The following is a 70204-nucleotide window of genomic DNA, read 5'->3' on the forward strand; positions in this document are numbered from 1 at the left end:
GTGCAAACACAGTCAGTGGACCAAACCACTGTGAGGTACATGAGAGGGGTGCGGTGCCACCCCAGCTGCACTTTTAGCTCCACCCCTGCAAAGATGTAGCTTTTTATATGTTTTTTTTTAACAGATCTACATTTATATACTATGACTTTGACATAGTGGAAGAAGTATCGTCCCCAGCATCCATTTCCAGAATGTTTAACAGTAACAGAAACAGGATCAGCTGATTCAGTTCTGGTTCACAGGGACCCCAGACAGGTCACCAGTCTGCTGCAAGGCCAACACACAGAAACAGACAAGCATTCCCACTCATATAATAATTATAAGTGATGATATTGCTAAATCCACTTGTTTGTCATGCAAATGAAAGTCACCGGTTGTTACCTGTTACCTCTAATGAGGGATTTATGGTCTACTGTTTGTGTCTGTTTGACTAAGCAAACAGAGGAATTGTGGGAATTCAACAAATCTCCAGAGTCCTGACACCCAACAGCTACTGCATGTAGATCTGGCCAAGGCACTACCGCACCAGGACACTGAGAAAGCTCAGAAGAACCAGAGGATCTTCTTCGGGTCACCAGGCGAAATCTTATCAAATATTTTGTACTCCTGAAGCGACTCTAATGATCGCTGCTTAATTAACTGACTGTGTGGATAAATTCAATTCACCGAACTTTCTTCAGTGTATTTAAAACATAATCATTAAAACAACTCCTTGCTTAGATGGTACTTCTGTTTTGACTCTTTACATTCATGCACTGCTCAGAGGACCAGCTTCTCCAGAGACTGTGATCTGCTCTCCACGCTCTGCATCATCCTTCTGGGTCATTAAAGCCCTCACGTCTCCTCCTCAAATGAAACAGCTTAGCCTCTTTTATGTACTGCTGACCTGGGCTGTAGAACACCTCGCTGGCCTCCTACTTGCAAATGGACAGGTGAATTCCTGAGAGCTAAAATGAGAGCTGCTGATACTGGGAGGTGCTGAAAGGTCTTTGCGGGGCAGTAAATGGTAAACAATGTATTTATCAGCTTATCTAAGAAATGCAAATTTGATTATAACATGTTTAGATGCATTGATGCTGTCTGGGTGTTTGCCACCACCTGGAATAGGCTCCTGTAACCTGTCATAAGATGCATCAGCAGTAAGGTTTATTGATGGATGGATAATGTCATTGATTAGTGTCAAAAATGAATATTGTCTGATATTGTAAAAAATCAAAGATGAATGTTGGTTTCCATCACAAAAACTCAGTATGACTATATTGATAGACTTAAACTAGATGCCTACTTGTTCTAAACTGTAAATAAAATCCAAACATGTATTTCTTGTCTGTGTGTGTGTGTGTGTGTGTGTGTGTGTGTGTGTGTACACTGTAAAAAAAGAACATTCAGGTTGTAACCTCAGCTGAGAGAGAATGAAGAGAAAAAAAAGGAGATAAAGCCTGTTGCTGTTTGCTGAAGTCAGTGCTTTTGTGTATGTGTGCTGTGGGACCAAGACAGCCTCCAACCTGAGATTGAGGGCACTTGTCTGCTGAAATTGGGGCCAGCAAATGGCATTTTATTTGAAAATGTACTCAGAACTGCTCAGACCTGATGTGGGCTTTGGAGGGACGGTGACAGGCAAATACACAAACTCACATCACGGACAGGAACATAAAAGCCAATTAGGAACAGCAGAGACCAAGGCTCTGGGCTTCGACAAAACACTGCGACCTTTCGAAAGTACAAATTCCCAATGAGGAAACACTTTGATGTCTCCTCCTGAGCGTCATTTCCAACGCATTCAATTCAATTTATTTTGGAGAATAACAGACATTAATGACGAGCGTGTCTGAGAAATCCAAAAGAAAAAGGCAAGCAATAAATAGATGAACACATGAAAGACACCGCATTCCTTGGGAGCTTTAGATAAGAAAGCAAAGGCAGCGGAGGAGTGGATTCAAGTAGCAAATTGAGGTTGAACAGTTAACAACGAGGCCGAGCTTTATAAAGACACCTGTTGCTACCTGTGAAATCTCATTGTAAACACTGAATATTTTTCCTCCATTCTTCAGACGAGGCTTCCCAGCCAAGCAACTCACTTTCAGCTTATGGATTCCTGCAGCTCTGATAGTGTCTGCGAGTCAGACTCTCACAGAGCTGGCATCGAAGTGAAGGGATGAAAACCAGCAATGCTGGCAGATTTGCTTCAGGGGAGGAGCCGTAGCAACTGCTGTCACCCAAACATGCTTACCACATACAGAGGAGGAAGGCTGTGACAGGGTGACACTTGGGGTCTGTTTTCACCTGGGCATGCACTGCAGGAACTATGAGGTTTTCTTGAGGTGCTGTAGGATGCTTTTTCCACACATGCAGCCATTTTGTGGCAGCAGTGGGATGAAAGGCACAGCTGAGGGAGTGTCACTGCTACATCAGAGGCAAATTGCAGTGTTCATGTCAGACGTTGCTGTGGTATGTGCAAAGCTGTTAAAAGTAAAAAATCCTCTTTTTTTTTCTTACATCTGCTCACAAACTTCCAGGAATGTGCAACTTTTAAATTGGCTGCACAGCTGGTTTTCAGCTCTAGATGGCTACAGCACCAACAGATTATTTCTAACAGATGCTGTGGCACAACACTGCCCCAAACAAACACTGTGAAATCTAAAGCAATATATTTGATGTAGAGCTAACTGCTTCATTATAAAGTAATAATTAGAATATTTAATTTATCCTGTTCAGGGTTGTGGGGTTGGTGAGAGCTAAGTACGCTCTGATCAGGTGACCAGCCCAGGGTTAACACCAGTGTTGGGTAAGTTACTTTAAAATAGTAACTTAGTTACATTACTAGTTACTTCTCTCAAAAGTAACTCAGTTACTTCAAGTTACTCGTTACTTTCAAAGTAACTAGTTACTAGGGAAAGTAACTTTGGTTTTACTCAGAATTCTCTTGTTAATGTGTTGCTTCCATAACTTTGCCAGTCTTCTAGCTTGCTTACTTGCCACAAGTGCACTGTGCCACCTACCAATAGAAAGAAAAAGATAATGTGCATATTTCCACGAGAGAAATCCCACGCCTGGACCGTCATTGACCGCTGCCATGATTCTAGCCTACGTCACAGTGTCATCTGCGCCTTTTACATCCAACACAAAAACTGCAGTCGTGGTGCTTTCGATTGTACTCAGAACTCGGAAATTCTGCCTTCCGAATAGGAAGATGTAGGCAACACCAGACTGCAGATGAGCTGCATACAGAGCTGGACTGGGACAAAAAAATCATCCCGGGCATTTTGACTAGAAACTGGCCCACCATTATAGGGAAAATCATAAAGCCTTTGAATGAAAACAAACACTGTTGTGACAGTGATGTACACTGTTTTGATGGTATATATGCATCAATCTATCAATCGTTTGTTGTAAGATTCAGATAATTATTTTTTAAAAGCTAGACATTTTAAATGAGAATAAGAAAGAAAAGTATTTCTTTGTGCCCCCCTTTCCCTGTTAATGCCCTACCTGGGCCCCTGGCAAAGCTTTGCTAGACCCGCCCCTGCACAGTTACCAGCTGTCAGCTACTTAGAAAAGGAACCTGGTGTTATTTGTCTCTCAGAAACAGTTCATAACTTCAACTCATTCATGTCACCTAAAAGGTAAACCTGTTTCTCCATCACCTGCTCAGCTCTGATGATCCAGTAAGGACATCTCCTGGTTTCATCTTCATGTTTCCCTCTCACCAGATAACCAAACCATATCATGACCAGCAGCTTTTTTGCAGCTGTGGCTCCAGCAAACATCAGCTGACACTAGAAATTAATATTAAATAAATTCTAACAACAGCTGATCAAGCTTAAACGTGCTGCTGTTGTTTAGCGCGACATCCGCTGGTTTCCTCTTTCGGCGCAAAGTGGGCGATAAACAAACAAGAGAGAAAAGACGATCAGCTGATCACTGATCAGTTTTCATGATTGAAGTAGAAACGGGAGAGGGAGGGGGGAGAATGAGAGAAGAGGCAGCTGTGCAGCGTAAAGACACAGAATAACTCCAGCTTTGTGTCTTTTTCATTGTAGCTGAATTACGGGACAAACTGTTCCTTTTCACCTCAATAAGAAACGCGTAATATTTTCTCTGAATACCAGACGGGACGGTTGGCAACTCTAATAACTTATGAACAAAATAAGGTTCAACATCATTAACTTCATAGCACCCACCCAGCTGTATAGAAACTCCGTCATGCTAGCTAGCACGCAGTACGGAAAAAGTCAGAATAACGAAAATAAACTCCACCTAAACTTGGTTCATATCTGACCCAGAGAGACTGCAGGTCATAACTTCTTACCTGAAGTTCAGTTCACACTTGGACCGGCGGCCGCCTCGGGTCTCTTTTCCTTCTGCGTCCCCTTTCCTTCATCCACCTGCTGGCCTCCACCACTTGCTAATGTTACTGAATCTGTGGAAGCTCCGCGATAGCCACCACACGAAGTAACGAGTAACGACCCTATCTAAATCCCAGTAACGAGTAACGCGTTCCTGATTTTGGCATAACTAGTTACCGTGCTCGTTACCACAATAATAACGTAGTTACTGTAACGCGTTACTTAATAACGCGTTAGTCCCAACACTGGTTAACACACACACACACACACACACACACCCATTTACACTTAAATTTAGAGTCAGCAGTTAATGTAACATGCATGTCTTTGGACTGTGGGAGGAAACCAAACTTCTCAAAGAGAACCCACTCAGGACCAGAGACAACATGCAAACCCCACACTGAAAGGCAATTTCTATAAAATAATAGAAAATAATTCTATAGAAATGATCATATGTGCATCGCTGACAAGCTTCTGATATTTTGTTTTTAAATGTTATTGTGGCATCCTGCAAAACTGCATTTGTATGTCTCCCAGCAGCAAACCTTTAATTCTAAAACAGAGTTTTTATTTATTATGAGGTTGCAGGTGTGGACGAAAAGAAGGTCAATCAAAAACGCACAAAACTTAGTTTGAAATGCGTGTTCAGCTCAGCACAGTTACAGCCGAAACCAATACGAGCACTGGAGTTGGTACTAGCCCTCAAACTGATGTTGATTTGAATTAGCATTTTAATACAGAATATACATTAAAATATATTATTTGGGATGCATATTTGTCATAAGAACGAGACACAAAAATACTTTTATTTACATAAAATATTTGGGGTTAATCAGGTATTTTAGTAATTTAAACCCTACTGGAATATATCATCAATATGTTTGATGTTATATTGAAACTTCTGACTGTATCAGCCCACATTTCACTGAACTCTTTGACTTTATAAGCAGATGTTGAAGAAGTGGGAATTCTTAATGTGTAATGGCAGGAACTGAAATGTACTCCCCTTCAGTTATATAATACACACTTGTATAAATTCAGCCCTTTCTTTCTACAAAATAAAAGCTTGTTTTTCCTGATAATACACTTGATTACTTTAGGCAGATTATGAAACATAATAAAAAATAAATAATTTAAGTCTTTTCTTATTTCTGCACGCTAATTGTATTTTTCATAAAAAATATTGTTGTAAAAATAAGGCTCAGAAATTCTCATGTATTTATTTACAGAAAAAAATGATACATACACATAAAAATGTTTACAGTGAGATTGAAATGGTGTCAGATGTCTGCTCTACAGACTGTGGATGATGGTTCGGTTCTTCAGGGACTGGACGTACTCTTTGGCCTGGTCAAAGCTAGTCTTCTTCTCAATTTTGGGTGGTGCGCCCTCCACCAGCTTGACGAAGTAGTGGCAATAAACTTTGTCCATTATGCCAAACATACCCCTGCCGTGGTAACGGATCCGTTTCAGGTACTTCCCTTTGCCAGAATACGACTCGGCTGCAGGAGCAAAGAAAGGATGGGAACAGAGTGAAGTTGAAAGAGGGCAAAAGATTTGGAGGAAGAGAAAGAGAAGGGATAAGTTTTAATTTGGAAGAGTGCCCCGCGACGAAAACAGGCCAAAGTAATGAAGGCTGTGCCGGTGGACTTCAGGCTTCTCTGTAATAATGTTTGCAACTCCACATGAATTACTCTGCACAGCATCTCATCTTAAACAAGGCAACAAGCTACCTGCTTTCCATTACTAAAGGTCATTTGCTCACTTTTAAAGGCATCTTCTTGCCTTTGGTGAGAGTGTGTGAATTGATTTGACATTTTCAAGTAGTTTCAGAAAAAAAATAAATAAATCTTTGAAAAATGTCCCAAAAATAATAATAAAATATTTAAACAATATTGCATCTTTAACTTAAAAGCATGCATATTTAGTGCATGTTTTTATTCTTGACAACTTAATGTTAAGACACAAGAGCCTCATAGAGGTTAGCACACTGCATTTACACAGCAGACCATCTACCTAGAGGCTCTGCTCTGGTACTAATGTGCAGATGTTCACACTCACCTACAAACAGGTTGGATTTGTACTCTACATTGTGATTCTTCACTGCCATCTCCTGAGCTTCAAGAAGGACCTGAAACACACAGGCAAACATTTATTCATAAACTTCAAGCTCATAAAGGATGATGTTAGAATGGTGTGTGAACACAGCTCAAACATCTGTAGCATAAGCAGTGAAACCAGGAACGCTTTAATCCAACAGGAATTTGATTAATCTTCACTCTGAGATTGTGTGCACACAAACACACAGTAACAACCAGTTAAAAGGGTGACCATGCAGCTCCAAACCTCTTTCATTATTTTTGCTCCTTTCTTGTCATTAAACTCCAGCTGTGCAATGGCCTCATCGATGCTCATCCCTCTGATCTGGGAAAAAAAAAAATTAAAAAGAGGCTGGACTAAATAATCAAATCAAAGTTTCTGAACAGCTGTTAGGACGGCAAGATGCTGGACTGCTTTTTAACTCTGGCATTGAGCTTAAGCCTACAAACCAGAGCAAGTCTATGAGAACATGTGCCACAAACACAGTGGAATGTGTGCACATACACAGTCTAGCGTTTTGAGATAGAACATATTTAAAAGAATCCAATTGTCTTGGACTAATGTGAAGTATGAAGAACAAACTGAATATATGATGATCATGACACAAGAAAAGTGATTTTTCAAAATTACAGTGTTTTAAATAAAGAAGCTGAAATAGCTCCTTGAGCATTTCTGATCAGATGACAACTTTAAAATATGATGCTAACTCTAAGTTCACGTCATTACTTATGGCTGTACACTACAGATCAGGATGGAGCTGTTGAATGATTTGAATATATAGTATGTCTTACCATTTTGGCCAAATACCACATTTTGTCTTTGCTGTACTTAATCTGCCTCCTACTGTGGTGAATCTCCTGTGGGAAGAAAAGACTTCTATCAGCTCCTGTTCAGGACATCTTTTCACTCTGCATCACACACTGGCAGAAAGACTCACTGCTGGTCTGCGAGGCTCATCAGGCAGCTGAGGTGGATACACTTTTAGGTTCCTCCTCTCCCAGGTTTTGGATTCCAGGGATGCGCTGGTGTGGAGACATGAGATCTGCTGGGAGCCACCTAGAATCTGTAACCTGGGAACATGGAGAAAATGTTTCTGAGGTGGGTTCAGTCCAGTAGTGTGAGGCAGGTGTACACCACATCTGTCCATCTGTTATTTTCCACTTATTTAAAGTCAAGTCATTGTGGCAGCAGGCCAAGCAGGGTAGTCCTGACATCATTCTCCCCAGGAAGAGAGATGAGGAGGATAGGAGAGGGGGAAGGAACACTCCACTTATCACTTACTCCCCTGGAGGAACTGGAAAGTGATGCTTTGTAATAAAGACTTTCTGGTGTTGTTAATATTGTTTCCACTATTGAGCCGGTAAGAGATGGATCCTGTCTTTGGTGCTTTGGGGTTTTCTTTTATTAAACCTATGTATGCTATTTACTTTTCTCCCCCCCTTTCCTTCCCTTTGGTAACTGCACTCAACTTCACTCAGATCAAATCCCAGTCAGACAATTATGGGAGGCTTAAGAATGGATTTTTTTTTTTTTAATAAAATAGCCTGCAGTTCATTAGCCTTCACAGTAATTTTTTAACCTCTCCCCGTCTAAGTGCATTATTCCGACATGCTTCAGAAAGACAATAATAGTCCCTGTTCCTAAGAAACCCCAGCCCAGCTGCTTAAATGACTTTTGCCCCATAGCACTGATGTCTGTGGTCATGAAAGGTGCTGAGAAACTGATCATAACTTCCATCACTTCTTCCCTGGCTGCCACTCTGGACCCTCTAAAATATGCGCAGATCTGATGTCAAAGAATGACAAATCTGACTGCCAGGATGAGATTAACCACCTGTTGACTGCTGTAAGGAGAACAATCTCAAGATTAATGCCTATAAGACCAATGAGATGATAGTGGACATTAGAGCAGGGTGATATAACCAAAAATATTTATCACGATATACATCTGAAAATACTTTACAACTCAACAACTTTATTAGTGCAAAAAACCCCCAAAAAACCAAAAAACAAACCCATCAATGTATTTTTACTTAAACTAGCAGCTTTTTTTTTTTTATGTGCATCAAAGTTATATAAAAATGTAACAGTGCAAATGCAAATTCCTTGCTGACAGTTTAACCAAAAGGCATTTCCAGTGGAAACTGGCCGACACATCCTCAGCATAACCATGTATAATATCCACAAAACTTAAAAAGAGGTTATACACACACAATACGGTAACATTATGTTGAAGCACAGTACGTATCACTCCGCGAGGCTCCTGCCTACGATAGCCGTAATGCTCCGACAATCCATCAAGCAGTTCAGCTTCATAGCTTAGCAAAGTCGTACTAAATATTTGACAGATTTTCGAGCACCGTGTACATAAAATAGTTTCGAGGTCAGTAAACACAACTACAATTCATACATAAGGCACACGGGATTATACAGGGCACTGTTGATTTTCAGAAAAATCAAAGGATTGATTGTAAGTGTGCCGTACAGGGAGTGCAGAATTATTAGGCAAATGAGTATTTTGTCCACATCATCCTCTTCATGCATGTTGTCTTACTCCAAGCTGTATAGGCTCGAAAGCCTACTACCAATTAAGCATATTAGGTGATGTGCATCTCTGTAATGAGAAGGGGTGTGGTCTAATGACATCAACACCCTATATCAGGTGTGCATAATTATTAGGCAACGTCCTTTCCTTTGGCAAAATGGGTCAAAAGAAGGACTTGACAGGCTCAGAAAAGTCAAAAATAGTGAGATATCTTGCAGAGGGATGCAGCAGTCTCAAAATTGCAAAGCTTCTGAAGCGTGATCATCGAATAATCAAGCGTTTCATTCAAAATAGTCAACAGGGTCGCAAGAAGCGTGTGGAAAAACCAAGGCGCAAAATAACTGCCCATGAACTGAGAAAAGTCAAGCGTGCAGCTGCCAAGATGCCACTTGCCACCAGTTTGGCCATATTTCAGAGCTGCAACATCACTGGAGTGCCCAAAAGCACAAGGTGTGCAATACTCAGAGACATGGCCAAGGTAAGAAAGGCTGAAAGACGACCACCACTGAACAAGACACACAAGCTGAAACGTCAAGGCTGGGCCAAGAAATATCTCAAGACTGGTTTTTCTAAGGTTTTATGGACTGATGAAATGAGAGTGAGTCTTGATGGGCCAGATGGATGGGCCCGTGGCTGGATTGGTAAAGGGCAGAGAGCTCCAGTCCGACTCAGACACCAGCAAGGTGGAGGTGGAGTACTGGTTTGGGCTGGTATCATCAAAGATGAGCTTGTGGGGCCTTTTCGGGTTGAGGATGGAGTCAAGCTCAACTCCCAGTCCTACTGCCAGTTTCTGGAAGACACCTTCTTCAAGCAGTGGTACAGGAAGAAGTCTGCATCCTTCAAGAAAAACATGATTTTCATGCAGGACAATGCTCCATCACACGTGTCCAAGTACTCCACAGCGTGGCTGGCAAGAAAGGGTATAAAAGAAGAAAAACTAATGACATGGCCTCCTTGTTCACCTGATCTGAACCCCATTGAGAACCTGTGGTCCATCATCAAATGTGAGATTTACAAGGAGGGAAAACAGTACACCTCTCTGAACAGTGTCTGGGAGGCTGTGGTTGCTGCTGCACGCAATGTTGATGGTGAACAGATCAAAACACTGACAGAATCCATGGATGGCAGGCTTTTGAGTGTCCTTGCAAAGAAAGGTGGCTATATTGGTCGCTGATTTGTTTTTGTTTTGTTTTTGAATGTCAGAAATGTATATTTGTGAATGTGGAGATGTTATATTGGTGTCACTGGTAAAAATAAATAATTGAAATGGGTATATATTTGTTTTTTGTTAAGTTGCCTAATAATTATGCACAGTAATAGTCACCTGCACACACAGATATCCCCCTAAAATAGCTAAAACTAAAAACAAACTAAAAACTACTTCCAAAAACATTCAGCTTTGATATTAATGAGTTTTTTGGGTTCATTGAGAACATGGTTGTTGTTCAATAATAAAATTATTCCTCAAAAATACAACTTGCCTAATAATTCTGCACTCCCTGTATTTTCCAAAAAACACTGTAACAACAACGGCCCGCTAGCATGCTCTACCAAAAATAGTGCTTTGTTGTGTGTCTGACGGACGAAAGCTAAACCAGTTCCACACCACTGAAGTTGCAGCATTTTTACAAACTGGTTCATCAGTTTCATTCAACGATCAAATATACAATAAACATAACAACACGAAATATAAAATATTAGAAAATATCAGGAGAAAGTAACGGACCCCTGGAGTTGTGTCACTGGTGTTACACTGTAAGAATTTCCTAAAGTTCTATAAGGAATTGCTCGTGGGAAGAACAGAGTCTCTTCATTCATCAGAATTCTTCTTTGTTGTTTCATAATTTCATATGAAGGTTTTAGCTGAACTCGATGGTGTTGCTGTGTGTTTGCCATATTCAGCTTGTTAATAATTTTACATCCATCAAATATTTTAACTGTTAAGCAAATAAATTGTGGTACAAATATCATACAATCACAATTACAACAAACCTGACTGAAAATAATACGTCATAACAAATCCTAATAAAAGATCCTTATTTGTTGCATCATTATTATTATTATTATTATTATTATTATTATTATCATTATCATTATTAATAATAATAAGTCAGCACATGCAGTCTGTAAGCAAATGTACAAAAACTTTTTTTTTCAAATCATTAAGCTGACATTTTTGTGAACACATAAATTCAATACGCTAATTAAAGGTTTAAAGGTTAAGATTTTTGTTTTCCATATCCTCTAAATCAGACATTTCAGTTTAATGACCCTGTTCCACATTAACTGCATTATATTGCATGCTAGAGTTGACTGGGGAGTAAATAGTAAGGGTGTTGCTGGTTCTGAAGAGCACTGGGATGTCCTATTTGTAGAAAATATTTGTGACTTTCTCTGAGACAAAAACTGGTTTATCTCAACTGTCACACAAGCTAAGCCACATAGTGCATGCAGTACAGCAAGGAGTGCTCAGATCTGCACACAGGAGAAACCCAACAGTCGGTTCACAACAGGACAAGACCCAACTGTACATGTGCACCAAAAGCATGAAGGTCACTCTTTCAGTGATGCCAGTGTTCACATAATAGTCATGGTCTCGTGATGGGTGATCAAAAATAGATCAACGACCCTCAGGACTACCTTCAAAGGATATAAACCCACCTAGAAAATTAAATAAGCGGGACTATACATCATTTCTTTTCTTTTTTTTTTTTATAAACTGAAGCAACATCTTGGATGAGAGATGAAACGTCTTTACAAACCTAAAGAAATCCAATAGCCTTCTTTTTCTCCCAAGACTAACTATGCTGAGTTTCTTGGTTACCTAAACTTGAAGAAATAGCGGCTGTAAAATTAAGATAACTTCCTACACTGTCTTCAATTGATACCCGGAATTCCCACTCTAATGATGCAGGACTGGGTAACATAAAAAGCCAATCTGAGCTGGATTTGTCCTTCTGCAGAGAGCGTTAGCGGTACAGCTAACCTGCCACTCGTATTGATGCACTTACCGTGAGAGTAACACCGAAGGTATACTCCTAATAAAAGAGACACCTGAAAACGAGAAGACATCACTTTACTTAAACTATAGACGAGGTTTATTATAAATACAACGAAACGGTCAACTATTGGCTAATATATCTGCATTTCTCTCACCACGTCCTGTCATTGCAGCCGCCATGTTGGTTTTTTACGACATTCATGCCTTCGCTTTATGGCAGTGTCAATATTAGTCTATTGCGTTTTCACAACGCATGTAATTCCTTTACTTTAGTTATTTATCGTCATTTAAATGTCGTGTTAAAAGGGAAATTAATAAATAGCTTTTGTTTTTGTTCAAAATAAATTTTGGAAATTATTGCTTTTAACTCGACAACCTGGGATTTTAGATTGTCCCAGCTAGGCTTCCGTCGTAAGCACCGGTAGGATTTACGACACCACGCTGTGTGTACGGTCATAAGTGTTGTAGCTACGATAGTGCAGGTAACATGTGAGAAGTTTGGATTAGGTTTCTAGGACTTTATTAAAGAAAAAAAATATTTTTAAAGTATCCAGGGCGTCATGCGGGAACGGTCGCTTCCCGCCTCTCCCAACTGGTACTGCTCGCGCTGCAGTGATGTCAGCAGCAGCGGTTTGCTGGGCGTCGGGGCCAAAAACATCATCTACTTGATAGATGTGTCTGTATCTTCGTGCAGAGTGGCAGGTGAGTGAGCAGTCACCGCTGGACACCACACATAGCACAGACTTGATCGTGGCATTCATGTTTTAGTCCCCGCAGCCAGAAACACCGCGTTAAACTCAGGTACAACGTATCTGCCTGACCAAATCGGAGAGATTAGAGGATCTCGGGCTTTGATGGGCTGCAGTAACCAATGAAAGGATTTTACAACATTCGATGGAAATAAAAATGATGAACTTACCAAAAACACCACAAAAGTCAGTGTGAAAAAATGTAGTGACAGGCTAATCGATTGTGGTAGTTTGTATGGCCCTCATGTGCTTGTATTAATTTCTGAGAATGTCAGGGCATGCTCCTAATGAGACGATGGATATCCTTTGGGATCTTTTCTGTGATCTGTACCAGGAGCTTGTCCTGGTGCTAGTCTGTACACCCAGGTGGCGTCAGGTTGAAGAAAACACAATGGCAAAAATGTGTTTTATTGGATTTAGGTGCGGGCCAGTCAGTGTGGTTTCTTCATTCTCCAGGAACTGCCTGTATACTCTTACCACAAGAGGCCGAGCATTGTGTCCAGCTCTCCTACAGTATCTTTGTGTGTCCTATAATCTCCTCCACGTTCTTGAGACTGTGCTGGGAGACACTACAAACCTCCTGGCAGTGAAACTTAGTGATGTGCCATCCTGGAGAAGTTGGAGTACTTACCCAGGTTCTATAGGGTCCACTGTTTTCTACTGACACTGACCCCAGCCAAATGCAATGCTAGTAAAAAAAAAAAAAACCCAAAACAGTCAAAAAAGATGAAGCGGGAAAAATGTAATTGGCCTCCACTTGTACAACCACTCCTGTTTTGAGTTTGTCTCATTGTTGCCTCACCTTTTGTTGTTGTTAAATGAGGGTGGGCAGGATGATGAAGGACACAGGGTGGTCAGGCAGGCTCAGAATACTGGCTGTTTTTCACCACAAAGCCCTCACTAAAATAGACCTATTGTATATTTTATTTTCTTATTGAAATACCAGTAAAAGTCCTTCATCAAATCATCTATTTGGATCACTTAAATGTGAAGAAAATCAATCTTTTCCACTTCTCCCACTCACCACTGATTTACGAAAGTGCCTGCACAACTAAATTAAGAAGAAGCCAAAAATAAAGGCACGTGTATGCAGATGGACTGTTTATTTAGATTGGCACTTTAAATCCAGCACAAGTCTGTGCTCTCTTTCTAGCAGTGATACTTTTAGCATGCAGGGGTGAGTCTAAAGGGGGCACAGAGGGCATCAAGTTCAGAGCTTTAGTAGCTGTACTCTATTTTATACATTTCTAATGTAAAGTTTGTATCTAGTAAAACCTCATTATTTACTATTATAGATTAAGTTAGAAGCTGAAAGCAAAAAAGTAATAATTATTAGTATATTTTCTCCAGTTTGTCTTGGGTTTATAACTGTTGGAAGCTAAAATCATAATTGAAATTAAACAGATTAATCCTCCAGTCGCAGTGAAATCAGTGTCCTTTTCTGTGTGTTTTTTCAGGTGAGCTCGTGGGCCATAAGGACTTGGTGTCCGGCTTCTCGTTTTGCCAGCATGCAGGGCAGAGTCACATCTGTGTCAGCTCCTCCAGCGATGGCAGTGTCCGTTTCTGGGACTCCAGCAGCAAGACTCTTATTAGGGAGCACACAGCTCATCAGGTGAGTGTCCTGTCCTGTGTCCACTAACACAGAAAGAGGTTTTGTGTCGTGCTTGCGCCCCCTACAGGATGTTGTGTGCTCTACACCAACTTGGAAGCAGCTTGTATGTGTGTTGTGCCGTCTCACGTTGTTTTTTTCACATTTATATGAAATGGTCCAATCTCCTTGATGAGACTGGACCCCTGACCAGGTCTGGAGAAAGAAAGTTAAGCATCAGAGCTCGACAGGACTCAGTGGGATGCGCAGCAAAAACATCGTCTGCAGCAGCTCTGTGATTCTCTCTCGAGGGCATTTTTAAAACAGTCGTCAAGGTTACTGAGGGCATTGCATATTTATTTTCCATTCTTTGCTTGAGCAGATGCCTTAAAGCAGTATTTTGTCTGTGGATTCATCTGAATAATAAACTGCATGTAATGACATGTTGGTTAAATATCATTGGGAAGATGTTTAAACCCAGAAAGGATATTTATTTGACAAATCATGAAACGCATAAAAAAACGTTAGTATATTGATTCATCATGCCAAAATGTTAACAAAGGGTTTTACATTTAGATAATAGTATCTGGTGTTTAGTATTTGCTATAAATGTCTTTGGAAGCAGCTCACTGCCCGTCAGCACACACCTGACTAAGAAGAACTTGTGACACGCACTCACTCGGGTCTCTTTTTGTCCACAGAGCTCCGTATCAGCGCTGCACTGGTCCCCTGTGGATAAAAACCTGGTGGTGTCCGGGGATGAGAAAGGCGTGGTGGTCTGTCACTGGTACCACACGGGTGACACGACCAGCTTCTTCCCTGAGCCCAGAACCATCTTCTGCCTCACCTGCTCTCCTCATACCTGGAACTATGTGGCTGTTGGGTAAGGATACCAAGAAAGACGACCGCTGGACAGATTAGTCTGCTGGATCATGAACATTAAAGCACTTTGCATGAACGAGGGTAGTTTTTCTGCATTTTACCAAACTGACTGTCAAAGGTTACATTAACATTATAAAGTGAGTGAAGTGGGTCTACTACTAAGTGTTTCAAAGTAGTTTTTATCCATAAAAGAGAGAACTCGCTTTAAATTTTACTCGTGTGAAGGGCAACTTTCTGAGCTCAGGTTTGTTTGAGGAAAAAAATGTCTGAAGAAACATTTTTGATCAGTCGAGCATCTAGATTACAGTTCTTTTAAAGTCTTTCACAAAGCTGTAGGTAACAGACAAAAATCTCAATAAACATGTTTTCATGATCATTTGAAGTCTTGATTGTAAATGAATCAAAATTTAAATTCAGTGAACATGATGTCGGTAACTGTGACAATGCTGCTGTAGGTACAAAGATGGGATGATCGTGCTGATTGATGTGAGTAAGAAAGGCGAGGTGATTCACCGTCTCCGTGGACACGACGATGAGATCCATGCGCTGGCGTGGTCACCTTTGGCCCATGAAGATGCCCTCTACACCAGACCTGAAGACGGTGAAGGTAACGTTGTGTTTCTTTGTATTATTGTCGGGTCTTTAGCTTACAATATAAAGCACCCTGAGGCAACCGCTGTTGTGATTTGGGCAGTATTTAAATTATCCTCTTTATTTTTCTTTTTAAAATATGTTCGTTGTGCACGAAGAAGCCAATTCAACACAAGTATATGAGACTTTTTTTTTTCCTCTCATGTAATAGCAACCAATGGAGTGTCTGGAGGAGGTGGCTGCTATCTCGCATCTGGGAGCAAAGACCAGACTGTAAGGCTCTGGAGTACAGCCAAGGGAAAAGGTGGATTCATGTTCATTTTTAAGATTTATTTTTTAATTGATGCTGCAGAAATCAGCCTTGAAGAAGAAAATGTTTCATTCACTATGAGTGTTTAAAATTTCACTTAAACACGAGGGTTAGAGTTTAGGAAAAAAAGCACAGTGTATACAAATTCTGATCACCTCTGAAGCTCGTGTTAGATTTTATTTCCCTCCCCACACGCAGCATAAAAAGCTTTTTTTTTTTTTTTTTTTTGATAACTCCATGATATGACAAAGGTTTACCGCAGGTGATTAGATCATACCTGGTGTAAGACGTAATCCTTTTAGCATCTTCACCTTCACCTTGCAGGTGTCATGACTCTGAAGCTGCCCTACCTGAAGAGGAGAGGCACCGCAGTCGACCCCGGGGTGAAAGAGCGTCTCTGGCTCAGCGTTCATTGGCCGAAGGGACGGCCGACGCAGCTCGTGTCCAGTTGCTTCAGGTACAGTGTGTGTGCAATCAGTCAAACGGTTTAAAGAAGATTTTTTTGGTTGTTGACTGAGTAACAAAATGATCACGACAAGAAGTGATTGTAAAACTGTGGCCCGTTTTGAATTTTTCCTCATCACTTTAACATTTACATAACTTGCCTGCTTTAATATTTTTTCCTTCAGTATAAAAAACACAGACTTTTTTTTTCTCTCTGTTTCAATGAAACTGTGATGTAGCTGCAAGCAGCAGAAATTGAAGATTGTTATTTCAGGATTGTAACAATTGGGAGCAAAATCACTTGTAATTGCTTTTTAGACCTTTTTATTTGGCCTCTAATTTTCAGGATATTGTCTGGAGGTGTGTTTGTCGAAAGTCTCTTGGCAAAATGTCAGGAACAAAGCAAAATAGAACATAAAACAGACCCATTAAAATGTAAAACGGTAAAGTGCTTTGTCAATGCTGGATTTAGTTTCCTTTTTTTGGGCTTCTTCATTAGCTGTATCCAAGAGCTTGGCTGATAATTGAGTTGATAGGCTTAATTTGGTGTCTCCCCAGTGGTGAGTTGGTCATGTGGGATTTAACCAAGACAGGGAAGCAGAGGTGGACCCTGTTCGGCACATCCTCAGAGGGTCAGAACCACAGCAGGATCGTCTTTAACATGAGTTCGGTTCACCTGCAGGATGGCAGAGAGCTGCTCATCAGCACCTCCATGGACAGAGAGGTGAGTGACCTTTGAACTTACAGTACATGGCCTGTGCCAGTATGGAATTCAGTACAGGCCAGTGGGTGTTTTTTAACTGTAAAGCTCTTGCGAGGACAGCTGTTGCTGCCAGCCCGTATCCTCCTCTGTGGAAAGTAATCGAGCAACAAAACCCAATTGGCAGTGGGCTCACGCGAATCAGGAGACCTCCTTGGTGGCCAGAGGGAGAACGAAAGCCAAAGGCAACAACCGTCTGACACCACGGTCTGATTAATCTCCCAGCACTAGTTAAGATTCACTCGAAGAAGCTTTTTTAGCCATGAGTGCACTGCTGTGTTCCAGCGTTCATCTGGCCTGTTTTTTAAAGTGGGAATTTTGCATGAAAGCAAATAAGGATTTCTGTCATTTATTATTAAACTGCCTTTAAAGAGGGAAGTTCATTGAAAGCTGGTTCATTCTTCCAGGTTAAGTGCTGGGACCTGGCCTCTCTGGAGTGCTGCTGGACTCTGCCCACCCTGGGCGGTTTCGTCTACGCCCTGACCTTCTCCCCCGTGGGTACTGGATGTCTGGCGCTCGGTGTCGGTGACAACATGATCCGGGTGTGGAACACGCTGACCACTCAGAACAAGTACGACGTCAGGTCCTTCTGGCAGGGGATCAAGTCCAAAGTCACAGCGGTAAGGAGTTTCTTTTTGCAAAGCACAGCTGATTTATGGTTAACTATTAGGGACAATAAGAGACATGATCAGTTTATACCCAGGAAGAATATAAATGGTTTACTTCACTTTAAAGTCTGTGTGTGTGAGGAAGTTTTCTGAAAGACGTTAAAGGATGAGATCTCAGATCAGTAAAGAAACAACTTCTCGGATGAAAAAACAATTTGTCGGCTGTCCGAGTGTCTGCTTTAAAAAATGATCCAGCGGAGCTGCTGATGAGACTTTGAGAGGACATTAAAGTCAGACTTATGTTATCGGCTTTAAGCAGCCTTTAAATTTTATTTTGTTCTTCAAGCTTCCATCATGATAGTGGCTAAATTATTACAAGCTTGTTGCTGTTCGCTGACACAAAAGATGAAGTGCATAAAAAAAGGGTTTCATTTGTTGTAGCTGGCGTGGCATCCGACAAAAGAGGGATCTTTGTCTTTTGGAACAGATGATGGGAAAGTTGGTATCTATGACGTCTTCTCCAACAAGTAAGGTTCATTTCTCTAAGATTAGCTGTCTGACCCCGCCCCATGCTTATTGTGTTTATTGCTTGTGCTTGTTTCATGCTGTTGCCTTGATAGACGATCGGTGACAGCACGTACAGAAGCATATATCAGTGTGTGTCGGTGGTATTCAAAACACTTTCATTGTTTATGAAGAAGCGTATGTGTTAAACTTTGGTGATCCATGCTGTGTTTTTCCACAGAGGATCATTTATGTTCATTTGTAAAATATGATCTTTGCTTGATTCCCTTTTCAAAACATCATTATGTATCTCACTTTCTTTTAATTGGCTGCCCCTCGTCTGGCTTCCACAACCGGAACTGAGGGCTTGTATGGAACACCACCTCCCCTTCCCTTTTCCGAGATTCCCAAAACAAACTTCAAGCCTTTCCTTTGAAAGCAAAACAAAATAAAACTGATACTGTGATCTACAAACTGCATCAGACTTGCCTAATTGTTAATCAAATTTGCACATATTAAAGAGCTTATACTCCTAAGAAGTAATTTCAGAAGTGTTTTGATTTTGGCACTGGTACCAATCTTTGGGGCATCATTTAGTGGATTACAGGGCTTTACCAGTGTCTGAAATGACCATACAGTGAAATCCCATCAACCAAAAGACCCAAAGCATAAGTAAAACACCTATTTAAAATGTGGCAGCTGTAGTTCAGGAGGTACAGCAGGTTGTCTGCTGATCCGAAGGTCGGTCTGGCTCCTCCGACCTGCATCTCAGAGTGTCTGCGGGCAAAAAGCCGAACTCCAAACGTTTCCTGTGATGCATCTCTCCAAGAGCAAGTGCATGAATGCTATGCTTAGAAAAAAGCACCTGTAAAAATGAATGTGAAAGAGGTTTGTGGTGATCTCATTATTTGAATCTGTGGTGTTGCTAACTTTCATCCACCAGTATTATACCAGCATTTGACAGAAAAAAAAGGAAATGCAGAATAAATCAACTTGAAGAAACAAACAGAACTTTAAATAATTTGTAAGAAAATTGCTTTCTTATTTATTTATTTTTATGCAAAACGTCAGAACTGTTGTGATTTCAGTTGGAGTTTGACTTTGTGACTTTCAGAAAACTTTTCAAAGTCTATCTTTTGCTTGTTTTCTGGTGCGAGTCTTGTGGTTTCTTCTTATACTCCCTTGAGGCCTGTTTTCCTGCAGCTATACACATCACACATCCCTAACCGAGCGTTTGTTCTGCTTCATCTCCTCCCAGGCCTCCTCAGATATCGAGCTCCTATCACAGAAAAACGGTGTACACGTTGGCCTGGGGGCCCCCGGTCCCCCCAATGTCATTTGGTAAGTTCTTAATGAACTCTTAGCAACTGCTGTTGTTTGCTCTGAACGCTCTGACCCAGCAAAAAGCCTGGCAGTGGGACACCAAATAAGCAGAGAGTCAGCGAAAAAGCCCGACCATCTCTGCACGCCTTTTCGTAATCGACCCTGTAATTGAGTGAGCTGAGAAAACACTTACTCCTCACCTCCTTCCTCTTGAGCCGCATGTGGGGAAATCAAGACGTAGGAAGTTAATTTTACCAGCTGTCGGCAGATGACATTTTGATTAGCGTATCAGTCACTGGGCTTCAAAGCCATAAATGTAATTGTTGCACTGCCAAAAATTCTGCTGATGGCTCCTAAACAAACAAAAGTAGCTGCTAATTAGTTTACCCACAGCATTGGCACCAGTTCAGCTCCATTCGTGGACTTGTGATTGGTTCAAATTGTCAGGATGACTTACAATAGGTGTGCAGAGTAGATCAGGACCAGCTGCTTCTCAGGGCTGTCAGCCGCCATGCTTCCTTTGCTCTTTACATTAAGGCTTCTACATACCTGGTGTTCACAGATTAGTCTATCTTATCTATATTACCTATAATAATGCCTGTGTATATATTGAATGGGTAGTTATAGTAACCAAGTCTTTAATTCATTTATATCTTTGAGACTTGTGGTCCTTAAAATGTTTAAGTTCAGCTCTCCTGTGTGAAGATTGCAGTCGTGAAGTCATTTCAAGTTAAAGATGCCATTACAAATTTACGATTTGCTCGAATTAATGAGGTGTCCAATTAACTAATCATTTAAGTTCTAGTTAAAAACTAAAAGTATTTACTGTAATGCAGTAAAATGTCTTTAAGTAATTGGCTTTAACACACTGTTATGTAGCGGTAAACGCTATCAAAAAACACTTGAAACCCACAGTTTGTCCACAGTAGACCTCCGTCATGAAGACACTGAGTTTTATGTTCTGTGTGGCGTTCAGGGACAGCAGGAGGAAAACCTTCCTTTAGTCTGTACAGCTGTGCCGGCGAGGGCGTCATACTCCAGCACGATCCATACAAGCTGAACGGAGAGGCGTCGGACATCGACAAGCTCATCAGAGATACTAACGACATCAAGGTGGGAGGGGCTTTGATGTGATGATGATGATGTAATTATGCAGTCCCTTTATCCTCAGATAAATAACTCAGAAGTATTACTCACTGATCCTTTTTGATCCTAACGATTCTTTCTTTAACACGTAGTTACCCATAATGCAGTGGTGGAAACCACTGTCACGCACATGAACGGATCATATTTGTAAGGGGTGGGGTAAAAAAATTGATATAGGATTATGTGGTGATATTGTATGGCTCCAGGGATGACAAATACCAATATTTTATTAATTAAATTAAAATATTCTGGAAATATTATGCACATGAGGGCTCATCTCATTCGCCACCTCCCTGAGATAATGCTAGCTTGTAACACTGGTTAACACTGGACACACTTAGAGCTAATTGCAGGATCGTAGCACATTCCTGGTTCTACAAACTTGTTTAATCTGTTTTTATATGCACAACATTGCTCACCTCTCTCTCCTCCACTCTTTGTTGTGTGCTCCCAATACGATGAAATCCTTCACTGACAAACGTGGACGCCCTGTGAAACAAAAACTAGCCTTTCTGCAAAAGCGCCGTTAATTTAACCTCTAGTTTTAAATCAGGATGATTTAAAACTAGAATTTCCCTCTTTCTTTTTTTTTTTCATGTTTCGAGAGGATGGTGAATATAAGTGCTGCTGAGATTAAAATATAATAAAGCAAATCTTCAGCAATCTATTGCTAATCACTTTGGTGGTCACTGATTCCTGATGTAATTCCCAACAACCTAACTTTGTACTGAAATAAGATCAGTTATCAAACAGGACTCTGTTATAGGCTACATTGCAGATAAAGGCACAAATAACCCAGCCTGACACCCTCCTCACCATCATCTCACTTCCAGCACCAAGCAAAGAGAGCTTTGTGTGCAGTTGGTAAGATGGACAGTAAAGCAGTCACATGTATAGAGACGTGTTTTTGTTGCTTTGTAGTCTGTTAGCAGGACTTTTATCTGTGCAGAGATTTCATTAAGCCCTCAGTGAACCAACAACATGTCAGGCAAAATAAAACCTGACACACTAAGAAAGCTGACAGCACAAGTTCACTCTGCAGGTCCTTTGTGCCTGCAACAGTTTGTTTCATGTCTGCTGCTGAATGTAAATAAAGGAGATTTGAATAAGTTACAAAGGTAAAATTTGCTTCCCAACAGCACAAGCTGTCTCCACACACCGACCTCAGCTGGAAGCCAGATGGGAAAGTTGTTGCCATCGGCAACGAGGATGGGTGAGTGAACGGTCTGGCGTGACCCATCTTGTAACACACCATCAGCAGCCGGCGGGAGTCCTCTGAGGGTCCAACTGTCTGCTGACAGTGTCTGGACTCGAGGCTACAGAATAATGAATTTTGTTCTGTTTGAACTGTTGCCCCCTCTTATCTAGGTCGCTCTCAGGGATTATGATTGGGTGCCACACTGACACATGTAGATGTCTACACTTCCTGAACCAGCCAGGTTCAAAGCAAACCACATTTGATTTATTAGATGCAATAGAAAATGGCTTGCAGCTTGTTTGTTTCACTTTGTGGCTCATCATACGTCTTCACAAGCAACTGGATTCATGAACCTACAGAGTTATTGCACAACTCTGCAAAGTTCTCACAGGTCATTAAAAAGTCCAAAGGATGAGGTCATAAAATGTGTTTTCTGTAGGTGTTAGAATGTATGGATGGTGTGTTTAAGATAATAAAAATTCAGGAGGGCACTCCTGAAGTCAGGAGATGCACTTTAGCATTTTTTCAATAGCTGTAATGTAACTAATAATGGTCAATATTCAGCTGTAAAAATGTAATTTTTTGCAGATATCTTGGCTACGTTGAAGTAGCTGATGTCTAAAAAAGCATATCAACAGCTGGTAAACCCACTGTACACAACCTGCCAATAGATGAAAAGCACAGCTGGTAGCTGGTTGGTGAACAAAGTCAGATATTTCTTCTGTAATCTCATACGTTGCATCCCGTACTGCCTTCTTTGTTTGCTTGTCGTCTCGGGACTACAGTTGCTTTTCATTTCTGCTTGAAGTGTTTTTGTGCTTTTTGCGACCAGCTGACCAGCTGCTCTGTGCTGCAGGTGTATCGACGTATATCAGGCTCCCAGTCTGAAGTTGCTGTGCAGCATCCAGCAGCACCACAAGATCATTAACACGTTACGGTGGCATCACGACCACAGCTCTGCACTTGAGCTGCACTGCCTCCTGGCCTCGGGCTCCAGCAACGCCATCGTTTACGTGCACGATCTCCGCTCTGTTATAGGTGAGTCCTCTTTAACATGTAGTATGTCAACCGAACTGTACTGCAATCCTCATTATGTCAATTTGGAAGAATCTAAACTGTCAGTAAAGAGCGAGTAAAAAGGTAAATGACATATTTAAGGCTTTGATGGCTGTGGTTGTATTTACATCAGTGTTTTGTTTGTTGTGCAGAAAATCCTCCAGAAAGCCCCATGGTGCTGACGGAGCCCTATCGGAGGTTGTGTGGCCATACGGCTAAAATCACCAGCATGGCCTGGAGTCCGCATCACAACGCTCGGCTCGTCACTGTCTCATATGATGGCACAGCGCAGGTCAGTGGATGGGTGTAAACCTGTAAATGATGGTGGTAGATGCATAAGAATCTCTACCTCAACACGTTGGCTTTTCAGTTGGTAGACGTGTTTTTATGTTGCTCTCAGCATGTCGACACATCTTTGGGTTTTATTGTTGAATATTCTTGTTCTTTAGGTGTGGGATGTTCTGGAGGAAGCAGCTGTCTCTAACTACAGAGGACACGTTGGTTATCTGCTGTGTGTGGACTGGTCCCCTGTGGATCCAGATGTGATCTGGACTGGAGGGAAGGACTTCACCTTGCAGGAGTGGAGCGTCTCCAAACAAGAGTTCACAAAGCCGCCTAAAGGTAACGCCAGAACCGTAACCAGCACAAAACGGCCTTTCTGTCTGACCAGCAGGCCGTGACACGCATATGCTTTCAGGGAAAAAGATGGTCGACCTGAAAGAGAAGATGAAGGCCAATACGAAGCAGAAGAAGAAGAACAAGAAGGCTGGGCCATCGGGGGCTGAGGGAGCTGCACAGCCAGAGGTCAATGGAGCGCCGGTGACAATCGGAGAGAGGGCAGTGACGGGACAAGGGGTGTCAGGTGAAGATGACGAAGATGAAGCCAGCTCAACAAGCAGCCCAGCACCTTCACCAGGTAGCAGTTCAGAAAACAGCAGTTGCCATTTCAAGATTTTCTGCTACTTTTGCGTTGAAGCTCCAAATATTTTCTGTCTTTCAGCCACATTTGAGATGCAGAGAAAATCCTCGGCTGCTGTAAAGAGTAAAGACAAGCCAGGTATGCACAGATGTCCTTTTGAAACGGGTGTTTGGCACATTTCTGTATGTAACCGTGCGTGTGTCTATCTTAAGACTTAACTGGGCTGAAGAAGAAAAAGCCTCGCTCCATGTTGCCTCTCAGTACATCCATGGACCACCGGCCCAAAGACGAGCTGCTGCAGGACTGCATCACTCTGGCTTCTGTCAGACACGACAACAGTAAGACCACCATGCAGTTTATCGTTTTAGACAGTGATTACTGTAAAGACTATACTTTTAATAACGTTTTATTTAAAAATGTAACCCTTTTAACCTTTTTTTTTCTGCTTGCATGAAAGCAAAATGAAGCTGATAAGCAAATATCATCTGGACTGTTCAATGAGCGTGTGCATTTATATTCCAGCACCTCCCACAGGCTGTGTCCCAGGCCAGGGAGATCATATCCATCTGGGCCTGTTTGCTGACAGACAGGCTCTGTACCGCATGTTTGATGCAGAAGGTGCGCTTTAGTTTTTCGTCTGAGTCTTTAAAGTTAAAGTGGTGAATGCGTGTTCAGCTCTCGGAACAAGCTTTAAATGGAGAGGAGTTCTTTTACATGATGTGTTGGATGACTCATCCGTTGTGACGTTGATGTTGCCCTTCAGAGGAGGGCCACGTGGAGGCGGGTCACTTCGACTCCGTAGTGTACCTGCGGCTGTGGAGTGGCGACCTGGAGGGGGCGCTGCAGCTCGCCACAGAGAAAGGAGAGCTGAACGACCACCTGCTCTCCATCGCTCCCATGGGTAAATGCAAGAATATTGACTTAACCTGAGACTGAGCCTTTGCAGAGTGTGTGACACTGGCACAGATGTAGGCAGAGAAAAAAATGTATTGGTCCTCAGGTGTATCATCAAAGTGTTTATACTATATCTGGGACCCATAACGTCGTAACAAAAGGACTAACATATTTTATTATTTTATGTTTGTTCATTTATATATTTTTTAACCTTCTCTATTCTTTTCAACTGTGACCACTTCCACAGTGTCAGTGACTTTGATCAACAGAAGCCCACTAAAAGAAAAATGTTAAAAATGGAGAGTGTCCTCTTCATGCCACCTGCAGCTGGGCCCTCTCTGTGCTGTGTTTTATTTATTTATTTATTTATTTATTTATTTATTTATTTATTTGGGGGGGGGGAGTAATTTTCTTATTTTAGACTCTGAGGAAAGTCTTCATTCTTCATTCCCACCATCGTTTGTTTGCTTTCTTGACTCTGGTAGTTGTTCCCTGGTTCCTCCTTCCTACTGAAGGCTCAGTGACTCGTATGTAGTCTCAGTTATACAACTGATGCTAATATTTATTTCAGTCTTATTTTTCTTTTGTTTTTATTTTTCTGAAGAAACTAAGAAAAAAATTCATTTCAAGTCTGTTTTATTTATATAGCGCCAGTTCACAACAATAGTCACCTCAAGGCGATGTAGTATAATACAGTAATACAGGGCAAACCCAACAATCCAATAACTCTTTATGAGCAAGAACTTGGTGGCAATAGGAAGGAAAAACTCCCTTTTAGCGGGAGAGAAATATAATAATAACTAAAGATTAAAAGCAGAGCGGGGTATAAACACAGAGTGAGTGAAAAGGGTGAGTGCAGAATAAACAGTGCATTATGGGATGCCCCCAGCAGCCTAGACCCTATTGCAGCATAACTAAATGAGAATTCTGGGTCACCTGATCCAGCCCTAACTGTATACTATATTAAAAAGGAAAGTTTTTAAGCCTAATTTTAAAAGTAGAGATGGTGTCTGTCTCCTGAATCCCAGCTGGGAGCTGGTTTCACAGACGAGGGGCCTGAAAGCTGAAGGCTCTGCCTCCCATTCTACTTTTAAATACTCTGGGAACCACAAGTAAACCCGTAGTCTGAGAGCGAAGTGTTCTGTTAGGATCGTACGGTACTATGAGGTCTTTTACATATGACACGGTTTGATTATAAGATTTTGTATGTGAGGAGAAGCATTTGATTTGACATAAATTTGATTGTGACTTCCAGAGGGAGGAAGAGAAGCCAGTGTGGGGGGAAATATGCTTTCTCTTTGTTGTCCCTGTTAACGCACTCGCTGCAGCTTTCTGGATCAGCTGAAGGGTTCGTTTTTGAACATTTAGTCAGTGCAAAATGTATGTAAGCCAAGGGATAAATATCAGCTGCTGACAGGGTAACTGTCATCTTATGGCCATGTCAACAAATGGGGTCGATATTTGCTAAAAATATAAACGGCTCGGTTTCTTTACTCAGCTCTTGATCCACTTTCTCTGCTTTTGGTGTAATGGGAAGTGTTTTATTTGCTCCTCCAGCTGGGTTCGTGGTGTGGAGCCGGACAGTGGAGGCCTTCGTCAAGCAGCTGTGTCTGCAGGAGCAGTACCTGAAAGCGGCGTCCCACCTGCTGTCCATCAACAAACTCTACGAGGCAGTCGACTTGCTGCGCTCCCACAAGCTTTACAGGTTTGCTTTATTTACTGTTGCTTTGTTTTGTTCCTCTAAATAAAAAAGTTCTGTTCCAGGTTTGTTTGCTACATATTCTGGTGATATGTTTTGTTCATCTGTTATTATCAGGGAGGCCATAGCGCTGGTTAAAGCCCGGCTGCCAGCAGACGAACCTCTCCTGAAGGAGCTGTACACGTGTTGGGCTGCAGTGCTGGAGAAAGATGGGCATTTTTCTGCAGCAGCTAAGTGGTGAGAAGTGTTTAGAAAGTTTAAAGTTGCTCTTAATGATTATTTAAATTGCTTTGCAAACATTGTTAAATGGGTCCTCTCTCATTGGTTTGACATCATCTCCCAGCTACCTCGCTGCCGATGCCAGCTTTGACGCCGCCAAGGTCATCGCCAGGAAGAATGACGTCTTGTCACTGAGGACCGCGGCCAGTCTAGCAAGAATCTCAGGAGACTCCTCTCTGGCTCAGTCTCTGTCGCTGAGATGTGCCAAAGATCTGGCAGCCGCTAGAGACTGGGTCGGAGCACAGGAGGTCCTGAGTTTGCAAGACAGCCTCCTGGTTAGTAGTCGGAGTGTGAATTTGGGTTTAGAAGATGAACTGAAAGTCTGTGAAACCTGTTCCAACCCTCTGCAGGTCCACAGGCTGCATCTCTGTGTGGCTGAGCTGCTCTCTGAGATGCTGGGAGACTCTGAAGTTAGTCCTGCAGCATCCTGCGCCTCCCGTCACCCGTGGGCGTCACCGGGTGAGCGTCACATTAGCATCATGGATCGAGTGAGAGATGTGTGGGAGGAGCAGTTTGCTGTTTCACATCAGAGCGTCGGGGCTCTTCTGCAGGAGCTCAAGTCTGCAGAGAGCCCAATGCCCACTGCTAACAGTCCTCTCAGACAGGTACAGACACAAACTAGGTACATAATTAATGATACGGCTGGAAACAAATGTATTATGTATAGAAGAACTGAAGCATGCACAACAGAAGATATAAAAAACAGCTTAAATATGACGTAGAAGCATATTTGAAGCAGAGAACTGAAAGAAAACTAAAGGAAGTCTTTTAATGAATTTAGACTAAAATCTTGTCCATGTGCCTTTCCATCTGCAGGTCCTGCTGCATTCATCCCTCCACCTGACCTGTGCTGTGCTCAGCTGGTTACTGGCTGATGATGATCAGCTGGTGACAGAGCTGTGGCACGCAGTGGCTTGGCCGAGAGAGGCCGGACACTTCTGTGTCTCTGCAGAGCTCTGCAGGCTGCTGTTCCCAGATGGTACGTCCTATTAACAGAACAGTGAAGTCATCTGTCCATCAGGGTACATCATATCAATCCTAAATGTGGTGGCTGCACTACTGAGACAGAATAAGGGCAAACTGACATTTTAGCCAGAAGATGAGCATTTCTTAAGTTCTGTCGCAGTCGTTTTGGCGACACCTTGTGGTGATAAGTGTTGTAACATCTGAGCTTAGATTCATGAGACTTTTATGCATGAATTTAAATGTTAGGACAATGTAAAATAACTGTGTTTGACAGGCATTAGCAGCTTTACCTTGCAGTGTCTCTCACAGGAGTAGACTGTATTTTTGGTGGTAGCAGAGGGAGGAGCCTCTGTATATATGTGAACAGGGTGACCACACTGAGCTCAGCGGCCTTTCTGGGCATGTAGCAGTGGTAGCCTTTTGCATTGCTCTGTAGCTGTTGCAGATACTGCAAAGCCACCCAGTTCAATTTTATTTATATAGCACTAAATCGTAGCAGTCACCTCAGGGCACTTAAATATTGTAATGTTAAAAGACCCTGAAAGAATACAGAGAAACAATCAGACGAGCCCCTGTGAGCAGTTTGTATGTTGTACTCTTTTCTGCTTTTAAGTAAATAAATAAATAAAAGGAATAAACAGGTTAATCTGCATTAATAATGAATACATTTCCTGAAAATTGCTTTTCTCTCTGTTGGTCAGGCGATGTCAGTGTTAGTTTTCGGAAACATCCCAAAGTGCTTCATCACACGGAAGAAGCAGCCAAAGCTGCTGCCAGCAGTCTTCAGGCTTTTGTCCTTTACCACCGCCTGTATGAATGCTGGTGGAGGACCTCGGGAGGCAGCCAGGAGATCCAGAACGGCCTCTCCCTGTCATTGGCTGACTCGTCTCCTGAAGATGAAATGAAGGATGAGGTGTCAAACGGAGGGCTGTTGGAGTCGGCAGAGACCCACCGTCCTGTGAGTGGGAGTTTTCATAAACTGGGCTTAGATCCATCACTCCTTCTGTGTGAGCCTCACGCTGCCTGCCAGGCCACACAGAGAGCTGTGAGACAGATCCAGCAGCAGCTCGCCGCCATGGTGCAGCAGCACAGCCAGACCCAGGGAGGGCAGCTCGACTCTGGGGAGAAACGGGATGACAGCCCTGCAGTGATTTCCACCACCAGGGAATCCTCAGACAGTCAGGACTCTGCTGAGGCTGAGCAGGGGTGAGAGCTTTGTGCCAGCTTCTTATGTTTTTATTGTTTATATGTGATTATCAGACCCATGATCATAGCACTATAGCCATGATTATAAAACTAGTTTTACTGCGCATCACTTTTTCTTTGAAATCTGGCAGGGCCATGTCTAAAACTAACCTCATTCCCATCAGTCTCAGCCATCTCGTGGTCTTATTTTCTTTGTGATTAACTTTGATTGCTGAATCAGGCGGCTGTTTCTTCTCCCCAGTTCTGAGGACCCGGAGACTCTGCTGTCATTATCCTCAAAGATGTCCAAGCATCAGAAAGAGCTGGCTGAGCTGCCAAACACACTCAAGGTACAACCAAAGCTTACAAGAGAGAGTCGTCTCTCCCAAAGTATCCTGAAGGCAGTCGTGGAAGTAAACCTTTCAGAGAGGATGTTAATGTTGATTCTGTGCGTGCAGTATTTGTCATTTCAACATGACAGTCAAGTAGTAAGATATACCAAGGACCTTTGTGCTCCCTCTATGATCTCCCACCCACAGAGAGAGAGGGGAGCAGTTTCATGTGTCAGTTTTGACCTGTTTCTCTGCTCACAGCTCTACCCTCAGGGTACCTGCTGGCTATCCCATCATGCTCCTTGTTTTTTTTCCATTTCTGATTAGCACAACCAGACAGTTTGACATCTTAACAGCAAGAAGTGCTTAGTATGAAGAGTTTAAGTTGCACAAATAGTTCACTATGTTGCAGATTTCTCTTCACATGTCACAGGAACTCTTTATTGTGATGTAAGATGCTCTTCAGTTTTTAGATGTATTATTATATTTGCAATTTAATATATTATTAGGATGAAACACTGATCCCCAGGGCTACAGAATGAATGTTTTTGTCTTTCAGGTGTACCCTCACCCAGATGTTGTGGAATGCTGTCTGGTTCTTCTGCATCTCAGCAAATCTTCAATGTCTTTCTCGGACTCGCTCCTACAAGAAGCTAAAGATCTGCTTCGTAAATATGGGACAAGTCCCTCTGTCCTGAAAGCCTCGCAGCGATTCCTCATCTGATTCATTTGCTGGCAGTTTGGGGACCCGTCTGATGGTCTGACTTCATGTCTCCGCTGCTACACTGACTGTTTACCTGCATCCACACAAAGCATGCTCAGATGTGTTCAGTCAGACACCTCAAAAAGCACGTGGTTCCAAACTGCAGACTTTACACACTCTGATATGTTTCTTTGAGTTTTCTGATACACTCAAAGCAGCATTTCTGCAGTTTTTTTTCTACAATAAAAACAAACTTAATAAAAAGTCCTGAGTCAGCTTGATTCCACATTTAAAAGTGCCTGAAGGAGTCTCACCAATTCTGAAGCCGGACAAGGTCAAATTATTTCTATAATAGTTACAATCACAGATTGATGGATCTACTGTATATTGATAAGAACTGGGCTGGATGGAGTAATATCTATTACCTTTGAAAGCATAAGAACATAAATGTCCAGCCGGACTGAACAAGAGCCCTGAGTTTAAACCCAGTGGAGAATTCACCAAAAGAGATGATGGCAGAGGTGACTGTGTGGAAAGTTTTTAAAGCCTTATTTTGGAGCAAAATAACCAAACACTGTTTTCACTGGTGTTTCTACATATTTAGTCCTAACTGTAAAAACCGATGCATAAAATATCTGCCGCTTCTAGAGACTGAAGTCTTAAAAAAAGAAACTGATTTAAAATGATCATGAAAAGCTTTTAGAACTGTGTGTGCATCAGAAGGTAGTGAAGGTGGTCTCTCACTACACAGCTTCCCTTAGAAAAACTCATACTAATGGTCGTCTTAGCACACCTTTGATATACACACTGACATGTCAAATTTCGTTTTCAATGAACATCTTCAAAAGAACATCACAGAAGTCTTTGTTGTATCGTACAGGCTGCTTGGACGTATTTCTTAATTTTGCCTGTAAAATTAAAGCTCACCTTTCAAAAACCATCAGAATTTTCTCTGTAGCACCAAATGGTTTAGGAGTTGAAGCAAAATTTAGGAGGAGATGATTTTCCTGTTTTCAGAAAGCTGTACATTTGTGCAAAATGCTCATCTTCTCTCTCCAAAATTATCAGAATTTTCTCTATGAGCACAAACTGTGATGGAGTCCATCTATATATCATTAACCCTTCTACACACAGACACACACTGTGTTTCTGTAAATCTACTTAAGAAAAGAGCAAATGCTTTTTGCTTGCATTGAAAATACAAAACAATTTAATGTACAACTGTTTAAAACAATGAAGAATGTAAAAAAAGAAAAGTGACCACAACACCTGCACAAGTGACCGTGGACAGTTTGATCTGAGGGTGAATGTACAGAAGGACAGCAGTTTGGCCAGTGAAGCATGTGAGTACCCAAGCACAATTATACACTCCAACTCCCACTGTTAAAAGTTTCTCAAAGTGGAAAAGAGCTAAAACATTTATTTGCATCAAAATTATACATTTTAATTTACAGGCCCTTCCAGCATTAACTTAAAAAGAAAGAAGGAAAGAAAAAAAAAATCCCTGCAACAAGAGAAGAGTCCGGCTGATGAAAAAGACCCGACCTTTCGTGTCAATGTTTGGTCTAAAAATCACAGTAAGATCGAGCAGCTGGTCCCATGCTGTAAAGAAAGATGTCACTGATGCTGTGAGAGAGAAGAAAACAAAAAAAGCTTTTTTAAAAAAGTCTTATGAATATATGGCCATATACTCATAAAAGTGACTAAAAAGAAAGCGGTGAAGGAGCCACTGTCACTTGGCAGGGCGACGCTCAAACAAATATGCATTTAGTAAAGTCTTGCCGAGGGACGTCTGAGAGCATGTGGTGGGGGGTCTGCTGGTTGGGTTTTAAAACAAGTGCATGTTCCACTTGGAGGGTCGAGCGCTCAGTCAGTGCTTGTTGTTGGTCTCCTCCTGGCCCGAGCTGGAGATGGCGTTCTGGGGTTGGGTGGAGCCCGAGCCCAGGCCGTACAATCTCCCACAATACTTTGCGTCGTCGATGTTGTCTTCGAAGAAAAGCTGCAGACAAAATATAAAGTTTCACTGACATGACTCAAACACTGTCTCAGGTGTGCAAACAGGAATGTTGTTTGATCAAAACTTGCTTAATTTGTATCTGATTTCCATTAGTTTAAATTCATATTTATTTTCAAAGAAAGGACGTTTGGATTCACAAACATGCTAAATAAGTCCAGTTTGAGTTTAGTGAATAACATTAAATATTTAAAGTGGTAAATTACATTAAACTACTGTAATATCTGATCTTTTGACTCAGATCTCCAAAGTAACTCAAAGTTCGGATAAAGAGCAAACATGAGCATTTAATAATGCTGCAGATGCCATCGTGAGTTCTACCAGAGATCAAACCGGTATCTGTGAGAGCGTACCTCCTTCATCCTGAAGAACGCCATGCCTGTAAGCAGTGAGTCGGACCCAGCCTGATGTTGCCGTCCAATCCTCTTCAGCTCCAGTTGGTCTGCCACTTCCTGTAGCCCTCCCTGCAAACACACCACGGTCAGATATCTGTCAAAACTCATCCTGATCTGATCTGACAGATGTCTTCTATTTAAAAGCGAAGCCATTAACAGCTTCAAGTCTAGCCGAAGCACCAACTCAGATGTAGTGACTCAATTATCCAGGTTTACCTTCAGGTTCTTGCAGCTTTTCATCAAGTACTTGACGTCATAGATCGCTGGGAAAAACAAGTTGAGGATCTGAAAGAAGTCGTGCTCCTCCTCGGGAAGGCGTGCATCCGTCAGGAGCTTCACCAAGTAGCCAAAGTCATACCCACTGAGGACCAAAGGACAAGAGGACAGCTGGGTTACACTGATGATGTCTAAAGAATTACTTACAGTCTTCTCTGCAGGAACGAGACTTATTTAAAATTATTTCCCGAAATGAAATTGAGAAATTAGGTGGACTGTGTCTTGGAGAATGTAACAGATGTCTAAACTGATCAGGTTCAGCCTTTTCATTTCCACCAGTATCCACAACTTTTAGTCCCAGGAGCTTTAAAGGAAGTCAAATGTTCCCTTCTTTCAGCTTATTGCTTCTTTGGGACACTAAAATTATTTCTCAGAGTTTAATTTAGATCCCGGTGGCCATGGAATCCATTTCCTTCAAACCTCCTACTCTTTGGTTAAAGTTCCTGGGATAGAAACAACGCTAAAAGAAACAGAGATTCAGAAACTCGTTGAACACCTCACAGATGCAGAAATATCACAGAAATACCTCTAAGAAAACGGTTCAGTTTGCTTTAACACTACACATGCTGAGCTTCATTCATGGTTTTAGAAAGGTCTGCAGAGAGCAACGTTACACCATTTATTTATTGTTAAAATCATTTTTTTATTGTATACAACTAAAAGGTGGTGTAGGGTGCAAACACACGACTGACCTGTGGAAGGAGAGCCACTTGACGTTTTCACACAGCACCAGGCCGGACGTCATGAGGAGCTCAGCAAAGTAGAGCGTGTCGATTCCCTCCTCTTCGTGTTTTTTAAACTGGAGGCCAGAGTTCTGAAGCAGGTCTATGGAGTCTTGCGAGTACATGTCTTCTCTGGAAGGAGAACCGGAGAAAAACACATTTAGTAAATTCACACCGTTTAAAAAAAAAGCTTCACGCTTTGAAATGTGCCTTTTTAAACAGCCAGCAGGTGGCGAATCCCGCAGCTGCAAAAAGACCTGCGGTTGTATAGACATCTACGGGGAAAAAAACAACCCTTTGGCTCTTTTGATCTCATCAGGTCACAGAGCAAATTGTCAGTTACTATTTCAAAACTTACCAAATATGACATAATGCTCATTTTGTATTGTCAAAGAGGGCAGCAAAGCAGGGTATGTCTGAAACTGTCAGTGTGCAGTTTGACCCTTAACTACAGGACTTTAACCAGAAGGTGCTGTAAAAGCCAGCTGTGTCCATCTTTTACATACAGTCTATGAGTGCAACAATCAATTTACAATTGCTCTAACATGATTTCAACTTAGTTCCAAAGACATGTAGACATATGGTGGAGATGAAGTTATAATGCAACAGGTGATTAAGTCAGCCCTTCTTCTCTACATTCAGTCACAGTCAGTACACCAAAACGTTCAGATGGTTGCAACACAATGAAAAGAATGAGGATTTAAAGAGAGTCCACTCACGTAAGGTTAAACTTGAAGTTAAACTGCCACGTTGTTGTGCCAGGGGGATAATCTCCTTCCTCATTCATGAACGTGAGCCCAAGCTGGATGATCTTCAGGAGGTCGACATTGCACCTCAGCAGCTGGTACTGGTAATCCACTGTGCTCCGAAACTCTCCAATCGGTCTGACAACAACTCCGGGGAACTCTGTGTCCTGGTGAACAATATCAACAAGTGTTTGTTTACAGTTTTTCTTCACTCAGAAATCTGTCATTACTCACTGAAATAAGAGCCTGAGAGCAGTGAAAGCTAAGGAAATGAGTAGCCATGAGTCTTTTAAGGACATTTAGGTAAATTTTATGATTAAATATGAAAATAATATTTGAGATCAACTGCCCCCCCCACAGAAAACATCAATAAACAGAGATTTTAAAAATAAATAAATGGGAGCAGGAAAAAAAGATACCAATAGGGCAGGTATCTAGAGACAAATGTCATTTGTAAAACCACAGCTACTAAATTAAAAAAAGACTATATCACAAAATTCACCTCAAATTCAACTGTGTAAAAACATTGGACAAAGAAATTAGGCCATCACGCCAGAGACTCACCATTGCAATGTAATTGTAGCTTTGAATAATCTGCCGAATCTTCCTCATTTCGTCCTCAACATTGCTCGCCCAGACCTCACAGATTATCTGACTGGAATCTGTAAGTGCGGCTGGCATGTTGGCAGGTCAGGTGAAAAAAGCCCAACAAAAGCACTCGTTACCGAGGCGGCGGGCGGCAGTACACCGAAAAAGGAAAAAAAAAAGAAAAAAGAAAAAAAAACACAACTCTGGGGGAAGATGAAAAGAAAACTGGTATCAGAAGAGAAGGCCAATTAATGCTTGTAACACGAGAAAAGAACACACACATATGGGAATACTTTTCATTTTCACATTAATAGAGAGGTTTGCAGTCAAGTCACTTAATTATCTGTATTCTGGTAAATTTTATTCATCAATTTGTACATCAGTTCATGATCGTAGGGTTGCCAGACAGTCAGACACTTGAGGTCGGTCTTATAAAGCAGGATTGGGTCTTATTAACACAACTTCAGGGTTAACTCTTTCCAGTGTTATGAGGCTAGTCCAGTGCTAAAGAACTCACGGCCAAATTTGTTCAACAGGGTATGTTTGAGATATGAAATCCACGCCTACTGACAGTTCAACCAATTCAATCAATTCTCTGGAAAAATCTTTGGGAAAACCAAAATAAACAAACAGAAAAAAAAGGTTTAAAGATCCACCAGACCTCAGTGCATGAAGAGTCAAGTTTTTGTGTTTCCGTGATGAGAAATTTGGGTTCTCTTGATTTTTCCTTGACAGCTATGCAAAATTTTGACACAACTTTATTGCAAATTACAAATTTGCACATAGGTTTAAGTCTACGTGTGAACTCTGTTTTCATAATTATCATTTACCTATAAAAACCAGAAGTGAAACAATGAAACTGTCGCTTTCAGCTTGTAGTAAGTTTTTACGGTGTTCACATTTTCTAATAGTATAGTTATGACCTCCACTGGAAAATTAGTTGTTCTCTTGCTTATTCATCAGTATGATTGGTTATATGCTGCCTCCACCAGCTTTTTTATGTAAACATGCTTTTAACTAGATAGAGAAACCCTGGGTAAACTTGTCGGGTTGATAACTACCTCCGACCACTTACCGTAATTGTCGGGCTATAAGCCGCTACTTTTTGCACCAGCTTTGAACCCTGCGGCTTTTAGTCAGGTGCGGCTTTTCTATGGATTATCCATGATTTTTGTCATATCGTAAGACGATTTGTTTTGTTTGTTCCGCTGTTGTACGGCACTACGTTGCCTGGCGGAAGGGCATGTGATCAGACACACAGTATCGGGGTTCAAGAGTGGTGTGTTGGTCACGTGTCCATCCGCCAGACAACATAGTGCCGTACAAGTAGCGCGAAAAACAAACTTCAAAGTAGCGCTACACGTTCAGCGGGAGTCGTGGATGATGTGCGGCGATAAACTTGCGAAAAGCAAGTTATGCTCAACTCCACCGGTGGATTCTGACAGCGTGGAAAAGTGTGAAAACATCAATGATCACCAACGGATTTCGAAGGGCTGGACTGCTGCATGATGGAGAGGAGGACCCCACCACGGCCCTTCTGAGGGTGTTCGACTCTGACACTGACAACGAGGATTTCTTTGGTTTTGAAAGTGACAACGAAGGAAAGAAGCTGAGAGTGGATGATGAAGCCACCCTGAGCCTGTTCGTATCTGACACTGGAGAAGAGGACTTTGGTGGTTTTAGTGGGCAGGAAGATGGTGGTGAATGACTGACTTTTCTTCTTGTTAAAGCCGTGTCACTGCACCTGAGCCTAAAAGGTAGTCTGAATCTATTTTTCTGGTGTGCTGTAGGTTATTGTTATGTACTACATTTGTTACTCATTTATGAAGCACAGTACATGTTTCCTACTTGTAATTACTGCTACTTGTACATATACCTAAAAGGTTATGCAAATATGTACCCATAACTTGTTTTTCAAAATATTAATAAAAGGGGTGTCTCCAAACAGCCATCTCTTTCCTGACAATTCCCTTTGTGCATATTCTCTTACATATGATAAGTCAACATTGAGACACCTGCGGCTTTTAGTCAGGTGCGGCTAATGTATGTACAAAACAGGATTTTCCCCTGATTTTAGCTTGTGCGGCTAATATTCAGGTGCGCTTTGTAGTCCGGGAAATACGGTAGTTAGATTGCTTATATTAGATAAATTAATCCACACAAAAGAGATAAAATGGGTACGATGGTTATACCATATCCGATGAAGCCAGTACAAATTTTTGTGTGATAAAAACATTGTGACATCAAGCACAGGATGATCCCATGCGTTTAGTGCGCATACGCTGTTGTATACAACCAGGATATGAAGGTACATGAGAGAAACTAGCAGCTGGAAATGTGTGACCCAAAAATAAACAAATGACTTCTTCATCAAGCACAGCTTGAGCTCTCCGTAGTAACAATCCATATGACAGGAAGAGCAAACAGTGGATGGAAATTAGTGATACGGTTGCATGGTGACAGAGGGGCACCTATTCCTCTATTTTTCAAGTTGCAAGTGGATCTCTAAAAACATTGTGCAACTCCTGAAAAAATATGGTTACTTTACTTTAGTAAAAAACTGTTCAGCAGTTATACTTCCTCTTACAATTTAAATAGTGAAATAAATACTATAAACGGTGCTTCAGCTAGTCATATGTCATCACAAACTTCGTTTTGAAATATGTAAAACGTTAGTAAATTAAACCCACTTTTAAAAAAAAATGTTTAAAATCAGTGGGGTTTTTTTGTTTGTTTGTTTGTTTGTAGCAAATTCCTGGTCAAAATCTCACTGGTGGACATAAAGAGAATAAATACATACATATATAGATAAGTACGTAAATAAAATCCTGAACTTTACTACAAAGACTACGGTATACAACGTAACGATTAAAGAAACTGATGGACATTATGGACAATGCCAGGCATCCTCTGCACACGGCCATTAACAACCAGAAGAGTCTGTTCAGTGACAGGTTGCTTCTCCCAAAGACAAGAACTAACAGACTTAAAAACTCCTTTGTCCCACACGCCATCAAACTGTTTAACTCCTCTCTGGAGGGGAGAGGGAGGGGAAACAGGAGGACAAAGGAGGGAACAACTAAGCTGTAGTGCCTCTTCACCTCACTGTGCAATACTTTTGTAAATAGTCAACGGTGCAATAGACTCAATACTTGAAATGTGCAATTCACTTGTATTTTTATTTTTATTCCTATTTATTCTATTTATCCCCTTCGTATATTTTATTTATATTGTCTCTGTATTTATATATATGTGTGTGTGTATAACTCTGTAACTTCTGTCGGTGCTGTGCTTTTTTGGAAATCGAATTTCCCAGAGGAACCCACCCGAGGGATTAATAAAGTTCTATCTTATCTTATCTCTCTTCTCTTAACGTAAAAAAATTAATATAACCACTAAAAACAGTAATCAGTACTATAGTCATATGGGTGTGAAACACGAAAAAACAACCGAGGATGTGCCGTTTAAACACGCAGCACCAAGAACAAATCAAAGGTATTTTAATTGAAGGCTCTTTCAGCCTTCTACCCGTTTTAAGTGTGGGTTATTCTACACATCCAGTTTTTAGAAGTATCGAGCTCATGAACTTAGACAATGCTCCAAAATAACTACCCATATAAGTACCCTGTGCTGACCACCGAGCGGCGACACTTTGTTCTTGAAGGACTTTAACCTGTTACTGAAAGGTGTCCCATTATAGTGATGCCTGCTGTTACAGTGAGAGGTATAAAGCGCCTTTGTGTTACCATGACATCATGAAGAACTCACATTGGCTTTTGTTTACGATACTAGACTAGCTAACCCAAATGCTAAATGCTAAAATGAAAAAAGCACAAGGGTCTTTTTTTGGGGGAAATTGTTGCTAAAAGTTTGAGAGCTTTTAATAACGTGCAGCTTAATTTTTTTTTTTTAATAAAACTGACGACACTGCAAAAAAAAAAATATTGAAGCTAGCACGGCGTTTAGCACGAATGGCTAACGTTTACGAGCTAAGCCTCGCGTTGTCGGGAAAGCTACCATCACGGAAACGGAGATTACATAAAAGCAGCTCTGCTTTTCTACATCTCATAGTCTCACTATAGTTGAACGCACTTCAACTACACCACAGCGCTGCTGTGGAAGAATAAAGAAAATAATTTACCTGAAAATTTCTTCAACGTACCCTTCCAAGCTAGGTGATAGCACCCCTATCTTCTTCTTCGCTTTCTTTCTGCTGTTGCTGCTTCTTCCTCTTTGCGTTTATTAGGTGAGAACCTTCAAATGGGCACTGCGCCACCCATCGAACCGGAGAATATAAAGTGATAAGATGACATGCTGGGGTACATTTGTTTCCATTTTTGGATATTTTCATCTTTATTTATTTTTTGCTTTCAAATATATTTTTACTTTGAATTCCCTAACGTCTAGATGGTTTCACTTCAGACACTTCAGGATTACCTTTAAATTTTTTTGTTGTGCTTTAACTCAGATATTCATATATCTACTTCCTATAACATATACATTAATAAATTTCACTGGTAATCTAATTGTAATGTTGTAAACTGTGAAAGAGGTGCTTTTACATTGATCTGGATAATCCCTCCACCATAAGAACTATTTTCTACCAAAGACACAACCACAGTGAAAACAGTCAATTAGCCAGACTGAAAAATTGAAATGATAATTTCTATAAAGGATTAACAAAAAACATGTCTGGTTTCTCATCAGACCAAGGATTCTGTCACGAGATTAATTTAGTCACGAGAAGCCAAAGAAAGTATGTGCGCACACAAAAAGTCAAAAACCACTGACAACATGTAACCCTGCAATTTAAACACAAAAAGCTTGAAGGAAGCACATTTATTTGAATCTCATCTCAGTAATATGCCATAGCGTACAGTATATTGCTCCATATTACTCCGAAACCATAAATTTACATGCCCACAACACTCAGCTGTTAGCAGTCCTCTATCTTCTTGGCAGACAGAAGTTTTCATGTTGGATAGATGACAAAAGGGGAAAGCAGGCTTATAACACTGACACTTACAATCATCATGTTTGTATACCTCACTAATGAGTTTTATTTTGCTGTGCACTGCTTTTTTATTTCATTGATGGAAAAATTGATGAAACAATGGTTTTCTACATGGTACCTACAGGCTTTGGGGATGGACAGTAAGGACAAAGCAGACATGGAGTAAATTATAAGCTGTGGCAGGACAGGATGTTCAAACTTTTTTGATTGTCAACATTTGAGCTTGTACATTTTTGTACAAGAGGTAACCAATCAATATAAAGTTGGTTCAACGGGAGTTTCAAGTTAAATGATAAACTGTACAGTATAAGAAAAATGAGGTTCATTTTGAATTTGTGAACAAAGCTGCTTAAAAAGAGACCAAAAGTATAGAGCAGGAAATGAAAATAATACGTCCCTTTCAAGATTTATTATTCTATTTCTCCTAAACAAACTGCAACTCTGAATCTCAACTCAGCATCGCTTAAACATTTAGACGATTTCTTAAAGGTTTATTTAAAATGCTCTTACAGAATGCAAGGGCATTAATGTAAACTATTGAAGCTATGTGACCAGCTTGTTGGTCTTTTTTTTTTTTTTAAATGCTCCACGACTTTTCTATCAAATCTAGTAAAAGTGGTGCAGTCGTAAAAGAAATGTTGGCTCAAAGTCTTCTTTAAATCTGAGGCTGTCTATAGAGAAAAAGAGACGTTGGCTAGAACGAGTGCTGACATGCGATGGTGCAAAATTTAAAATTGATATTGGATGTAAACCTAGAAGGATGTGGGTTTAAAACAAAGGGAAAGAAAACTCCAAATATCATCCTTCAGTTAGCCAAAAAGCAACAGAACTGTAGGCTTATCACATTCAGTCTGCCCCTGATTTAAGGACAAGTTGCCAAAAACTAAAATTATTGTGTCTTGAAGATTTTAGCAAACACACTTAGAGTCCAGCTGCTCCAGGACCAGCAATGATTTGCTTTGCAGTAAGAGTGAAGCCTCATGTCTACATCTTACCATTTATTTTGTTAAGATGTTCTTTTGGAAACAAGTTATCACTGGTTGGTATCCTGTATGAGATGCCTGAACTAAGTGAATGAATAACACCCAAGAAAAGGTAGTGTATTTTGTGCAATGAAAGTAAAAATTGTTCTGCGTTCATTATAAATCCACACTGTTCTTCTTCTTCTGTACACCAATGACTTCATATAACATACAGTCCAAATAAACCAGCAATGCGCAGAAAGGTAACACTGTTTGACAAGAAAACATTTTCTCTCCTAATCTCAAAGTAGATTTTGTCTTGAGCTGAAAAACCAGACAACTTAAACATTTTAAAGATATGTCAGTTCTCTGCTGAGACTCTGAGCCCCAGCTTAGTGGCTGTAGTGGAGTGCAGAGGTCAGGTTAGCGGGTCACTGCTGCGTAAGCTGAACTCTCCTCTCGATGTGAGATATCTCCAGTATTGGCATAAGGAGCTGGAAGGCATCCTGGATGTAAGATGCACTGTTGGATGCCTGTGTGGGATTTAAAAAACAAAGAACACGTTAGTATGAAATATCAATCTCCAAATGTCCATACTAATGTCTGTTAATCTATATGGGGTTTTAAAACTCAAACTTCTACAAGCAGAGATGAAGCAGGATGAAGTGGTGTGGAGGAACTAGCCAACCAATTTTAAATCAGCTTTTGCTTTTGGTCACACTTTGTATAAAACACCATAAAATCAAGTCTCAGCACAGTTTTCTCTGACTATTAGAACGTAGCTTTCGTGTTGAATAGCTGTAAATCTTCTCCTGACATCTAGTCATGTTTCAGTCATGAGCTGAAATAATATTTCTTTGACAAAAGTCTTAATTTACTCTAATATCATTGTAGCACAGTCCTTGTCAAGACAACCAAAAGTTAAAGTGCTCTGAGCAGCAGATAAATAAATTGTTTTGTTTATTTTAGCTATAGTAAATATTTTTGATATACTTTTCTTGCAATTAAGTAACAACGACAGTCAGATAACTGATTCTGTTCTGTTCTTCTGCTGAAGCAATGAGCTGATACGACTTCTTAGTTTTAAATTACAGGAAATGATTATATTGAGGTTTCTCCAGAACCCTACTGGCTGGAAAAATCAGACATCTAAAGTAAGTCATCAGGAATTTTACAGACAACACAACTAAGGAAATACAGACTAAATGAAGAAGGTTCGAGAATTGACCCCTGTGGGACACCAAATCAAATTTAAAAGGAAAGACGAGAACGCTTCTTGTTTTACACGAACGGACCTTTAACTGACATACTGAACTGCGAAGAATCCCAAAAGATGAGGATCTCTATAAAGTAGACAGTGCCAGAACCCCTGGTGTGTTGTATGTATTCGAAAAACAAAAACATTTTGGACAATTCATTAATGAACATATGTTGGCTGCAGTAATATGACAAACCTCTAAAAATACTCCTGTTATCAGGGGGTTGAGGACTTCTCCCTTCTCGTTTGACTGTAAAACAGAAAAAAATTAAATTAAAATGATCTCTCTGTGAAACAAAGAATTAGTGGTTTGGAAGAGAAAACACTGCAAAGAGAAGCATAAATTAGGGTTTGACATAAAAACAGAAAAATGTGGATGGAAACAAAATGATGAAGTTTGTGGCTAATGCAGATCTCCTTCTAAAATGATATTTATAATATAATAACTGTGAGACATCAGCTGAACTGCTTACTATGATTCCTTATCAACAGTGTGATAATATGAAGAAATAATAAACAAGTGGAGGTCAGATTAACAATAAATGACATCAGTGGAAAATAAAACATCTGTTACTTTTAAGACTTTAAATTTACATAGTAAATATGAAAATCGAAGTGTGGTGGGACAAATGCTTTACAAGCATCAGGTATCAGTGACGCCCTGACGTTAAAACAGATGGATAGGATCTTGAAACTTACCCCTGCTGCTGTCAGGCAGGAAGTAAACTTCTTGGACAGCAGTGAGATTTCTTTACACAGGACAACAGTTAACCTGAGAACAGACAGCATGACAAAAGGTATACAGTTAATTAAAGTGCACAGAAAAAGTGAAATATCCCCACCCCTGAGTCCCCCGCTCATGCTGTCTTACTGTGACAGGACGCTGGCCTCTGCACTGCCATTGGAGAAAAGGATCATCTCAGCCAGTTTGTGGAAAAGCTCGATGGATCTGGCCGTCAGCTCGGCCAGACTCCTGATAGCTGCAGCATGAACCTCCTGACAAGATTCAACACACACACCATTGCTACTTGGTCAAATCCTGCAGTCAAGTATTACCCTCAAACATCCAATACTTGCAATGTTGGACACTGAAAAAATATATATATGTTGATGATGTCAGTAAGACATACCTCCACACTATGCTTCTTCACATCCTCCTCATTTACATCTGTTTCCACATGCTGTTTGGTCAGCTCACTAATCAGGCTGGCGGAGCTCTTACAGGCCTGTTGGATGTTAGCAATCATACTTTAACAGGAAATTGGCGAGTTGAGAATTAGCAGTTACTGTAAATCAGAAAGAGACCAGTCTAATAGATTTAAAAGCTATGAGTGTATCTGACATATTTCTGTTACTTTTCCCATCAAATTAACGACAAGGGAGACAAGTTAAGGTCCTTGTAACATTTCGAATAATGAGTCAGAAACTGGCAGGAATATGATTCTGCACAGTGAATTGTTTGAGCTGTACCTTGCTCAGTTTGTCTGCAGTTGCAGAAACACTGAGGCCCTCCATGGCCTCCTTTAACTCCCTCTCAAACTCTAATCCGTCTTCATCTGCAATTAGAAATGCACCATCATTTATTTCAGGTTCTTCTTGCAGCTGTGAAACTTTTATAGCCGATTTAAAAGACATTACCTTTACTCTCATCAACTTCCTCATCATCGAACTCCACCAGGGAGAAGGAGCTTTTGATTTGGTCGAGCTCATCTCTGAGCTCAACCAGCTCGTCTCCTGATAGAGTCAAGAGCACCGACTTCACCTACAGCACACACAAGAGAAAATACTTTACTAGATTCCCCAGAAATGTAAAGCATAGAAACAGTGTCTTTGTATGTTTTTAGCTACAGCAGAAGTGATATTTTGGCAGAGACTTTCATTGTACCTTTGACTCACTCTCTCGAGATAGAATCTCCAGAGCTTCAAGGTGTGACAGACCCTGAAATTCATCAAACAGCATCCCGTAGTGAGCGACCACCTTCTTGTCTGAATTTGCCGAGTCTTTGTCTGCTGACTGCAGCTCCTCTCGCTCCTTCGCCTCCCTCAGCACCTGAGAAACAAAGAGTGACAGAGTTGAGAGAGTGTGACACATGATAAGGGACACGGCTCCAGAAATCTATGTCATCCACTAAGCTTTAAAGTCTTCATATATATATGTTCCCTCTTGTCCATTAAGTTTGAGTGAGATTTTAGGATTTTAGCTTGGTTTTGTATTTACTACCTACCTGAGAGAGAGTGGCGTTCCGTCTCATCAGTCCTTTGGTCTTTTTAAAGCCAGGATCACCTTCTGCTATCACGTCCATCGTCTTCTTCCCAATGAACTCAAGAGCATCTAGACCTCCTGTTATCACGGTCTTACCCTGTGAGGAAGCCCAGTTTAAACTTTTCTTTAAAATATGAGCTAAAATAAATTCCTAACTTTTGTCAAGTGAGAACAGTCGCACCAACACACAAGTGCTCTCTAGTTTTAAGCATCAGCTTACCGTGCTCTGGACGACGCTACTGAGTGACGACAACATTCCCATCGCACTTCCCACTGCTGACGATTCATCTACTGCTTTGTCGGGCTCCATGCTGGTGCCATCTACAGGAGAAGACACTAACGACATAAAAATCAATGTCCAAGGATTACACGAGAGAAAAAAATAATAATTTAAATGGGTCAATTCAATTAATTTCATTTTCATTTGGACAAATCTTTCCTTCACAAAGCTATGGGACTTGAAGGAACTCAGTAGCCTAAAGATGTTTAAATCAAAATGAAAGTAAAACTCTATTAATTTGCTGCTGTAACATCAGAAACGGAGTACTAAAGCAAATATATCCACTTAGCAATCTACAGGATCAACAATTTTCTGCCACACTCTGCCAGCTCCCGTCTTATCTGAAGTACCGGTGTTGCATTTTGCTTTTATATTAATTTTGAATTCTTGGCAGATCTCCATCAGCCAGTCCTCTCTGACTGAAGTGATCAACATCTGATTGGTTCATTAGCAGCAGATGAAAAGTCAAATCAAATGTGCCCATTAAAGTGTTTTGATACATCTTGATCATCTTGACTGGAGAGCCTGGCTTTATTGATCCTCCAGGTTCTAACAAACATTTTTCATATTCACAATAATGCGGCCTTACCCTTCTGTTTCTCTTCTTCCTCCACCTGAGCTGACAGTTCGGTTGGACTGGGGATTCCCAGTGATGTCTCAGCCTTCTCGATCACCTGAGTGATACCTTGGCCTAAACAGACAGAAGACATCAGTACATATAGCAGAGAAGCTTTAACAGTAACAGAATGAAAAAGGCCAAAGCAAGACTACGTTTAAACAACAAATGACTTGGTGTTGTACTATTTTTCAGAGGAGCCAACTGTGTACTTGTAAAGACTGAGTGATGTGTTGGATACTCACCCACAGTGGTCACAGTAGCTGTTGCTGTGGATAAGATGGATTTGCCCCAGCTGCCCCAGTAACCCCAGCCACCCTGAGACACGGTCGACTGATTGGATGTCTGAGAATGAGGACAGAAGGAGAAAGAAGAAAAGACACAAAACAGATGTTGTGAATGAGTAAAACAGAAAGATGACTTCAACAAGTGCCTTTTAGTGGTTTCACAGAAAACCATTAAAGATTATGACAAACGCAGCTTGTTTAAAACTCACATTTCACACAAGAATAACTATCCAACACATCAGACCATTTAGTCTAAGCCCATTAGGTTGTTAAATCATCCAATAGATAATTAGATGACATCGCACATCAGCAGGGTCATTAAGAATCTCATGTGAAAGTGTTATTGCACCCACGCTCATCAGGTATCACACTTCCCTGTGAGATAGCTTTACAGTGTCAACGACCAAACACACAAGCTTCTTTTGAAGATGTTTATGTGACATGATATGTTGCAGGATGAAAAAGAAGTCATGATGGAAATTATGGCTTCAGCTCTTCTCTTTTTGCAATCATCTTTAGTTCTTCGAGTATGAGCAGTACTTCAATTTCTACTACCTCTGCTGGCTGCTCATCCTCTTTTGGAGTCTCCTGAACTTTGGCCGCAGGCTGGGTTTCTGGCCTCCTCCTGGCTTTTCTCGTCGGAGCTACATCAGTGGAGATGTCAGGTGTGGATGGAGAGGAGCTGTCAGGGGTTCGAGCGGGAGAGACATTCTGCTTTTCCGGCGCTGCCTCTGCACCCTTGGCTGCTGCACAAGAAGCTTCACTGTCTGACATGTTACCAAATGTCTCAGTGCATACCTGGAAAGAAAGAGGAGGAAAAAAAGGCACTGCATAAACTCTGGCAATAAACAAAATGATTTGCTTGTTGCTTTGGATAGTAGCGGAAATGCCAGGTACTGGTTTGTAGTTAACTCTCTTGTGCACTTCTCACCTCATCACGTGTCAGTCGACCTTTCAACTGAGTCAGTCAACTTCACTTGTGAGTTTAATTTTTTTGTTTAATTATTATTATTATTATTATCATTATTAATAGTAGTAGTAGTGATAGCAGTAGTAGTATTCAGTTTCAATCATGAGTAAATTCAGTTCACCTCCCAGAGGAGTCCGGGTTCCTTTTTTTTTTTTCCACACTAACACACATTAAAAAAGTACTGAAAATTTTACCTTCATATTATGAATATTTTCAAATTAAAAGTCCCTTGATGTACATGGGCTGGGATTTCAATTTGTGTTACTTTTTCAGAATTTTTAAACCTTCATAACTTTATAAGTACATTTATAACTTTATAAGTTTTTACAGTTAAAAAGAAAAAAACAAAACAAAAAACCCAACGACACTTAAACTTGGATAAGATCTGCAATCGAAACATTTCAACAAAATCACAGCTTCAAAATCAGGATTTTATCAAAATGTACGTACAAAAGAAATGAAAAAAGAAAAGAAAGGTAGAAAAAAAAGAGACCTTTTATATGAAATTAACTGTTTTAGGGGGGGGGGGGGGGGGGGGGGGGGTGATACATTCTAATGTCAGGGAGATAATCACTAATTTCAAAAGACTTAGTCTTGTAACAGTGACTCCAGTAAATCAAACTTGTGAGGGAATCTCTGCGTCTTTTCATAAAAACAGAAATATTTTGACCGGGGCTTCACAAGAGGAAGAAACACTACATACTGCTCTGTTCATAAGCTGTTCTACTCATAAAAACGAGGTGCACTAAATGTTTCTTTAGCTTGGCCCTTAACCAAGGCTTTAACCAACTCTAAGGAGATGTATTTTCTTATGGGTTTGAAGCAGAAGCTTTTCACATCTCCAAGCGTTAAATCGTGGAGCTGTCAGGACAAATCTAATTATTCTTACAATATGAGATTAATGCATTAATCCGACTTTGCATTGCTTTTAGCTATCCATGGGAGCTGGAGGTAGTGATGCTGAATCATATTTAAGTACATAGAAAGTCCAAAGTGACAAAGAAAACAATCATCACACAGAAGAAAAAGTAGGAGTTTGTACAAGTATAAAGATAATCCATAAAAATGTGTGTGTCACGTTTTCTTGTAGTCCGTGGTAATAGTTTAGCGCTGGGATCAATACGTACTGGATGTTTACTGGATTTACTGTTAAGTTCTCCCTTTCAAAACGCTTGCTAACAGTTTAGGAGAACATCGAGTTCGTGTCTTGCAAGTATCCTTTACACGAGCGTCAGCTGTTTTTCTAGCATCGACTGCTGGTTCAACTATAATAAACTAATAATTTAATGAGAAAAAACAAGCTAACTTAAGTTCCTTGCTATTAACTCACCTTTTCTCCTGCTCAGCTGTCAAAGTCGTAATGTTAGCAGGTGACGTTAGCTCAATCAGCTAATAGTTGTAGTAGTTTCCGCTTCCAAATTAAAAATAAGATCCGCCTTTTATTGTTTCGGTTTGCACTTTAGTATCTACACCTTTAGCAACTTCTAGTTTTCTGACAAACACTTTAATGGCTCAGATTTTCGTGCTGTGGTTTTTCCACCCGGATTAGCCACGTCATATTTTGTTTTCAAAGTCTAGCTGTTAGTCACAATGAAAAACACGAATTCCTGTTATTCTCTTCAAAATAAAAGTATGTAGCACATTGATGCTCACAAATTGACTGTAACGTCAAACGTATTAATCTTTATAGAAGAGAAAAAAACAAATGTGCTCAAAGTTTAATTTACAAAAAGTACAAACTCGAACCGAAAAGTTAGGTTAGTAGTTTAGGGTTCAGTTTTTGCAATATTATTTTGAAATGAATCAGTCCCATTAGGGGGGTCTGTCGTCCTGGATTAAAAAAAGAAAACAAGACTTCCGGAAACGTCAAAATAAAATGCGCTTAGTTAATGTATTGCTACTTTAATAATAATAATAATAATAATAATAATAATAATAATAATAATAATAATAATAATAATAATAATAATAATAATAATAATGTTTAATTCTAACAACAATATACAAATACAAATGACTATTAAATCCCTTGTTATTACTTATTGAAAAAAAATAGAGAAACACGATTAAAGATAAAAACTGCTAATGAATCATTGAATAAATAACAAAACGTTCAGTACATAAACTGTTTGACTTAGATTATTTCTTATAAATCGTGTAAAAATGTAAAATAAATAAATAGGCGACAGTGACGTGATCTCACCTACCTGCATGGAAGAGTTGACAGAAAACCACGCCCATTCACTCATACCTGTACTAGGAAGTGAATGGATCGGATGGATTGTGCTTCCTTGGCTGGCACACTCAAGGTAAATTACTAAAATAATTGTAAAACTTCACACTGCAGGCGAAAGCGCATCAAATCCGACTTTTTTGACCCTATGCGACCCATATCCGATCATGGTATGACGGTGTGAACAGCACAAATCCGACATCCGAACTGGGTCACTTTCGTACGTGGTACTGAATCCTATACATATCTGATGTTTTTTGCCACTTGCTGATGGTGGATTTGGCTGCCTTGGTTTCTGTGGGCAACAGGTGGGAATTTGAATGGTTTTAGTTCGAAAACCATTATCGTGCCTGGGACGCTAGTGCGGTAACAAGAACCAGTTTGTTATTTAATCAAGCTGTGTCTGACCTATGTTATATTTCTGTTTAAAACTCGGTGTATTATAGCACCACAGTACCTTTTACTGATACTTTCAGTCTGTAAACGAATTAAGGAATTGCCCACTTTTCCGATAATTTATTCTGAATTGTTAGTTTAGCGCACTCATTAAGCATCACTGTAAATGTGCCTCACGCCTGTCCCGTTCGCCGTATACTTAATGTTATAACCGAGATTTCTTTTCAGTACACTTACACAGGGTTCAGAAAAGATAGATTAAAAAAATGAGCTAAAAGTGACTTCAGAGCAAAATTATAATGTTATTCAAATAAAAGGGTGATGATTTTGTAACTTAAATGTTGGGACATGGAGAAAAATGAGATCAAGAATTCAACAAAGTGCTCTGAAAAAAAAAAGATTAAAAAACAAACAAACAAGCAAAAAAAAAAAAAACCTCACTGGAAGAAGAGCTTAAACACAACATTTAAACTCAAGTGATTTCCTTTTAATTAAAATTGTCCTGTAAAGGTTTTATGTCCTGATGATTACTGCATAAAATACTAATATACTAAACATTCAAATTTGTGAAATGCAGACGTACATATTATAAAGACACTAAAGAGCTAAGGGCCTGTTGTCATATGACGCTACATCAGATTTGACCGTTGACTTTTCCTGTTTTGCAGGTTTGTCTCGTCCCAATGTGAGCTGAACCTGTGGCTCTTTTCAACATGTTTTTGCCTCATAATCCTCACCTCTCTCACTGGCTCGCCACATTCTTACTGCTCAATTGCTGGAAAGCAGGTGGAGCTCACAATGGGTCAGAGGTGGTGACCTCAATGCAGCGGGCTAGCATCCCACCCATCGTGGTGAAGGAGGGGTCGAGCATGCTGATTACGTGTAACGTGACCGGGACCTATGATAACATCAGCTGGTACAACTCTAAAGGACCCCTGCAGGGTGACGACGCAGGTAGGACGAGGAAATGAAGCAGCGAGATTTTGATCAGCTTCGAGTTCTTTTCGTCCTGCATGGCTTTTTTTTTATCTGAAAGCAATCAAATGAACTGAAAAACATACTTTCAGAGTTAGTGCTCGTGCTGATATTTCAGTGGCATTTAATTCTGAAAGTGACAAAAAGGTTTTATGTAAAGTAAGGCACATAAGCACTGCCTTTCAACCAGCATATCAATCACTTAGTCAATCATTGTTACTGTTTTTACCATGAATAATACTTTAGTCACAAACAGTATGTGGAAAAAGGAAGTATGCTTCATTTCATATATAAAATTTTGTGTGTTCAGACACTGAAAACTACGGAAGAGGATTAGGGCCACTGGAAAAAAAATCTGAGATTAAAGTCAGAATTCTGACTTTTTTCTCAGAATTCAGGAAAAGAAGAAAAAAAAAAGACGTACCCACTTAGTGGCCCTAATCCTCTTCCGTAGAAAACCCCCTGCTGGCCTACACTATGTGACACACTGCATCATTATTTATCTAACACAAACTGCAGAAGCAGTGTGTGATGAATTAAGTACATCTCATGATTCAGTAGTTTGCTGAACCACCTTTAACAGAAATAAATTGAAGGTCCGTTCATAGCAGTTTAGTCCGGTTGAGGTCCGGACTTTGGCTGGGCCTGTGCAACTTGTGGATTTGCTGCTGTGCTTAGGATCATTGTCCTGTTGCATGAGCCAGTTTTGGCCTAGTTTTAGCTGTCAAACAGTTGGCCTTTAGCAAACAGTTAGTGTGAGGTGTTTAACAAAAATCAAATACAGCTTATCAGCACAAACATGATGCTGGGTATTATTGCCAAACACATCCACGTTGGCCTTGTCTGTCTAAAGGACATTGTTCCCGAAGTCTTTGAGTCTGTTCATATGTAACTTTGCAAACCTAACTGGTGCTGCCATTTTAATAATTGGACTTCCATGAATTTTAACATAACATCCCGATGTGCTATAATGTGTTACACGATGTTGTATTTAAATAATTGTAGACCCAGGACACTGGCATTGAATAAAACCACCTTCTGTATTTGTACACTTGTTACCATGTCACCAAAAGGTCTCTGTAGGTATTTTAATTTTCAAATACTAAAGAAATCCAGAAATTGTCATTCTGGTTGACTTGCTGAACTATTTGTCAGCAGGTGACAGAGATGTGTACTGATTAGAGTTTGGAGAAAAAGAATGACTGCCTTCTATTTCTTGTCTTTGACAAATTGCCTTAGGTAATGCTGCTGATTAAGGAGATGAAGGAGATTTGAACGTTTTAATGAGAAACTTTGTGGTAAAAGTAAAAATATGTTGTGCGTTATTGCCGCAGGTGGAAGGTGGCAGATTCAAGAGGAAGGCATCCTGAACATCACCGAGGTCTTGTTTGAGGACCGCGGCAGCTACACCTGCGTTGCCTCGAGCGCCAGCGGCGGCACCCAAAACTACACGGTGACTCTTCGCGTTGCCTACTCTGACAGTGGCTTGGGGCTGCATTTCGTCGTTGTGTGCCTGGTGGCCTTCACCATCACCATGATCCTCAACGTGGCCCGCCTGTGCATGGTCAGCAGCCACCTCAAGGAGATGGAGAGGGTCATCAATGAGTTCTTCCGGACAGAGGGCACAGAGAAGCTGCAGAAGGCATTCGAGGTTGCCAAGAGCATCCCCATTGTCACTTCAGCCAAGACGGTGGAGCTCGCCAAGGTCACGCAGTTCAAAACTATGGAGTTTGCCCGTCACATCGAGGAGCTGGCCCGCAGCGTGCCTTTGCCGCCACTCATCCTAAACTGCCGGGCGGTGGTAGAGGAGACCGGGGAGACCGGGAACCCTGCGTCAGAACACATAGAGTCGACTGTGGCGAGAGGGAACAGACAGATTACTGCCCCCCCCAACCCCGACAAGGATGCAGAGGAGCAGGCACTGCTTTCAAGCAAAGGGCAAAGGAATGATGGAGGTGGTGACTACGTCAAAGTGTCTGTCCATACAACTTCTGAGAAGACCGTCAGTGAGGATAGAGGACCCGCTCATGTGCTCCCACCAGGCACACGAACATCTGTGTGATATAAGTAATGTGAATCCCATCAAAAACTAATTTCTGATTGCAAATTAGTGATCAAGAAATTGTTAAATTGTGCAGCTGATTATTAGATAACATTCTTATCTCCTCCCTTTCTTATTTAATTGTGTCACCAAGTCTTGTATTGAAACATCTTGTTTATGATAAGTTATGAATTCATCTGTGGACATTAAAATACTGTTTTCCTTCCTGCTTAAAACTGAATTTCCTTCATTTTGCACATCTATTCCTACGTTATGCTTGCAGTAATCTCCCTTTTTGCACATAATGCAACACACACAAACACACACTAACGTTTGTTTAATTAGTGATGATGAGGAAAGTGCAAAAGGTCCAGCTTTGTTCTCAAGAATCAAAAGCTGTTCCCTAACAGTTCCTCGGTCTCATTTTGCCTCAGTTTGATACAGCAGAGAATAGTAATTTTTTTTCCTCCTTTACCCTCTTGAATATATTGTATTCCTTTTTTTTTTTTTCAACCCTGCGTGTTGGCTCACCTTTAACTTTGCCTTCTTTGAGTTTTTCTGCACACAGCCGATGAAGCAGCAAGCGCTCATTATCCTCTTTCAGATATCATTTGCTACTCTTCACTTGCGTTCGCTTTGACAGTCAGTGAGCTTCCACAGAGCAAAATGCTGCAATGAAATGTTCTCGTATCGCCGTGTCGATTGTTTTCATGTCAGCGCTTCCTGTCACTCACTTGAAACTCGAAGGCAGATGTAAAAGCCGGAGAAATAATCATCCCAAGACTTATTCCTGTGTCACATATGTGTTTGTGTAGTCATTTGTGAGTAAGGATAGCGGCTAATTGCAGGTTGGGTTTTTTTCAAAATTGAATAAGTAATATGAAGCATTAAAGGGAAAGTAGCATAAATGTGATTCTTTAAATAAGCTGCAAATCTAGGATGCAATCATCGTGGCTGTGATGAAAAATTCCTGATTGTTTAATGGTCATATATATAAATCATTTCCCGATCTCTCTATGCCAGCAAAAACATCTTTATTATGAAGTCAGTTTATATTTATTATAACTTTCTGTGGCATAGTGACATTCAGCATCTGCAGAGTCATTTATTTCATTGTGAAACTTCAGATTAATCAAGTATAGAAGGGAAGCACTGATATGTCTGGTACAAGATGTTCACTGACATACATAGCCCGTGTATGTAGAAATATGTATATATTTTTTCCATTTGAAAAACAATTTAACTTAAGGATGTTTTCAGTATTTTAGCCTTTTCCATAGAATCTGTTTTATAGTTCTGAGATTTCACACCCTGAAACTAAATCAGCTGTTAAGAAAATGTTGAAAACCCTTCACATAGAGCTTCTTACATGTCTGTAACACACGTCTGTGTCGTGTGAGTAAATAGTGAGTCATAGTGGCACCCATACTGATTTAAGGAGTGTGACATGTTGACAGATTAATGAAGTACAAAAGGTAAATAATGACTCCTGGCACAATTCATTGTTTTCATTAAAACTTTATTAACAGCACAGAAATGTGTTTGGCAGTGTGCCTCCAACACCAGTATTGGTATTTGTTTCCATGGTATCTGTGAAAATATTTACAGCTTTGCAGGCTTCTTTACTGTGCATGTTAAAAAAAAAAAAAAGGAAATAAAAGCCTGTATTATATAGTATGAATCAGCACTGAGTCAGTGGCAGAACCTGAATTGTGTTTGCACATAATTCTACTGCAGTTCATAAAGGGAAAGCAAAAGCCTGTAATTCACAATTAAAATGTGTAAATGTCTGGTAGTTATTTACAGGCAATGCTCCAAATGAGCCACACAGTGGAGCTGTTGGGTTAAGCATCTCCAACCCTGCTACTTTCACAAGCTGTAACACTCCTGAAGGAAGCTTGTGCTTGCTAACAGATGTCAATGAAGACTTGATACCAGCAGAGAGAGATTTAGTGCTGGTAGCTGAACTGTCACATCTCATGGGCAAAGTGTTGATTTGAGGCCCATATGTCAGTGTCTTGCTTGGATTAAACACCGGATCCAGTTTAGAAAGCTGTTGTTCTTGTTGCAGACGCTGTCATTTTGCAGGAACTTTAGGTGAAAGTCTTTACATCTGGGTGAAGCTGGAAGATCTGGTAAAATCATCCAGACACATGTAAATGAATAAGGCTGGATTGTTATCCATTTTTATTTAAATGGAGCTGATCTGGTGTGTTAGCTTGACTTAAGGCCTTGAATTCAAATGTTCCCCAGGCAGTGATGCCTACTTTAATCTCACTATTTTAAAATCTTTAGAATAACTGGAATATCCTCAGACTTTGAAATAAATGAGACTGTACAGGGGTGTGCAGGTTAACAAGGGAAGACCTATGAACATTTATCCATGCTCGTTTTTGAAATCCACCCAGATACATCATGGACAGATGAATGGATCTGTAAAACATGGTGGAGGCCCTGTCATCAGCTGGATTTCAGCCAGTGGTCTTGGGATCTTTCAAAATTGTAATAATTTTGAATACAGAAAAAGTACCATAACTTTTTTATGAACCATCTGGAAAGCATCTGATTGGCAACAGCTTCATTTTTCAGCATCACAATGATCCCGAACACACTCCCAATGCAGTAAAATAATGCCAGAATGGAAGTGCTATCAGCCGTGGACTGGCCTCTCCAGAGCCCACACCTCAAAATTACTGAGGCGATGTGGGAGTATTGTTACAGAGTACTGACTTTCAAGCTCACTAGAACAACACAAACTCTGTTTTTGCTTCACATGCTGTATTTCCATGTTTCATGTTCCTAGCAACATATAAAGAAATAATGGATGGCTCAAAACTTTTGCATTGAACTCTATATTTTGTGGAGGTGCACAGTCAAGTACAGTTTTAAAGCAATTATCACAGCTTATATAAAAGACTAACATATATGTGGGTAAAGGGGAAGTAAAGAAATATGTTTTTTTGCCATATAAAGTACTTTTGCAAATTATTTGAATAAACTTTTTATTCTTTTAAGAACAAATGTGTATAAAGATAAAGGTGTAGGTGTTCTCAGGTCACATAAAAACACAATGACACCCCTACGTTAATCAAATCCTCACAAACACATAATTAGAATGGGTCTGGTAATGACAACTTTTCTAGGACAGACAGGCCACTGAATTCAGAGAGTGGCCTGAAAACAAAAAAGCCATCAGAGGATCTGCAGATTCTTCAGGTACAAAGAGATCTGACATACATTTGACCTGCATGAGCTGCAGGTCCAGGAAAAAGCTTTAGAATTCCAGAAAGAACATTTAAAGAAAACTAAGGTTGGCCAGTTTCGTGACAGTTGTTTGACCACAATAACAGCAGGCATATTTGGCACCTACCAAAGACAGCTTTTCGGGAAATGAACCTCACACCGGCCATGAAGCATGACAGGGGAAATGCTGCCTGAGGGACTGGGCAGCTTGCAGTCACTGATTCAGCTATGAGTTCTGTCTCATATCAAAAAACCTGATTGAAGGAAATGTGAGGCCATCTGTCCAAAGGTTGCATTTGAACCATAGGTTTGTGTTTTCAATAGTAAAATGATGATGATGATGATGATGAAGCATATCTACCGATGAATGGCTCAGGAAAACAATTTGCAGGAAAACCTAACTTTTTGCAGTAACTTTGGAAAAGTGGTTAAAGGTTTTGGAAAGCCAACATCAGAGTGGACAGTTGTGAAAATTAAAGATTGTTAAGACAAAGACAACACCAAGTCTATTCTTTTAGATCCGCCGTCCGGTTATCACAGAAAAGCAAACGACATTTTTCTGCACCTCGATCATCTTTGTGAGACTCCTCAAGCTCGTACAGTTACCAAGTCCGCCCTACCCGTGAAATATCAGTTTGGCGGACATCCCAAATAACAATAACCTTGGGCCTCCGTGTTGAATAACTCAAAAAAATCCATCCTTCTTCCTTTTCCTGTCCTATCTGGAGGCGAGCTTATCTAAATAGAATTGATTGGCCCGAGCGATCATTCATCATGTCGGGCCAAAGCAGACGTTTAAGGAGGGGGGAAGGAAGATTTTAAGGACAGGATATTTCCAGCAGGCTCCGGTGTCATTGAGGTAAACTAAATGAATCGATTGGACCAAAAAGGATGGCACTTTCTGCGTGTGCGCGTGTGTGTGAGGGAAATACAAAAGAAAAAAAATTTCCTCCACATACTTGAGCATGTGTGTTTGATTATGTATACATACTTAAACGAATGAAGCCGGTGCATGCAGTAAATCTGGGTCTCTTGAAATTAAATTGCTCATTAAATCGGGTTAGAAGAAAATGATTGCTAATTCTATTTTATTTGCAATCAGCCTGAAGGAGCTTGACAGAAAAAAGGAGCGCAGGACAATAGCTGATAAATTAGATGACACAATGAGAGAAGTGCTTGTTATATCTGTTCATTAGATGCAGCAGGCATGATTATCTCTACTATTTGCTCTGTGTATGTGTGCTTTCCCTTCATCTAGCATCCTCTCAGATTTGAGCTGCTTGTACACTGAAGGACAAAGGATACTTAAAACTTTTTTGCTCTGCTGTACTTTTATAACAGCATGTTAAGGATATCTGCCATTCCAGATCTGCCTCAATCAAAGCTTCACTACCTGCATTACACCCGTTAATATTAATGGCTGGTGAGGTAAGGGTTCTGTGGATCCCAGTCAAGTTAATTGTTACCAACATGGATAAAAAAAATATTTGTAATGCTTCATGCTGTGAGGATATCGCCGTGTTTAAAAGCTCTGTTCTCTAAAATGTCACTGTGTGCTTTTGCATTTGTGTTTTTCAGCAGATTAGATGGAGTAGAACAGACCTTTAAAAGCAAAATATTAACCACATTTGTGTGGTCTATAGCATCGTTTTTGGCCATGTGGTGCTAATTTATAGTAGCTGGTATAAATGATCTATTATATATCTGTATATTATTATAAAAAATGTGACCTCATTGACCTGAAAATGAGAGCGTAAAGCAAAATCCAGAGATTTCTTTTTAAAGTTTTATTAAACATGAGCAGATGATCTTTGTAGATTATCTGCAGTATAGTGGCACACTGTTGGGTGGTTCTAATAAACATAGTCAAAGTTTTAAATGATGAGGTAAACATATGAAAAAGTGATCCTTGTGTAGCAAAGATGTGGCTTCAGAGTGTTCTGAATGTAAGACAGAAACAGTTTTTCCAATGAATGGATGGATAATGAACACAGCAGGATGCTGGGCTGGAAAGACAGAGAAATGTAAGCCAGGAACACTGTAGGAGTCTCTCTCCAGTTTGCACATTTGGTAAATACTGCACATTTGTGGAAATAAATGTGGCTTCTCTATTGTTACTAAGGTGATGCTACCACGGTATTTGTAATTAATTCATGTGGCAGAGATTCAATAAGGTGCTGGAAACATTCCTCACAGTTTTTGGTGTGTATTGGCATGACAGTATCACACAGTTGTAGATTTACTGGCTGCACATCTATGATTTAACTCACTTGTTCTATCACATCCCAAAAGTGAACTCCTTGCCATGTTGAAGAAACCAGCTTTGAGATCTCTTAATGCTGTTCTCATTAAGAGATGGACAACAGAACTAGAGCAGGCTGTGGTGTTTGAACGATGCCCCCACCAACTATTGACACAAGGCAGGATGGATCCATGTTTTCATGTTGTTTACACCAAGTCCTAGGCAACGTTTTTCTAGTCTTCTATTTCCCAATTTTAGCTGTCTGGAGTGGCAGCATGTGTAGTATTCTGATGCCCATCTGCTTCAAGCCTTGACCTGTTGTGTGTTTAGAGATGCTCTTGTGCATACCTTGGTTGTATTGAGTGGTTTTTTCAGTTACAGTTGAATTCCTATCAGCTCGAAGAAGTCTGGCTATTCTCTGCTGACCTCTGGCATCAACAAAGCCTTTTCTCCCAGGGAACAGCTGCTCATTGGATGTTTTTCTTTTTCTTTTTTGTCCCATCCTTTGTAAACCCTAGAGATGTGTGGGAAATTCCCAGTAGACCAGCAGTTTATAATACCCAGAATAGCCTACTGCTAAAAAAACACAACATGTTAAAAGTCACTAAAATCACCTTTGTCCCCCTTTCTGATGCTCGGCTTGAACTTCAGCAGGTCATCCTGACCTTTTCTAAATGACTAAATCCAACAAACCCCTGCCAATCGGATTGGCTGATTAGATATTTGAACGGGTGCAACTACATGTATAAAGTTTTACTGTGTAAATTTTGAACAACAAAGGTTGCTAACAATTTATGAACATTTGCATTTTATTGAATTTCTGACCACAGTGATTCAAGATCATTCAACAGACATGAATGGCAACAAAATTAAATAAGACCCCAACATATCATGTCAATGCCTAAATCAATCAATCAAACAAACAAACAACACTGTCAGCTAAACTTAAATGTCTTTCTCCCTATAACATCATCATTTCCAATACCAATGTTAGCTGCATGATGATGTTATAGGGAGAAAGACATTTAAGTTTGGTTATTTGGTGAGTTTCCAAATAACCAAACATGCCATAAGATTATTATTCAAACACTATTCCAATTCCAGTCCATTTACCTCCTACCATTGCTTTGGTGGCACCTTGCATGACCAATGAGGGTGAGAAGTGTGCATCACTCCACACTCAGACTGTTTTGCACCATGGAGAAAGCTATTTCTTGTACTTTCTGTCAGTCCTGCTTTTTTATTTATTTATTTTAACAAAGGGCTGCATAAAGGAAGCTTTTATACTTAGGCTACTTTTAAACTGTATTTCTGTTTTTGCATTTACACAAAGCATCCCAAATGCAGGTTAGACATCCTTATTTTCAGATAATAATAATAAAAAAAAAAGCCAGCGTGTCGAAGCCTGGCAATGGAGCCAAGCAAACGTGGTAACAAAGTGAAGGGGAACTGATATCTGACCCGAATCTCTGCAGGGTCTCACTGCAACAAACCACACAGCTGTCAAGGGCTAATGGGAAATAATGGCAGAAGCAACATCATAGCAGCTCAATGGGGACTGGGGTGAAGGTATTGGGGTCACGTCTTCCAATGTCTCCTTGTATTCTTTGACAGATACAATCTGCAGAAAGTGAAAACATCTCGAGGGAAAACATGAAAGTGGCGAGTGATGACGTTGGCCAAATGAAGGTCACACTGAGAGAAGTCAGTGGGAGTGATTGTGTGCGCATGAAACTTTTAGGGAGTTGTAGGTCAGTCTGGGCTACACACACTGCGCCTTAAGACTGTCACAGTAGAAACTTCTGGGCTTGTCCGAGAGGTCATTTCTCTGATATTTTTCCTTCCTTGATCCAAAACTAAATGTCCCAAGGAATGGATAGAAAGTAGCGCACCTTTATTTGAGCTATAATTTCCAAAGCATTTTCTAGAAACTTGCAAAAAGAATGAAAGAAACAAATACAATCACCCACTTTCGTAATGAGGGGTTGTATATAAGTACACTTGCTAAACATTGTATCCATTTTCTCTGTTTGAAGTACAAAACTTTATCAAATGGTTGGTGCATAAGGAAATGATGCAAAAAGAAAACCAAACATATATTCTGACCTCACTTGTGCTTTTTAGGTATTAATAATGACACATACTGTAACTTGAAAAAGAGCAATGAAAAAAACTAAACAGAACAAAAGCCAAGAAATTTGCTTGTTTTTTTCCGCTCCTTTTGCACCGAGAGCAATTTGATTCCCAAAAGTAGCAAACATGGCTGCTTGCAGGCTATAATTTCTTGCATTATGTGAGTTTTACCAAGTCAGTACTTAAGAGCATTAAATCACAGCTCTGGTGTAGAGAAATCACCACAGAGGCCCGTTCCTTTCCATTATCATTCTTCAAATCAGCAAAGGTAATTTTAGTAATTTTTGTAACGTCTGTTCAAGCCTACAATTTAAAGCCTAAAAGCAGCCAACGGCGATACTTTATGCATCATGTGGCTATTTTTGCATTCATCCAGCAGGCAAAAATCAACAGGCTTCACGTCCACAAAGTTGCAGTTTTAAGTGTATTCATATTTCATACTTATTCGATCTTTGCTTCCATTCACGTCGACATTATTTTTCTTTTTTGAATGAAAAAAATCCCAATAAAATTCCAGATTGTTTAGAAATGCAAAGACGTTGTTTCAGCACAAATACATTTTATTGTAGTACAGTGGTTGTAGAGTTAGCCATCAGTGAGCTGTCACTGTTGGAGAACACATGTTTGTTATGTATTTTTTTCTTTTTGAGTACTCTTGACCCAAAACAAAAAAGACCTGGATTAGGTTTAGTCTGTCACATACCAGTCCTTCATTTCCTGGAAAATCACCCACCAAATGGGCTTCTATGTTGTTTTTCATGCTTTTATCATCACACACACAAATATATATATGTGTGAACGGTGTCTGACACATAAACTGAATTTCACAAGACATTTCGACATTTTCACACAGACATTACATAGCTTTTTAAAATTCTTTAGTAGTAAATTCTAGTTTTGAATAACTTTGTACTGATAACTGACATGTGTAGCCGACTGAGACGAACTATTGTCCTTCAAGTGACAGCTGTGATGTTAATGGCTAGATTTTTATTTTAGTTTCATTTAGCAAACAACCTCTGGCGTGTAATTTGGAATTTAGACAGTCGGTTTTGTGTTGCAGCTTTTGTTGTTGCTTTTGCACATATTGTGCTCTCACATACAAACTTCACACCACACTAGCTCAGCTAACAACATTCTGGCCTTGTAGTTATCAGGCCTGCAGTGACGACTCTCTGGGCTTCACTTGGCAGGGCAGGTAAATTAGATGACTCGGCCTTCCTCGCTCCGCACGTCTCGACTATGTGGCTGATGGGCTAAAGATCGTTCCTCGGCACAGACTCAGGCAGATTTACTGAGTGCCACACACTCTATAAATATGCAATAATGAAACTTATGAAATATTTATTGACCATCTTTTTGTCAGACAGGTGGGATATGCTCCTCTGTGAAATAAGACTCTGGAATCTACTGGATAACATTACTGTAATGACTGCAAGTTACTATTCAAGCCACTGTTCAAATGGAGGGTTTTAGCTTGGGTTATATTAGCATAAATCAGCCTAAACCAAGCCTTCAGAGGCAGTCTCAGGCTGCAGAGTGTTCATTCAGGGCTTGCCAACATGGGCTCCATATGAGCTGCATGGCAATATCGTTCTGTCATATTTAGGTCATAATAAATGGCAAGTCAATTATACAGCCTGTGCTCAGTCTTCAAAGACATCACACATTACTATTACAATATACGGTGTGATGTTTCATGATTTCAGTAGGCTCTAAGGGAGTGATGGAGAAGTAAAGTCAGTAAAGTTTTTGAACAGTAATGTGTTTTGTTTCCTTTCTGTAATGTAGAGAAGTCTATCATATATTATTACACAATTTAAACTGACCAAAACAATGAAAAAAACAAATGCATTTATGCTTTGATTTCATTTGCCTTTATTTTAGTTGCATTATATATTATAGTTACTCTTTCTCTTTTATTCTCTTTAGTTACTTTCTCCCTGTATTCTTTTTAAACTTTGCATTTCCCCACTATGATCTTTCACTAAACTTTTCTTTATGCATTTCTATTCTATGCAGTCTGTCATTCACAGTGTGTCAGGGTGAAATTAATGTGGATAAAGACAAAGGCAAACTGATTTGAATTAATTCATTTCTCCCTTTATTTTATTTATTTTTTAAATAAATTGTATTTTTCTTGTAGTTTCAGTGCTCCACAGTACTGCAGCATATTACAGTTTAAAATAAACAATAGCTTTGAGATTTAAGGGGGTGATTTTGTGTTTTAGTTTGCTTTGATTTAGATAAACTGTGATTAAAAAATATCCTAAACATACAGACTAGGCAAATAGTGGGACTTGGTTTCCTGGCCAAATAAGTCACATGATCGTAATCGCATCACGTGTTTCATGGCAACAGACCAAACTGAAGGCGGAGCCAGTGAAACAAGCACAACACATGAATATGCCTGTTACAACAAGCCTGATGGAGCTACAGCAGGGAAGATATTCTGTGTCTGCTGATATGTGTGTGTCACTGAATTCACATGTTGACTACAAAAGATCTCACACTGAAGCTCTACATTTATAATTTCATCAGCAACTGTTTTTTCTTTGTCTCTTATGCTTTGGTCCCCTGTGGCTGTTTACTACATTTCTACTCAGGTCATATTTGCTCAGGTACATCTGAGCTGAACATAAACAAATAAATTGCAGCTAATGGTCAACACATAATTACTTTCATTTTGTTGTAATCTGAAGGGCTGTGGGGGCTTAAACGAGACAAAAATGTCAAAAATAATCACTACTATAATTACTACCACATGTGTGAAATTAAATCATACTTAGTTTAAGAAATCTTGAGTTATGGCAAAAAAAAACCAAGTGTTGGGAAGTTTTTAACATCTAAAATCTAATCAGTCCATCATGCACTTCTATCCTTGGCTTTTGCTTAATCTTTGAAATCTTTGCTCTGAAGGATTTAAGCCATTTCTGAAGTTTGTAGTTTTTATGCTTTCTTTTTATGAATCCTTTTTTTCTCCGGTTTCCATCTTTGTTGTTTATTTGGCCTTGGGTTTTCAGACAGACAGCAAACAGAAACATGGAGAGTTTACTTCCTGTCTGAAAAGCCAGGCTTCACTGACTGACTGGTCAGGCTGATAATGACAGTGATTGATTTCTCCTGCATATAGCAGTTTTGTCCCTTTCCTCTCTGTAGCGCCACAATGAGATGCACCAGAGAAAGGCTGCTGATACTAAGGCCAACTTGTGTTTTGTACTCTGACGATGAGAAACAGCCATGTCTTTTGTTTTGTGAAAAAAATGCAAAGAGAGGGGTATCTGATGAATTTCATTGTATCTAAACACTGGATCTAAGGGACCGACACTAGTCTAGTCCATTTCCATTAAACATAAAAAATATGCCATTTCCCCCAAAACCTTGCGTTGCAGAAATCTGTCAAAGAAATCTCTTTCTTTATAAAGGAAAGGCTTTCTGTAGCCTTTCAGGACCATTAGAGTGGATTCATGCAGTGAAGATGGCTGCAGATGAGGAGGAAACGAAGGTTGAGTTTTTAGGATTAAAGGAGCGTGCCCTTGCGTCATTCAGCGAGCACAAAGAAAGCCGTCTTGTCCTCGTCATTCCCACGAGAAGTCCTATCGCTTTAATGGCCCATTTCTCCACCCTCCACAGCCTCATGCTTATTTCTCTGATGTTCTTATTAAGCTCCCCTGAGTGGCTGCTCTTGTATGACACTGACAATTTATGTAACGTCTTATTTCATGTCCAACTGCAAACCTAGGAGGCCACTGTCTGTTAGTGTCAATTAATTTATGTGGCAGAAGTCAGAACTGATTCACATGAATCATGCTGAAAAGACCAGAACCGCTCGCTTGTGCAGAAAAATATCAGCCCATTTTTCTTTCACGCGGCGTGTCGGATTTCTAGCAGTTAGGACGTCATTTTTTTTCTCGAGGTTTTCGTGTGACTCAGAGCTCCATTGACTCCCCGAATGAGGAAAAATCATACCCTCAAAACTCAAATGGATCTTGGCAAGGATGGAACGACCATCTCATCTGCTGTAATGGTTTTATTTTATCGTTTTGCGTCTCGCAGCTGAATGGTGCCGCAGACAAATGCTGTCAGTGTGTGTTTGTTCATTTGGCAGCACTTTTAACACATTGAGTTTTTCAGGAAGCTTTTATACGAGAAGAAACGCCACATGGGAGCAACAGCTTGTGTAAACAAAATCTTAAGCAAAACTACCCACCCGTAAACAACAGACAGCCTCAAACTCATTCACATGCACACACACACACACACACACACACACACACACACACACACACACACACACACACACACACACAAACCCATGCATATTCCCAACACAAACACGTCTCTTTTGCCCTCCACCTCCCACGGCGCTTCACAAGAAAAGCACTTTCTTAAAAAAAACCCTCCTACAGGAGGTCTCTTGCATCTTCACACCACAGGTTTCGATATCATTAACAGACGACTAAGCTGCTGAGACAGGAAAACCAATTAGGAGTCTGGATATGCCAGTGTAATGGAGAGACAAGACAAGTTACTTCAAGCTGTGAAAGCCTGGTGATAGTAGAGTGGAGTAATTTTAACAGTAACACCTAGAGAAATCTGCCACCACAAAATGTGCACAGAGATACTGACGTATCTTAATGCTGTAGACATGCAAGACAACTTTGTATAGTTAGTTGAGGAAGATTTCTGACATTTGAAAAATGACATAAAAGCTGCACTTTAAGTGTGAATAGTAGGTATTTTACAAACTGATAAAAAGGCGGCTCATGGGCACATGAGGCTGCCCTTAGAAATGAATTCATCCCTACAGATGAGTTGTTAAACTGTCCAACTACAAACAAAAAGCTGTCTTTGTCACTTTAGTCATTTTCTTTATTTGTGAAAACTGTCCAAGGTTGATTTTTTTCTTTAATAAGATAAGATAAGATAACCTTTATTAGTCCCACACGTGGGAAATTTGTTTTGTCACAGCAGGAAGTGGACAGTGCAAAAGTTATGAGGCAAAAATTAGAATACAATAAGAATAAATACAGTACACAACTGTACAGAATAGAATAAAATAATATACTATATACAGTAGAATAAAATAAAATAAATATACAATAAGATAAAAATAGAATACAAATACAAATACTATATACAACTGAGTAAAAATACAACGATGACAGAAAGGATTATTGCACTTAGTATTATTGCATATGTATGGATGTGTGTGCTTGATCAGTTAAAGTCTCAGTTAATAACAAGCATATTTAAATTTGAATTAAGACTTAAAGTAATTTTTAGGGGTGTGCCAGGTGTTTAAAACTGCCAGCTGTTCCTTAAAAAAAAGCTCCATCTTTGATTACCGACACTTGCATTTTATTTGTATGTTACTTGGCACTGATTGTTAAGTATCTGTCTCTGCTGGATCAGGTGATAACTTGTCTGCCCTCTGAATATGGTCACTTCTGATACCAGGTAAATGCTTTACAACAGCAGTGGCTAGATCCATCTTTTTAATACCTTCTATGATATTTTAGTACATTTTCCTCTGAAAAAGCTTTGTTTCAACTGAATGCAGCTCCTGCTCTCACAGGAAGACACTTTTTGTCTGTATATTGTGATAACACATGCTGAAAAGATTGGTTTGCTGGTCAAAAGTTTAAACAGTGAAACTGATCCAGGTTCATTGTTTTCTCTGTGCCAGCCTGTCCTCTGTGCTTCTGCCTAACTTCCATTCATCCAATCACAGCATGCGACTCCTCGCTGAGGCAGGCTCAGACGCTCTCCTGCAGGGATCTCGGCTCCTGCGTCATTCATGTGTCCATGGGCTCTAAAGCAGGGGTGTCAAACTCATATACACAGTGGGCCAAAATTCAAAACTGGAACAAAGTCGCAGGCTAACATTAATATTTATTGAAAAAAAGTCTTCCTTCAGATATAAGAATCAATCTTTTCTTATGGACTCAAACAAGTTTTGCTGAAAAACTGAATATGGAAGAACAAGCAAAGCTTAATACTAAACGATAATATATATATATATATATATATATATATATATATATATATATATAAATAAAAACACACAGCTCGCCCCTGCGGACGGTTTATCCTCTACCAGAGGCCTGGGAGCTTGAGGGTCCTGCGCAGTATCTTAGCTGTTCCCAGGACTGCGCTCTTCTGGACAGAGATCTCCGATGTTATTCCCGGGATCTGCTGGAGCCACTCGCCTAGTTTGGGAGTCACCGCACCTAGTGCTCCGATTACCACTGGGACCACTGTTACCTTCACCCTCCACATCCTCTCGAGCTCTTCTCTGAGCCCTTGGTATTTCTCCAGCTTCTCGTGTTCCTTCTTTCTGATGTTGCTGTCATTCGGAACCACTACATCGATCACTACGGCCGTCTTCTTCTGTTTGTCTACCACCACTATGTCCGGTTGGTTAGCCACCACCATTTTGTCCGTCTGTATCTGGAAGTCCCACAGGATCTTAGCTCGGTCATTCTTCACCACCATTGGGGGCGTCTCAGCATTTTGACCTCGGAACTTCCAGGTTATATTCGGCACAGATGTTTCTGTATACTATGCCGGCCACTTGGTTATGGCGTTCCATGTATGCCCTGCCTGCTACCATCTTGCACCCTGCCTTCCTCCACTTTCTTGGATTTCTGCTGCCTGAGGTATTCACTGAGCACTCGGTCAGTTGGGGCCATCTTTGTGATGTATTTGTGGATGTTCGTTGTCTCATCCTGGACTGTGGTGCAGACACTCACCAGTCCCCGGCCCCCTTCCTTCCTCTTAGCGTACAGCCTCAGGGTGCTGGACTTGGGGTGAAACCCTCCATGCATGGTAAGGAGCTTTCTTGTCTTGATGTCAGTGGCTTCTATCTCCTCCTTTGGCCAGCCTATTACCCCAGCAGGGTACCTGATCACGGGCAGGGCATAGGTGTTGATAGCCCGGATCTCGTTCTTACCATTCAGCTGACTCCTCAGGACTTGCCTGACCCTCTGCAGGTACTTGGTGGTTGCAGCTTTTCTAGCGGCCTCTTCATGGTTCCCATTCGCCTGCGGGATCCCCAGGTACTTGTAACTGTCCTCTATGTCTGCAATGTTGCCTTCTGGTAGTTCAATCCCCTCAGTTCTGACTACCTTCCCTCTCTTTGTTACCATCCGACTACACTTCTCCAGCCCGAACGACATTCCGATGTCATTGCTGTATAGCCTGGTAGTGTGGATCAGTGAATCGATGTCTCGTTCACTCTTGGCATACAGCTTGATGTCATCCATGTACAGGAGGTGGCTGACAACTGCTCCGTTCCGTAGTCGGTATCCGTAGCCAGTCTTGTTAATGATCTCACTGAGGGGGTTAAGGTCAATGCAGAACAGCAGTGGGGACAGAGCATCTCCTTGGTAGATCCCGCACTTGATGGTGACTTGTGCTATGGGCTTGAGGTTGGCCTCCACATCCCCATTGAGTTCCTGATGAAGGCTCTCAGGGTCCTGTTGATCTTATATAGTTCTAGGCATTCCAGGATCCAGGTGTGGGGCATTGAGTCATAGGCCTTCTTGTAATCAATCCAGGCAGTGCACAGGTTGGTCCGTCTGGTCCTGCAGTCTCAGCTGACTGCTTGGTCTGCCAATAGCTGGTGTTTTGCGCCTCTGGTATTCTTGAGCACAATACAGATACAGCCTAAACAAAAGACACAGTAGGAAGTCATTTTTCTACAGGGGTTTGTTAATTTGCCCCAAGTCATTGTGCTCTCTTGTAGGGATCTTAATAAAACATGATAAGTAAATGGCCTGTATTTATATAGCGCTTTACTAGTCCCTAAGGACCCCAAAGCGCTTTACATATCCAGTCACCCACCCATTCACACACTGGTGATGGCAAGCTACATTGTAGCCACAGCCACCCTGGGGCGCACTGACAGAGGCGAGGCTGCCGGACACTGGCGCCACCGGGCCCTCTGACCACCACCAGTAGGCAACGGGTGAAGTGTCTTGCCCAAGCACACAACGACCGAGACTGTCCAAGCCGGGGCTCGAACCGGCAACCTTCCGATTACAAGGCGAACTCCCAACTCTTGAGCCACGATCGCCCCATAAGTTACTGTACCATCACTTTAGTATAGAGTACTACATCCGTCATGTCCTGTATTTATACTACAACTGTTGCCTGCAAGATTCAAAACACAAGGAAAAAACTTTAAATTAGCTCCACTTGTTTCTTTGAGGTCTTCCTGGAGGAGAAGCACAGAAGCAGCTTGTCTGCTCACCTATAGCACTGAAGGCTCTGTTGTCTTAGCACCTTGCGCCGACATGTAGTCAAACTTGTTTTAGTACAACCATCTACAAGTATGTTCCAGTGTATTTGTTGCACAGTGTGTTTAAACTGATCCTAATATGCCAAAGACGTCTTCTCCGCTTCTCACCGACTCCCATACTGATGTGTTTTATATTGATTTCCTGACTAACCGGGTTTCCTTCTCTTCTCAGTCTGTGAGCATCCTGTGAGTCAGTTAATGGTGCGTTACTAACTCCGGCCCAGTCATCCTTTACATGCTGCTCTCACAAGAACCCCTTCACCCTGAATATCCATCACTGCTGGACTGTATAGTAGCGGCAGGCCTCCTCATAACATATTTATGAATGCGGCCCGAGGGAGGCCCGTGCTCTGAATAACAATATGACGTTCAGATGTCGCATTTTTTTCCGTTTATCACTTTTTCTTCCTCCTCCTTTTAGCCGTAGTTGTGATATAGATTAAAACACATCCATAGCATTTCCCACTGACAGCTGCTAGTGAGGTACAAGCTAGTTGACCTCAGGAGTAGAGAAGTTAAAAACAAACAAAAACCTCTCCAATTAAAGCAAGCATCCCCACAAAGAAAACCTCTACAGTGTGCTGATTATTTAAAGAAAGGTTTATGGTAAAGTGACTCTGAATTATATAAAGGTTAACTTTTTTGCTTTTTGATGCTTCATGGAGTGCTAAGAAGGGTAAGTCTAATTTATACACAGCTCCTGTACTCCTGTACATGAATATGCAAGATTTTCAGTACTGGAAGCTTTTTGGTTTTTGTTTGTAGTCTGTTTGTAGCTCCAAGTAGTGTTAACTAATCATGTTTGAGCAGGCTCTGGTTGCATGCAGGGAAACAGTCTGTGCTGAGGGCAAAGGAGGCAATGCAATTGCCAATATGCCATCCCATAAACATAGCAATTGTCTGCATTCATAAAGGGAACAGTCCAGAATATCTGTTCTCCACTATCCAGATATCTGCTGGCTACACCAGAAGCACTAAAATATAGGCCGTAGCCTGCAGACTGTGGTGGGTTCCCAGATTTGGGTAAGGCAGAAATTCTGCAATTTTAGCAACTGTTACCATAATGCTGTGCAAGAACATGATATTTTTTACAGCTTCTGACTTTACACAAGATATAAGGGAGAAAAATCAAACATGAACATCACAAATTTTTGATGAAGGTTATTTTCATTGTCCTAAAGGAGTCAGCCAGTAAATGACCAAAAATCACCAAAGCTACAAGCTACTTTTTTAAATGTTTTATAGCAACTATCGTTTTCATTCTTTCTTTGCTAAGACCATTGAGCTGATTTAATTTGCAAACAGATAAGAAGATGTTGCACTAGTTGCATCTGTGAAGTCCATGAAGGTAAACGGAAACTGACACCAAATAACAGTTTAGTGAATTCAAATTCCAATGTGCTATACTGACATGATATTCCCTAAAAACAATACTGTCAAATTATATAAAAATAAGATTTAGTGAAGTTAGTGTAACAATTTTTCAATAGTTTTTCAACAGCCAACCACATCCAATTTTGGACTCTACTAGAGCAGCTTTGCTTGATTCACAGTCCAAAATAATCCTTATTTATCTGATACTGAGCCCTCATCCATTGCCCAAAACAAGCGGTTTTGGCGCCACTCCTTTTTCAATTTTCTTGGTTGTACTTCATAAACACATAGGAGGAGGTGGGTGGGGTTAATGTGGTCACACCTAAGTGCTTGAAATGACGATAAGAAGTGTTGTGGATAGGCGTAGCTTTGGATCACGTGGTGTCGGTAATAATGATTGCTATATCACCTGTTCACGGCCCGAGGGAATTTTTGTGAATGAGTGGGTGATGGGGGAAGTCGACTTTTGCTGACCGCTCAAGCTTAGAATGTTTTTGATCACTGTTTTTCTACGGATTTTAATGATTTGATAACAAATAAAGGAGTTTTAACCTGGAACTTTGACTTACGTTTTAAACAGCGGGCGCGTCAACATTATTGCCCTATTCAGCTGCTCGGCGACTCAAAGGCTTGACAGTCGCCAATAAGAAGGATATCCCCCTAACTGACATCATACAGATCAAAGAGTAGAAAAGAAAATGCCTGACAGTCTTAAAACTTAGCTTTTTTTCTAATAATGATTTC

The 70204-nt window shown here is 40.6% G+C and overlaps 5 protein-coding genes across 8 annotated transcripts; 2 read left to right on the forward strand and 3 right to left on the reverse strand.

The window, feature by feature from the left end:
• Window positions 1–5541: 5541 nt before the first annotated feature.
• On the reverse strand, window positions 5542–12209 carry mrpl22 (mitochondrial ribosomal protein L22). The gene is made up of 7 exons (XM_082549917.1): window positions 12147–12209; window positions 12002–12044; window positions 7384–7516; window positions 7238–7303; window positions 6693–6770; window positions 6408–6477; window positions 5542–5848 (listed from the first exon to the last, which is right to left on the reverse strand). The coding sequence occupies exons 1-7, from the start codon at window positions 12169–12171 to the stop codon at window positions 5640–5642; spliced, it is 624 nt and encodes a 207-aa protein (XP_082406043.1). The 5' UTR covers window positions 12172–12209; the 3' UTR covers window positions 5542–5639.
• A 185-nt stretch (window positions 12210–12394) lies between these two features.
• On the forward strand, window positions 12395–30391 carry gemin5 (gem (nuclear organelle) associated protein 5). 2 transcript variants are annotated; one of them, XM_082549908.1, is made up of 28 exons: window positions 12396–12693; window positions 14198–14352; window positions 15030–15211; window positions 15666–15817; window positions 16013–16105; window positions 16436–16568; window positions 17114–17279; window positions 17723–17935; window positions 18365–18450; window positions 19686–19768; window positions 20727–20863; window positions 22036–22109; window positions 22951–23132; window positions 23303–23442; window positions 23600–23771; window positions 23848–24066; window positions 24151–24207; window positions 24282–24407; window positions 24592–24687; window positions 24833–24970; window positions 26521–26668; window positions 26780–26899; window positions 27006–27216; window positions 27292–27546; window positions 27758–27920; window positions 28609–29113; window positions 29355–29442; window positions 29984–30391. In XM_082549908.1, exons 1-28 carry the CDS (start codon window positions 12552–12554, stop codon window positions 30146–30148), a joined length of 4401 nt encoding a protein of 1466 aa, XP_082406034.1. In that variant the 5' UTR covers window positions 12396–12551; the 3' UTR covers window positions 30149–30391. The 2 variants fall into 2 exon arrangements, with proteins under 2 accessions (XP_082406033.1, XP_082406034.1); XM_082549907.1 differs by having other exon boundaries at window positions 12395–12693; window positions 27006–27546.
• Window positions 30392–31319: 928 nt separating this feature from the next.
• On the reverse strand, window positions 31320–39117 carry cnot8 (CCR4-NOT transcription complex, subunit 8). Of its 2 annotated transcripts, none has more exons than XM_082549915.1 (7): window positions 39010–39117; window positions 34845–35071; window positions 34254–34447; window positions 33505–33666; window positions 32753–32897; window positions 32495–32605; window positions 31320–32126 (listed from the first exon to the last, which is right to left on the reverse strand). In XM_082549915.1, the coding sequence occupies exons 2-7, from the start codon at window positions 34959–34961 to the stop codon at window positions 31998–32000; spliced, it is 858 nt and encodes a 285-aa protein (XP_082406041.1). In that variant the 5' UTR covers window positions 34962–35071; window positions 39010–39117; the 3' UTR covers window positions 31320–31997. The 2 variants fall into 2 exon arrangements, with proteins under 2 accessions (XP_082406041.1, XP_082406042.1); XM_082549916.1 differs by having other exon boundaries at window positions 39031–39107.
• Window positions 39118–39692: 575 nt separating this feature from the next.
• Window positions 39693–48116, reverse strand: fam114a2 (family with sequence similarity 114 member A2). 2 transcript variants are annotated; one of them, XM_082549912.1, is made up of 14 exons: window positions 47849–48116; window positions 46104–46346; window positions 45507–45606; window positions 45235–45336; window positions 44586–44686; window positions 44328–44462; window positions 43988–44152; window positions 43741–43864; window positions 43573–43658; window positions 43233–43328; window positions 42974–43098; window positions 42802–42874; window positions 42299–42352; window positions 39693–41377 (listed from the first exon to the last, which is right to left on the reverse strand). In XM_082549912.1, the coding sequence occupies exons 2-14, from the start codon at window positions 46320–46322 to the stop codon at window positions 41276–41278; spliced, it is 1482 nt and encodes a 493-aa protein (XP_082406038.1). In that variant the 5' UTR covers window positions 46323–46346; window positions 47849–48116; the 3' UTR covers window positions 39693–41275. The 2 variants fall into 2 exon arrangements, with proteins under 2 accessions (XP_082406038.1, XP_082406037.1); XM_082549911.1 differs by having other exon boundaries at window positions 44586–44701.
• A 607-nt stretch (window positions 48117–48723) lies between these two features.
• LOC309715995 (microfibrillar-associated protein 3-like) lies at window positions 48724–53098 on the forward strand. Its single transcript, XM_082549539.1, has 3 exons — window positions 48724–48827; window positions 49816–50101; window positions 51457–53098. The coding sequence occupies exons 2-3, from the start codon at window positions 49861–49863 to the stop codon at window positions 52182–52184; spliced, it is 969 nt and encodes a 322-aa protein (XP_082405665.1). The 5' UTR covers window positions 48724–48827; window positions 49816–49860; the 3' UTR covers window positions 52185–53098.
• The last annotated feature ends 17106 nt before the right edge of the window (window positions 53099–70204 follow it).

This window comes from Aulonocara stuartgranti (genome assembly GCF_965226115.1).
Source record: "Aulonocara stuartgranti genome assembly, chromosome: 10".
Lineage (NCBI taxonomy): Eukaryota > Metazoa > Chordata > Actinopteri > Cichliformes > Cichlidae > Aulonocara > Aulonocara stuartgranti.

Excerpts from the sequence above, each read along its gene's own strand:
- mrpl22 (XM_082549917.1), bottom strand. The coding sequence starts at position 12,171 with ATGGCGGCTGCAATGACAGGACGTG. Across the intron at positions 7,304-7,383 it reads ATGAGCCTCGCAGACCAGCA|GAGATTCACCACAGTAGGAG; the intron begins GTGAGTCTTTCT and ends TTCTTCCCACAG. Across the intron at positions 6,478-6,692 it reads GAGCAAAAATAATGAAAGAG|GTCCTTCTTGAAGCTCAGGA; the intron begins GTTTGGAGCTGC and ends TGTGTGTTTCAG.
- cnot8 (XM_082549915.1), bottom strand. The coding sequence starts at position 34,961 with ATGCCAGCCGCACTTACAGATTCCAGTCAGATAATCTGTGAGGTCTGG. Across the intron at positions 34,448-34,844 it reads GCTACAATTACATTGCAATG|GACACAGAGTTCCCCGGAGT; the intron begins GTGAGTCTCTGG and ends ATTGTTCACCAG. Across the intron at positions 32,898-33,504 it reads AAGTGGCTCTCCTTCCACAG|TGGGTATGACTTTGGCTACT; the intron begins GTCAGTCGTGTG and ends TTTGGTCCTCAG.
- LOC309715995 (XM_082549539.1), top strand. The coding sequence starts at position 49,861 with ATGTTTTTGCCTCATAATCCTCACCTCTCTCACTGGCTCGCCACATTC. Across the intron at positions 50,102-51,456 it reads CCTGCAGGGTGACGACGCAG|GTGGAAGGTGGCAGATTCAA; the intron begins GTAGGACGAGGA and ends TTATTGCCGCAG.
- gemin5 (XM_082549907.1), top strand. The coding sequence starts at position 12,552 with ATGCGGGAACGGTCGCTTCCCGCCTCTCCCAACTGGTACTGCTCGCGC. Across the intron at positions 24,067-24,150 it reads CAGCCCAGCACCTTCACCAG|CCACATTTGAGATGCAGAGA; the intron begins GTAGCAGTTCAG and ends TCTGTCTTTCAG. Across the intron at positions 29,443-29,983 it reads AGCTGCCAAACACACTCAAG|GTGTACCCTCACCCAGATGT; the intron begins GTACAACCAAAG and ends TTTGTCTTTCAG.
- fam114a2 (XM_082549911.1), bottom strand. The coding sequence starts at position 46,322 with ATGTCAGACAGTGAAGCTTCTTGTGCAGCAGCCAAGGGTGCAGAGGCA. Across the intron at positions 43,865-43,987 it reads CTCGAGAGAGTGAGTCAAAG|GTGAAGTCGGTGCTCTTGAC; the intron begins GTACAATGAAAG and ends TGTGTGCTGTAG. Across the intron at positions 43,099-43,232 it reads TGAAGAAGCATAGTGTGGAG|GAGGTTCATGCTGCAGCTAT; the intron begins GTATGTCTTACT and ends GAATCTTGTCAG.